This window comes from Phodopus roborovskii, unplaced genomic scaffold, assembly GCF_943737965.1.
Source record: "Phodopus roborovskii unplaced genomic scaffold, PHOROB, whole genome shotgun sequence".
In the NCBI taxonomy this organism is placed as follows: Eukaryota; Metazoa; Chordata; class Mammalia; order Rodentia; family Cricetidae; genus Phodopus; species Phodopus roborovskii.
Genome location: NW_026126517.1, coordinates 38,782,562 through 38,854,482, shown reverse-complemented (window position 1 = coordinate 38,854,482; position 71,921 = coordinate 38,782,562). Strand labels below are relative to the sequence as shown.

Below are 71,921 nucleotides of genomic sequence, written 5' to 3'. Positions count from 1 at the left end.
TTAAGCACACTGGCTGCTCTTCCAGAGGTCCCAGATTCAACTCCCAGCTCCCACATGGCTGCTCACAACTGTCTGTAGCTACAGTTCCAAGGGATTTGACACCCTCACACAGACAAATATGCAGGTGAAACACTAATGCACATGGAATAAAAATTAAAAACTTATTTTTTAAAATGTGTGTTGTGAGCTGGAGAGAAAGTTCAGTGACCCTTCTTCCAGAGGACCTGGGTTTGATTCCTAGTGTCCACATGGCAGCTGACAACCATCTGCAACTTTAATCCCAGAGGCACATGGTACATAAACACACAAGCAGACAAAACAAAACACCCAGGTAAACAAAACAGGTAAATAAATAATTCTTTAATGTATGTTGTCTACTATGCCCTGGGTTCAACCACAGCACAAATAAGTAAATAAACAAATAGTTTATTATCATTTAAGTGGGTAGGCATAGAAGGCTGGTAATGCAGCCCAGTTGATGGAATGCTTGCCTAGCATAAAAAAAGCCCTGGGTTCAACCCCCAGCACTGCACAAATTTAGCACAATGCTATATCCCTATAAGGCCAGCCTGGCCTACAGAGTGAGTTTCAGGATAGTCAAGGCTTCACAGAGAAACCCTATCTCAGAAAAACAAACAAAAAAAGCTTGGGTGCCATTGGCAGAGCAACTGCCTAGCATTCAACTCCCGGCACTACATAACCCTACCATGGAAGTATACTCTTGTAATCACAAACTCAGAAGATGGAGGATCAGAAGCTTAAGGCAATCCTTGGCCTTAAATTTGAAACCAGCTTGGCATACGTGAGACTCTGTCTTCAAATGAGAAGAACAGATCCTCCCCTAGGAGAAAGATCTACCCCCATAGCATGGTAGAGGACCCAGCTGTGGATCAGGAAACAGGAAGGGTGTTCAGCTTTAGTGGAGGACACTCAGAGAACAGAGTGCCTTGTGGGAGGGCCTTAAGACTGGTTGCTCTAGACCCACAGGAGAACTACTATGGGATTGAGAGCCTGAGCTTCCTGCAGGTCAGTGGGAGAGGATGAGTTACAGAAACATAGTTTGTTAGGGAATGTAATCATATCTGATGCCCTCATTGGAGTGGCTGGAGAAACAGGACCCCAAGCTTCCCTGGGGCAGCATATGCGGTTTCAAAGGGACGGGGAGGGAGAACTGGTGTAATGGGAAGGGAAGGAGAAAGAGATGAGGCTGTGCATGACACAGCAGGGTGTCAGTCTTTCCCCCAGTGGGTTATACGAGTTATTTCACTCTTCTGAGCTTCCATTTCTAGACTTAAAGAGAGAAGAAGAAAATATGATCTTTATTCCAGAGGGCTACAGGGATGCAGTGATCAAGTCACTACATCACACACAGTACATAGCTAAACATAGGTCTGATAACTCTGATTCCAGGAGCCTCATTTCTTTACCTTGGGGGTGGCGGTCAGGGTGGCAGACAGTTTCATGTAGCCGAAGTTGGCCTCAAATTCATTATGTAGCTGAAGATAACCTTGAACTCTTCTGTCTTGATTCTGCTGTCTCCATCTCCTCAGCGCTGGGAGTATATTTGTGTTCCACCACTTCCGGTTAACACGGTCTGAGGCTGGATTCCCGGGCTTCCTACATGCTAGACAAACCTCACTCAATTGTGCTCCAACCCTCATGCCCTTTCTTTGACACCATCCTACCAGCCAGACAGCAATCTTAAGAGCCTGTCACTGCCTGCACTTCAGTGCCAGCCAAGAGAGTTACAAAGAGCAAAACAAAGTGACCTTGTGAAGATGATGCTTCTGCAGCTTCTTGCTGACAGAGCACAGCTCTGTGTCCAGAAACATGGCTGCCACCGATGCTGGACCACAGCAACACAGAAGAGTCAGATTGCAAGAGGGAGGAAGTCTTAGGGATGCTATCACCAATCAGTTTTGCTAATATTTTTCTCTTCTAATTCATATATGAGAAGTGTATGGTAAAAGAAAAACAATATGTAAATCGGTTTAAAAGAGCCTTTCAATCAATCACTCCAAAACTGAAAGTTCTAAGAGAGGAAAAGATACCAAGAGACTGGGGGAACTGCTCAATTTGGCAAAGTGTTTGCTGAGTAGGCATGAGAACCTGAGTTACATTCCAAGAACCCTTGTTAAAAACAAAAACAAAATAACTAGTCATGGAGGCATGTACTTGTAATCCCAGTGCTAGGGAGGCAGACAGAAAACGTCCTTTCGGTGTCCAGGCTGACCTAATGTGTAAACTTCAGGACAAAGAGAAACTTTGTCTCAAAACCCAAGATCGTGGGCCTGGCAAGACCAATCAGCGGCAACCACTTTAGGCAGGCAGCTCACAACTGCTCAGAACACCTGCTCCAGGAATCTAACAGCCACCCGCTTCTGACCTTCTGACCTTTTTTCAGGACCACACACATAAATATAACTTAAAAAGTATTTCTTAAAAAACAAACAAAAAACAAAAATCAAAACAAACAAACAAAAAACTCCCAGCAAGATGGATAACTCCTGAGGAATAATAACCCCTTAGGTAGTCCTCTGGCCTCCTCTCTCTCTCTCTCTCTCTCTCACACACACACACACACACACACACACACACACACACACACACACAAGTGTACATGCACATGTGCACACACATGAACACCTGCACAAAGGTACTAATAAAATACATGTGTTGCCAGCTGCGATGATCACACTTGTGATCCCAGCCCTCAGGAGGCAGACACATGAAAATCATCCATAAATTTCAGGCCAGCAAGAGCTGCATAGTCCCAAACAAAAACCAAAACAAAATACAGGAGTTTTAGATTTTGGTTATGCTCAAATAACTGCATGAGGCCCTATCCCCAAATAAAAAGGAAGTTAAAATGCAGAGAACTGGTGCCCAGCTCCAGTTGATACATCTGTAACATAATACCAGGACAGAGGCTCACGGAACAACTTGAAATCCGAGGTGGTAGGAAGACTGTAAGAGCCTGAGGCTCAGGAAATCAGGTGTGAGATTGTGTCTCCTAGAAATGACAGGAAAATTACACTCATGAAGTCTTACAACATGGCTGCCTAAACAAAACCCAAATGATCACAACACCAACAGACATGCTAACATGGAAGGGAGAAATCTCGTGGGGCTCTACCCTAGAAAAAGACCTACAGGTAACTAAGAAATCTTGAGAGCGAGGGAATAGTCTTTCCCAGGAATAAGCCCCCTAACTGGCTATCCAATACCAAGTGGTCAGCCCTGAGATTACACACACACACACACACACACACACACACACACACACACACACACACACGCACGCACGCACAAATCGGACATGGGAGAAGTTGGAGAAGGATGGGAAAAAAGGAAATGCTGTAATTACATTTTCATTAAAAAAAATTTTTTTTTTTGTTTCTGTTTTTGTTTTTGAAAACCTTTCCCTATGTAGTCCTGGCTGTCCTAGAACTAGCTCTGTAGATCAAGTTGGACTCCATAAAAAAATATTTTAAATCAGCTGGGCGGTGGTGACTCAGGCCTTTAATCCCAGCACTCAGGAGGCAGAAAAAGGTAAATCTCCATGAGTTTGAGGCCAGCCTGGTCTACAGGACAGCCAGGGCTACACAAACAAACACTGTCTCAAACAAACAAACAATTTAAATCCCAATTAAAAAAAAAAAAAAGGTATACTATACCATGACTAAGCAAACTTTATTCCTAGATTTTAAGGTTAATTTGACAGAATAAAGGATGAAATCCCTACAGCCATTTTCTACATGTGAAGAAAGGACAGTTCACAAAGCGTAATACTCATTTAAAGTTTAAAACTCCTTTAAAGATTTGTTTTGTTTTTAGAGATAGGGTTTCTTTGTATAGCTTTGTAGACCAGGCTGGACTCAAACTCACAGAGACCTGCCTGCCTGCCTCTGCCTCATGCTGGGACTAAAGGTGAGCACCACCACCCCCTGACTGAGGATACTCTTGAAGTGGAATAGAAAGTCTGTTTTGCTGGCGGAGGCTACCGGGAGAACTTGCCCAATCATGCAGCCCCATGCTTCTCCATTCTTTGCCTTCCTTTTATGCCCCCAAACCAAATCCTGATTGACACGCTTTGGTAGCAAGCACAGCTGAAACCTGTTAGTTTCACTGCCTTTTAAGATGGGTTCCTGAGTCAGTAGACTCCCTCTTCTGTCAGAAGATATGGAGCAGAGTGTTGAGTTAGTTAGCTGAGCCCTGAGCTTTACCCTGTGTCTAGGGTTTCACAGCCAAAAAGTGCCTCTCCCTCCCAGGAGCATAGCCCAGACTGGCTGTAAAGAGAAAGGGCAGGATGGGAGGGAGAGGTCAAGGGAGGAAAGTGCTCAAGCTGCCTGGCAGCCTCCTCTCATATTGATATTTATGAGCCAGACCTGGTAGTCCACATCTTTAATATCAGCACTTGGGAGGCAGTTGGATCTTTGTGAGTATGAGGCCAGCCTGGTCTACACAGTGAGATCCAGCCAAAGCTACAGAGTTAGACTCTGTCTTTAAAAAAAGAAAGAAAGAAAGAAAGAAAGAAAGAAAGAAAGAAAGAAAGAAAAAGGTTACTTAGGTAGTTTTTTGTGGCTCTAAGAATCAAATCTAGGACCTCACAATTGCTAAGCTAGCTGTGTGCCACTGAGTTATAGACCCTGGCCCTGCCCTTCAAAATATTTCATTTTTTTCTTCAGGCCATCAAGGAGGCTCAGAGGGTGAAAGTACTTGCAGAACAAACCTACTAACACGATTTCCATTCCCAGGAACCCATGCAAATGTGGGAGGAGAGAACCAACGCCACAAAGCTGTCCTCTGACCTCCACATGAGCACTGTGGCATGCAGGCACCCACACGTATACACAAACACACAAAACAAATAGAGATGGCTGTGAGTCTACCAGGGATGCTGAAAACTGAGCCTGATCCTCTTTGGGAACAGCAAGTGCTCTTAATCACTCAGCCAACTCTCCAACCCTCAAATGTAAAATCTCTAACCAGTCAATACATTGCAGACACATGGTGTTGGTTTATAGATTTATTTCATTCTTTGTTATGGGCATTGCTTTCTACAGCATAATATTTGATTCTTTTCAGGGAGGGGTTGTTTGTCTTTCAAGATAGGGTTTTTCTGTGTAGCCCTGGCTCTCCTGGAACTCACTCTGTAGACAAGGCTGCCCTCTGCCTCCTGAGTGCTGGGAATAAAGGCATGCACCAACACCACCTGACTGGAACGTTTTTAAAAATACCATTCCAAAACTATATTTGTTACTGCAAAGTGCAGACTATTGCTGAGTGGTCAGCGCCATTGTTTCTCTCAGTGGGCTAGTTTTACCCTGTGTGCTTCAAGATTCCCTATCTGTAAAACTGACCTGGTAGTCCCTACCCCACAATGCCATGAGATGGGATGGTTTTGTGTCTATACAGGTGCTTTCCACATTGCCCCTGCTTTTATCACTACACGTCTTGACCACTTGCATGAGCATTTCTATAAGACAGTTTTCTAGAAACAGGCAGTGCCATGAGATGGGCCTAGTAGTTCAAGCCAGTTGATCTTAGCACTCAGGAAGCTGAGGCAGGAATATTGCAAGCTTAAGAATTAGGTTGGGATATACAGCTTAGCTACAGAACTACACCCTGTATGAAAAACAAAACAAAACGAAGTCTAAGGAAGGGAGAAGGAAGGAAGGAGTGCCAGAATGTCTGTCACAGTTTCCACAGCCACTGGTGGTTTCTGAGGTGTCCCTCTGCCATGTACTTGCTCTTCTTCCATTAGATCCAGCCTTTTAAATACTTCTTTTCAAATTTTCGTGGGCTGGGGATGCCATTCAGTTGGTAGAATGCTTGTCTGTGCAGAAAGTCTTGAGTTCAATCCTCATCACTGCATGAACCAGCCATAGTGGCTTACCTGTAAACCCATCACTGGTAGGTGGAGAAAGAAAAATCACTAGTTCAAGGATAACCTTGACTATATAGTAAGTTTGAGGTCAGCCTGGGCTACAATTAAACATTCTTGATTCATGGTTAGAAGCAGCCTTGAATTTTAAAATGAGTTTAAACAGAGCTGCAAAAGTTTAAAGTTCATGTGCTTTTTGACCTCAAGATGCTGAGTTTGGAAATGAATCATCCAGGCATCCCAGCTGACTCCCAAGACAATATGGCTACAGAGAACTCATCATGGCTTCATTTGTAACAGTGACAGCCTGGAAAACAATAGAGGGCTGGCTAAATAATTCACTGCTTACCCACACAGTGTATTACTATATAGCCGTTTAAAAATAGAAAGAAGGCTCTCTCTGTACCCAGAACAATATTCAAGATGTAATTTTCAATGAAAATCCAGCTCCCAGACCCCTCCCTTCACCAAGTCAGAGACTTATACTTCTTCACTCAGTAACATATCTGAAAAGAAGACAGATTACCATCAAAGGCCTGCTGTAATTCAATTGGAATGGGTTTGCACTCTTAGTATATAAAATAACATCATGTTTTACAATCTATAGCATCTGGAAATTTATGAAAGTCAATGGCTTTTACCAAGTTTGAGGCATTGTCAAGTGATGCACAGATATTACATATAGATTGTTTTCTTTTATTACATCTGTTTCGTTAGTATGTGAGTGACTGTGTGTTTGTGTGTGTGCACTGGAACGAGTACAAAGAATGCTCACCTGCTCAGGCACACAAACACAAGCATGTAGCTGAGAGCACAGACAGCCCACAGGACTTGGTTCTCTCCTTCCACCATGTAAGTCTGAGAATCAAATTCAGGTCATTGGATTTGGCAACAAACACTTTTACTAAGTTATCTGGCAGCCCTCCACCACCACCACACACACATCACAACACCCTATGACGGTAAGCTGTCTACATTCTATAGGTCAGAGTCCTGGTCCATAGAAATGGCTTTGCTACAACTTGCCTTAAGGTCAGAGAGTTCAAAACTATTCTTACTCTTCCAAGGTTAAAGTCATAAGGTTTAAGGCATGGCTGGTGTAAGATGTTTGGTTTTAGGTGAGGGTGTCATCTAAATATAGCAAAAGACTTGGTCTAAGGTGTGGTTACTTTTAGCACTCAAGGCCAGATAACAAGAGATTTAGGCTAAGGTGTGGCTACCAACTGTTTGGAGAATTATTTCTTCCTTGTATCACGATAAAGAAGTCTTTTGCCATTTTCCCCCATTTGGTTGGGATTTATTAGGATGTTGAAGAATAAACTTGGGGCATTCAGCACTCACTAGAATGCCCTTCTGACTCTAATCTGTGTCTCTGCCTTGTCCTTGGTGGTATCTTTACCTGCCGTTTCTCAATCCACACTCCCTCTCTCAGGTATGAACTGGGCAAGTTGGCTGAAGCCCCACAAAGTCAGGTTCCCACAGATGACCCTCAATGTGGGGCACAAACAAACAAGGGCTACTGCAGGTCAGGAAGTAAGATTGACTTTAGGTACTCTTTGGATTTCCAGAGCCTATGCTCTTTGGCTCAGGAGCCAAGGCTATTGATAATAATGATAATGCCACATACAGAAGGCTCCCTGAGTGGCAGGCCTGTATTCAATGCTTCTAGAACTAAGCATACTTAGTTCTCAATTAGCATACAGTGAGGGTGACAAGGACATCTCTCCTGTATTTGCAGATGAGGCAACAAAGCATTGAGAGGTTAGGGTGATGCCCACAGGTCAGGTGAGTCTTCACGCCTCCATTAACCTAATCTAGATAACCACTCACAGACATGGCCAGAGATTTGTCTCCTAGGTGAATCTATATTGTATAGTCAATATGAGCCATTGCACTGGACATGTACGAAGTCTTGGGTCTCATCCCCAGCATCACATAAACAGGGAATGACAGTGAATTGTAGTAGGGTATTTGATCACACTGTGAAGCCCAAGTTTGCATTTGTATTACTTAAATAAAATTAGCCTTGACTCAGAGAGGCTGAGTTAACAACTAGTTGACAGGAAGTGATCATAGAACAACAGAGGGCATCTGATAGAGATGGAAAGATGCACAGTAAGTAGCATGAAGGGACTGAGTGTATCCTGGGTTTGGGGCCTTTTTGTTTGTTTTTCTAGTTTGGGTGGAGTGGAAGGACACTCTCTTCCAGGGACACCAGCAGTGAGAAAGAGTTAGCTAGATGCTACTCAAACTCTCTGAGTTGGAAGAAGGTTTGTGACTAGCCTTTGAATCTTAGGTCTCATCTATAAATAGGACAATAGGGATTTAATTAAAGCTGCCTTTAGTGGCAGCAATAGAGACATTGCTGTGGGGAGAGGGGGACAGGGCCCATAATTCCCACCAGGCTGATACCTCAGTGCCCTGGCCACTGTCATAGAAGCAGGCCTGTAGCTTCAGAGTCGCAATTGCTGACTACAACAGCAGTAGCTTAAGTACAGCCTCTGTGCAGAAGGTAAAGCAACAGTGAATGCCTGTACCCAAAGCTCTAGCAAAGTGTTATGATAAAGCTCGAGGGGGACCTTGACAGATTCCATGGCAAGTGAGGGTGACCAAGGCAGAGGAGCAAACATGCCAGCCAGCCAGAGCTTAAATGAGAAGTTTTATTAGAAATGGAAGTGGGAGGGGCAGGAACTAGAAAAGAGGTAAAGAGACACACAGACAGAGAGAGGACAGAAGGGAAGAGAAAGACAGGAAAAGTCCTGTCTGCCCCAGGGGAACAGCCGGGAAGAGAGTGGGAAAGAAAGAGCAGGAGGAGGGGGATGGAGAAAGAGAGCAATAGTGTGTGTGGGGGGATCCTGTCTTTTAAAGGGGTCCTTTGCACCTGGGCTGACCAGGGTACTGCCTGAGTGCTTTCCACCAGGTGACAGGAGCAGGCCAGCATAATGCCTGAATCCTTGCAAAGTGGAGGCAAGAAGATGAGGAGTTCAAAGTCATCCTCAGGCACATAGCAAGCCCAGACTAGGCTGCAGGAGACCCCTTTCAAACTAATAATGATGATGATGATAATTTGTATTATAAAATTTTGGAAGGAATAAAAAGGAACCGATGCAAGTATATTCTTGAAGAGTAGTGTGGGACTAGCAATAGAGTAGATAGGGTATAAAATGGGAATGAAAAACTTTATTCTGCCCCCTTTTTATGGCATTTGACTTGGGGACCGTGTGAATGCATTACCTATTTAAAACTAAATATTTTAATTTTGCTTCAAGTGAACAAACCACTGTTGGAAGAGAAGCCCTCCCAGAGTCAATAAGGCTCCCGTAGCCATTTGTTGTTTTGATATTCTGATATTTATCTTTTAAGCCTCTAACAGATTTCATCTTGTTATTTTGAAGTATCAAGGGACAACAGATGAATGCTTCTCTTAAGCCTGACCACACATGCCATGATTTCAAGGTTCCAATCCCAAGGCATTGCCTCACACGTGGGCCCCCCAGATCAAGCCAACAGAAGGGCAGCACCATGGCTAACCAGCAAGGAAATCCGCTCCCCTCTGAGGGTGGCAATGTGGATACCAGCTGTGTTGGCATGGGGATTTGTCTTTTAAGTCCTTCATCTCCTCACAGGTTCAATGGGGTTGACTCTCTGACATTCTCCTCATGATTCACAGGGTCTGAACTGCCTAAATATTAAGATTCAAAACAGCATCTTTCTCCCAGTTGTTAAAGGTAGGTGTGTGTGTGTGTGTGTGTGTGTGTGTGTGTGTGTGTGTGTGTTGTGCAAGCATAGGCACAAAGTCAAAGGATAATTCTGCAGAATATGTTCGGTCCTTTCACCTTTATGTGGCTCTAGGGATCAAACTCAGGCTTATTTTATAGGATATCAAACTCCTTTGCCCACTGAGCCATCCCACCAGGCTTTTGGTGGTTGTGGTGAGGGCACTGGATCTCAAGTAGCCCAGGCTGCCTCCAACTCCCAAATGCTGGGATTATAAGCCTGCATCAGCATGCCCAGTTTATTCTTGCTGATGGTGAAACCATGGCTTCCTCTGTGCCAGGCAAGTAAGCACTCTGCCATTTGAGCTCTAGCTCCACCCCCACCCCCTCCAAATGGTTGGAGTTTGGGCTGCCTGTGCCTGTACTTATTTTATTGAAGCTACGGCATCAGGTAAATTTAGGAATGCTAAATCTCTTTAATTTTCCAGAAAAGATTACAAAATGTCCACTTTCAATAAGTGTTTGGCTTACAAAGATTCTTTGCTATAATTTCTCCCAAAGGACATGATGTACTACTGCCTTCTAGATCTATTCAATGTTTAGTGTTACCAGAGTTGGGAGATTGGCATACCAGCCTGATGCATCATGGGAGTGTGTGTGTGTGTGTGTGTGTGAGAGAGAGAGAGAGAGAGAGAGAGAGAGAGAGAGAGAGAGAGAGAGAGAGAGAGAAAGAGAGAGAGAGAGAGACCAGTCTTCTAATAAATGCTGTTGGGAGCTGCTCCAGCACAAGCAGCATATGTCTGGAGTCTATATCTATCTCTGTCTAAAGACACACAAAGGCCTGCACCATCAGCAGCCATCAGATCTCACTGGACTGCTAGGATTCAGGGCCTGTAGCAAACAATCCAGTGCCATTAGGAGATCCATGCTAGTGCCTAGGACGAGGTCAATAGAGAGCCCAGAATGCAGGAAATCCTGGCTTCCAACCCTAGTAGTATATAAACTAGGCGAAGTAGGTGGCACACTCTTGTAATCCTAGCCGTTGGGTGCTGGAAGCAGAAGAATCAGGATTTCAGTCATCCTTGATGACATAATGATTTCAAAGTCAGCCTAGGCAACATGAGACCCTGTTGGGGGTGGGGGGAGGCCCAAGCTAATGTCATATAGAGTTTTTGCTGTTGTTTGGTTGTTTTTAAGGTTTACTTATTTTAACTGGGTGGTGATGCTGCACACCTTTAATTCCAGCCGGGCGGTGTTAGCACATGCCTTTGACCCCAGCACTCGGAAGAAGGCAGAGGCAGGTGGATCTCTGTGAGTTTGAGGTCAGCCTGGTCTACAAAGTGAGTTCCAGGACACCCAGAAGTATTACTCAGAGAAACTCTGTCTCAAAAACACATATAAATAAATAAATAAATGAGTATAAATAAAAGAGTCCAAAGTTTTGTACTTAATATGTCTTTTGCCAAGATTCCAGAGAACTGTCACTGTGACTGCCTAGTCTTCAACCCCATCACAGATCTGAGAAGGGAAATAGAACTACCTGAGTAAGTAGGAAGCACGAGCAAGTGACTTCCAAAAATGTTAAGAAATGACAGAAACAGTTAGCTGCCTGGACAGTATAGGTGTGTGTGTGTGTGTGTGTGTGTGTGTGTGTGTGTGTGTGTGTGCACATGTGTCACAGTGCATGTGTGCCAAGATGCATGTGTAGAGGTCAGAGGGCAACTTTAAGAGGTCAATTTTTTCTTTCCACTTTGGGTTCAGGTCCCTGGGATCAGGCAGTCAGGCTTGGCAGCAGGCAGCAGTCACCTTTATAGTTACCTTCACTCAAATACTGAGCCATCTCCCAGCCCTTTTCATTTGGTAATGTGAAAAATCAAGTTGAATTATTTTCATTGAATGTAAGAACATGTTAACCTTCTAGGTGATTACAAATTAGCTTTGGTTGTCAGTTTATAATCTTGGTTTGAATATAATCTTCACACTGTTGTTTCCTGACAACATTTTTCATACACACACAGAAACGCTGATAATATATTTACCACCTCCATTCTATAATTAACCTTTTCCTATATTTACTTTATCACATGTACATTGATACATCTAATTTTTATGCATTACTAAACAAATTCCAGAAATCAGTGCCGCTTCATCTCTGAATGCTTCAGCACACACATCATTAGCTATGGCTCACTGTTTATTTGCAGTGGTATGGCTTTTTAGTTTACACACAGTGAAATGCATAATCTTATATGGCAGATGAACTTTGATAGATACATACACATTTATAATCCATACCCCAATTAGGATGTAGAATAACTCTATCATTCCAGGTCCATCCTCCTGCCTCTCTCTAGTACATTCCCATCCCCATGCTCCTGGTAACAGTCCAGTGTCAGACATCTATTGCTTACTGTATGTTACAGTTTGCTTGTTACTACATTTCATATGAGGCTTAGGGATGTAGCTCAGTGGTACTGCATGTGTGTTTAGTGTGTACAGGGCTCTGGGTTCCACCCCCAACAACACACATACACACACACACACACACACACACACACACACCGTAGGTGGGCCATGGGAGATTGCCTAGTGGGTGGTATTTGCTGTGTAAGCATGAGGACCTGAAATCAGATCCCTAGCCAGGTGTAAGGGAGTGCACCTGTGACCCCAGCACTGAGTAAGGCAGAGACATAGGATCCTGGGGGCTTGCTTATAAATGAGTCACACTCAGGACTCAGAAGCAGCAGAGCTCTGTGAGTTTGAGGCCAGCCTGATTTACATAGAGAAACCCTGTCTCAGAAAACAAGCAAATGCTCTGATTTCAAGAGGAAAGCATTGGCTGGGATGTGGCTCAGCTATTAGAGTCCTAGCCTAGCATACATGAAGCCCTGGGTTCAAAGCCCGGCACCACATTAACAGAGCATGTCTGTAGTCCCAGCACTGGGGAAGTGGAGGCAAGAGGGTTGGAAGTTCAAAGTCATCCTTGGCAACATAGCAAGTTGAAGACCTGCCTAGAATAATACATGAGACCCTGACACGAATGAACAAACAAACAAAAGCAAGCACACCCACTGATTCCTCTGGAATGGGGCCCTGATGGTTTTTTTCTGTACCATTGGGAGGGTCTGTCAGTCAAAGTGGGAGCCCCCTGGCCAGACAACTAGAACAGTGGGTGGTACCTGGTATGATATAGATATGAATGTCCCCCAAAAGCTGGTACGGAGAAATTTGATCCCCAGCTGGTAGAGGCTTCCATTGGGAAGTGATTGGGTCTTGAGGGCCTTAGCTGCATCAGTGAGTTCACCTGTTGGTAGACTACAATTGACAGCATTGTTGCATGGTGGCAGAGACATCAGAAGTGAGGCGTGCTTGAATAGATCCCTTTGAAGGCTGGTGTATATTTGTATATTGCCTCCTTCCCTTTCTCATGTCTCTTTTCTGCTTCCTGGACACCATGAGGTAAGCAGCTCTGTTCCACCCTCTCCTGGCCACCATGGCATGTTACCTCAGAGGCCTAGACACAAGGGAGCCATCTGGCCAGATTAGTTCTGAAACTGTGAGCCAGAGTGAATACGCCCTCCTTCTATTTTAGTTCTCTCAAATATCTGTCATAGCAACAGAAACTAACATACTGTCTGTCAGGTCCCAAAGAAACCTGGGACAAGTCCCACTCAGCAACCATGGCTCCTCCCAGCCCTTCTTACCCTATTCTCTACCCGTCACCTCTCCAAACCAGGGACTGGGCTTCTCGTCCCCCAGCCTAGGATTCCTATGTAACTCAGCCATTTGGGTCATGTGCTCTTTTGCCTCTGGTTCACTGGCTCTCTTTCTCTCTTCTCTTGTGCCCCGCCCCCTCACCTCTCATGGCCCAGTGCAGTCTGGACTCTTCCAGAGGCCTCTGGCTGTTCTCTTCCTCATATCCACAATAAAACCCTTCTCCTCAACCATACCTTGGAGCAGTCAAGTCCTCATTGTCATCCACTGTATAAAGCAGAAACTCTTCGATCAGAGGGCAAGGTTCCCCGTTGCAGATTGTAATTGGCTCAAACAGCTTGTTTTGGCTGGGACATGCAGAGAACAGCAAAGCTAACTAAGACCCAGAGCAGCCATGTGTTTGAGTGACAAAAGGGCATTTGTTGCAAGTCTCTTCGAATGTCTGCTGTATGCTCTCTCCACAGCTGGGCTGCTGTGGATGCCACCTGATTCTCTCCTTGACATCTGACTTCCAGCCATGAAACATGAAAAGCTGGCCAAAGGAATATGAGCAGAGGGGACACTTGACATATGTATATATTTAAGTGGGTGTGTAACTGGAGGCTCCTTCACAGAACTTCCTACTGGAACTGGTCTAGGAGAGTGGATGGACCCCAGGTAACAGGAGAAGACTACCCATGTACTCAGCTACACTAGAGGATAGGAAGTCTGGGGGCACAGAAGATGGAAAGGCCCTAAAGTGAAGGCCAGCAAGCTCCAGGGACTCAGAAAAGATGGCCAAAAGAGCCAGCAACTCTGTGAACACCTTTACCACCAGGATGGGAGGCTATAGGGTTTTTCCTGTCCCCCACTCTGTCCCAGCACCTATTTAAAATGTGTGGAAGTTACAGACAGAAGAATAAATGCTATTTTCTTACTTATTACATGTATGTATTTACTTATTTAGTGTATGCATGCTGTATTTGGGTGCAAACATGACATGGTGTGCATGTATGTGGAGGTCAGAAAACAATTTGCCAAACTCAGTTTTCTCCATGTGGGTCTTGGGGACAGAACTTGGGTCTTTAGTGTTAACAGCGAGCCCAGAAAGGCTATTTTTCTATCCCTTACACCTCACCTTTTAAGAATCAAGTGTGATGGTTTAATTTTGATTATCAATTTGATAGACTTTAGAATCACCATCAAAATAAACTTCTGGTTGCCATGACCTACACAGCTTTGGAACTGACCTGACTGGAACACCAGGGTATGAAGAAATAACAGACCCATGTACAGAGAAACTGGGATCATGTGAGTTACGAGCTCTAGTGGAAACACAGCTGCAGACCAGAAACTCAGAGAGTTTAATATATACAGCAACAAGGAGGGCTAGCTAGCTGGTCTTGGTAGGAGGTCTCTGAAAGGGAACGGTTTCAGGTTGCAATCATCAAGAAGGAGGAAGCTGCCACTGATAGTTTCTTCATACAATGTCAACCTCCAAACTCAAACCACGGGAACCCTTTGCCATTTCTGTGGCTCTGAGACATTGGGGTCCTTGACATAGCTATCTATACTCATGTCAATAATATCCATTTACTCAGGACTTCATCCTCTCCCTGCATCTAAATATGCCTATGAGGGACCTAACTGAGCTAATTAAGTTAAGAACACCTACTTCAAATGTGGGTGCCACCATTGCCTGTGCCGGAACCCTGGACTGAATACAAGGAAGAAAGTGAGCTGAGCACTATGGTCCTCTTTGCTTCCTGACTCTGGGTACCATGTGACCAGCTAAATTATGCTCTTGCCACCATGACTACCCCCGATATTGTACCCCCAAACTGTGAGTCAAGCAAATTTTTTCTTCCTTAGTTATTATTGTTGGCTATTTTGTTTGAGCAATGAGAAAAGTAACTGGCAATCTAGGTGTAGCTCTTTGGTTAGCAGACGGCAGGGCTCCTCCCTTGCACACTGCCTGATGAAACTCTTTCCTGGTGGCCTCTGGCTCTATTGCGTTGCTCTGCAGCCTTTAAGTGAAGCAGCCACAGGGAAGCTGTCCCTTTTTTTATGTGTTCCTGAGCCCAGACTTGGGGAATCCTTTTCATTCTCCATTACTGCTTCATTTAATCTCCTTCCTCCTCTAAAGAGCTTCCTGCCTTGGAGACTACACTATTTTCTGTCACTGTGCTAGTTTGAAAGAAAATGGTTCCCCCAAAGGGAGTGGCACTATTAGGAGGTGTGGCTTTGTTGGAGTGAGTGTGGCCTTGTTGAAGGAAATGTGCCATTGTTAGGTGGGCTTTGAGGGCATCTGTATGCTCAAGCCACACCCAGTATCTCAGTTCACTTCTGGTTGCCTGCAAAATGCAGAACTCTCAGCTGTCTCTAGTACCAACCATGCCTGCCTGCACTCTGCCCTGTCCTACCATGATGATAATGGACTGAACCCCAGAAACTGTAAGCTGCCACCTAAATTAAATGTTTTCCTTTGTAAGAGTTGCCATAGCCACGGTGTCTCTTCACAGCAATAGAAACCCTAAGACAGTCACTGTGACAAATATCTGAGGCAAATTGCTCAAAAGGACAAAATATTTAGCTTGGCTCATGGCATCAGAGGTTTTGCTTCACAGTCAACTGAGTCCGTCATTCTGGGCTTGTGCTGAGGTACGAAGTTACCATGGAAGGGCAAGGTTGAACCATGCTGTTTACCTCAAAGGGGAGACACACTGGTGTGGGAGAAGTACAGAGAGAGAGAGAATTGAGAAAGGGCACAACACTTCTTGAGAGAAGACCTAATAGAGCCCAGGTGGGCTAGGAGCTGACTGAGGCTTCGAATGACCTTGAACTCCTGAAATGCTGGGAAAACACCAGGCACTTTCAATGACCACCCTCTGGGAGGGGGCACACACTAACTTCCACAGTTGCAACTTTGCTCCTCTTATTAGTGCTGTTCCACTTTGGACGACATCTCCATCTCTGGCCTTCAGTACCTTTACTGGCCTTCTCCCAATTCCTCCCGGTCAATCCTGATTCACCTTCTTAACCAGCTTACAGTTCTAACCTCATAACGTTTCAAACACTCTACCTGGCATTGAACACAGCATAAAGCTGAAGCTGACCAAGAACTTCTGGTCCTTTTACCTGAACGTCCCCATATGGGTATGCACCATCATGTCCAGTGTTTGAAGTGCTAGGGAAGGAACTTGGACTTTATGCATCCTAGATAAGATCTCTACCCACTGAGCTATAGTCATAGCTCCTAAACATCTCACTTTAAAGCCATATTCAATGGTCTCCACTAAATGAGCAACCCACCCTCTGTTGCGCTGTGGTGGTTTTCCCACTACTCAGGACAACTGCCTCATGCCATCTCTCCCCACCTCAAGGCCCTATCCCCACCCCACCCTTCACTGTGCCGGCGTCTTATTGATGACCCCAGACTACTTTTTCTCCAAAAGCCAACAGGTACCCTCTTCCAAATTTTTCACCAGTGACTCTACCCACTTAGGCAATCTATGACTTTTCTCTCCCTCTCCTGTTACAAAGGATGAGGTGTCCTGTCTCTATGGAAGACTCTATTAATGAGGATTCTCTAAGGCAATGGAACTTATAGAACTTATAGAATGGATCTCTCTCTCTCTCTCTCTCTCTCTATATATATATATATATATATATATATATATATATATATTTCACAAGGCTGGATGCCTAGGCTAGTTTTCAGTATAGGCTGGAATTCTGAAGAAATGAGTTCTAATACCAGTGAATGGATTGCTAGCAAGATGAAGGCAAGCAGGCAAAGAGCAAAATCTTCCTTCTTCCATTTCCTCAAACATGCTTCCAGCCTGAAGGTTGGCCCAGATTGAAGGTGTGTCTTCCAACGTCAAGATCCAGATTAAAGGTATATGTCTACTCTCCTTAAGATCTGGATTAGAATTGGATCTTCCTACTTCAAATTAAGCAAAATCTGCCACTGGTGTGCCCTCCATTTTTGGATTTTAGCTAATTCCAGATTTAGTCAGGTTGACAACCAAGAATAGCCATTACAAGTCAAACTTGTTTTTAAATCCAATCCAAGATCCCATGCTTCCCCATCTCACTGTGTCATGTACAACTCTTCCTCCCGCACAGTTCCTAGCAGAGTGTATGCTCTGACCTCCCGAGTTACTAGAGATGGGCAACGAGAGCTGTCCAAGGTCATATAAACCTCCTGGCACTGGCCCAGCAGAGTTTGGTTCCTGTGGTCTTGTAGCTTCCGCTGATTTTTCAAGCACCAGAAGCTACTGATGTTGGAAACAGACAGTACCTGGCTGGCAGCAAAGGCCCATGGTTTTTTGTTTGTTTGTTTGTTTGTTTGTTTGTTTTTGTTTTTTGTTTTTTGTTTTTTTTTGTGAGGCATCTGTCCCTAGGGATGATGGGAACACTTTGTCACTGTCTTGGAAGCAGAGAGAGCTGCAGAGATGAGGAGGACTGTGCTGGGTCTGAGAGCTAGAATCTTGAGAAAAGCTGTGAAATTAGTCAAGATGAATCTTGCAATGGTTAACTGTGAGCTGAGCCAGGCCCTGAGAACTAAGGAGACATGCCTATATTGCAGAACAGGAGGCTATGAGTTCTAATGCTATTGATGACTTTCTGGTTGGATGACCTTGGATAATGATTATCTTGAAGAAAGTTTTGGACAACAAAACAACAAACCATCAATTAACTGATACTCCCAAAGTGACTCTGTGCTGGCTAGCTTTTTGTTTTTGTTTTGTTTTCTGGTTTTGTTTGTTTGTCTGTTGTTTTTTTGAGACAGGGTTTCTTTTTGTAGCCCTACCTATTCTGGACTAGCTCTGTAGACCCAGCTGATTTATGGAATGCTGGGATTAAAGGTATGTCCCACTACTGCCCAGATCTAGCTGGCTGGTTTTTTTTTTTTAATTTTATTTATTTATTTTTGATACAAGGTTGCTCTGTGTAGCTTTGTAGACCAGGTTGGCCTCGAACTCACAGAGACCTGCCTGCCTCTGCCTCCCAAGAGCTGAGACTAAAGGTGTGTGTGCTCTACCACCATCCAGCTCCAGCTGGCTAGTTTTATGTTAACTTGACACAAGCTAAAGTTATCTGAAAGGAGGGAACCTCAATTTAGAAAAGCTTCCATAAGATCAGGCACTTTCTTTATGAGTGATTGATGTGAGAGGGCCCAGGCCATTGTGGGCGGTACCATACCTGGGCTGGTGGTCCTTGGTTTTATAAGAAAGCAGGCTGAGCAAGCCAGTAAAGCAGCACCTTTCCATGGCCTCTGTCTTGTTTCAGTAACTGTCCTGACTTCCTTCAACAATAAATGTGAAAGTGTAAGCCAAATGAACCCTTTCCTCCCTAAGTTGTTTTTTGGTCATGGATTTTCATTGCAGCAACAGAAACCCTGATCAAGACAGCACCCAAACTGTTCTCCTCACAGCATGGAGAGGATACTTGTCAGCTGTGATCTAACTGGTTAGTTTCAGAGCTAGGAAGAGAATCTGGGTCTCTTGCCTCCTGATCCAGCAACACCTCCAGCAATGTTAAGAAAATTCCCGACTTCCTGCTCAAAACAAAAAGAATTGAGGGCTGGGGAGATAGCCGGATTAGGATGCTCACCTGCCTTTGATTCTCAGAGCCACACAAACTGGGTATAGTGGCATATGCCTGTAATCCCAACACTGGGAGGTAGAGGCAGGAGCAATAGAATTTCAAGGCCATCCATTGCTGGCGACATATAGAGTGTGACCATCTTGTAATACATGAGATCTTGTCTGAAAAAAAAAAAAACACTAATTAAGCCCGTGTACTGAATCATTATACCAAATTAATGCATCAACTTTACAGTATATACACTTTAAAAGGGAAGCAGGGGCAGTTTCCGTGTTGTTGGCTTTGTTTTGATTTAAATGTTGAATGTCATATTGAACCCAGAGCCTCAGGCTTGGCTTTATTCCTAGTCCTTTTATTTTGTGCTAGGGGTGAGTGTCATGGTGCAAGTGTATCAGTCAGAGGACAGCTTGTGGGAGCCAGTTCTCTCTTTTTACCATGTATGCATGAACTTGAACTCAGGCTGGAGGTCTTGGGAGCAAGTTCCATTTCCCACTCAGCCACCTTGCCCACTCAAGGTTACTTTAATTGTTCAGCAGCACTGAGAACTTTGCTGGCCACTTGCCACAGAACTGTTTATGTCGCTTGAATTCTTTACCGTGAGATCACCACCATTTTGTTTGAAATGTTGAGGAGTCAACCTAGGGTCTTACACATACTAGGCACACACTCAACCACTGAGCTATATTTTTAGCTATCGGGCCCAGGGCAGCTTAGCCACACAGCTGCCATGACAGGCTTAATAGAAACCAGTCAGAGGGTGTTGTGCCCAGACTCTGAGCCCCCCAAACCACCAAGAGACCTTCCAATGCAAAAGTATAACCTTTTAAATTTATGGGTTAACTGGAGTCAACTTGGAGTTCTCCATCTGTCCAACACAGCAGGTGGAATAGGGGGAACCCCAAGCAGCAGTGGGGCAGGGCATATATTGGGGGGTAGAGCAAGGGGAGTTTCTGGGGGGTCTGCTAGTCACACCCCAGCAAGTAGCAGAGTTGAGCTTCAAATCTGGGTCTACATGATCTTCAAAGCTCCTGTAGACAGGGGGTGGTAGCCACTACCTGCATGTCTCAAAGGCTGGAAGATAATGGGAAAAGCAAGAGGAAATGGAGAAACTATTTTTTAAAATGATGGGTAGGAGAGATGGCTCAGTGTGTAAAGGCACTTGCTACCAAACCTAGAATCTACATGGTCAAAGGAGAGACCAACTCCTACAGGATTTTCTTGAATCTCTACTTGATAAATAGGTAAATGTAATTTGTGTGTGTGTGTGTGTGTGTGTGTGTGTGTGTGTGTGTGTGTGTGTGATGGGGGCAGGAGTGTGGTGGTTCTCTGTGTAACAAACAGCCCTGCCTGTCCTGGACCTCAATTCCTAGACCAGGCTGGCCTCCAATTCACAGAGATCTGCCTGCCTCTGCCTCCTAATGCTGAGATCAAAGGTGTATCCCACTACACCCAGAAAGTAAGTGTAATTTTTGTTTTTAAAAGATGGTAGCCTGTGTTATACCCAGATCAAAGAGTCCCCAAAAGACCACCAAGGAGTCCTAATCCACATACAAAAGGTCATCTGGCAATATTTATAATGGTTGGAATGTCAGGTACTTCTCCTTAGATGCTGGCCCATCCCTGGGTGGTGTCAGCTTGTGGTTTCTCCTGGAGCCAGATGTTGACTTACAGTAAACCAAGACTTGGGCCTACTCTTGAAGGGCCCAGACCCTCACCCAGCCCCCTGCTTTGGCAGCCATGACAGGCTGCAGGAAAGACCCAGCAAGACATAGACTCCTGACTCAGCAACATGTGTGTAGCCCCCAACCTTGCCTGACCTAATCACAAGGAGGCAACTGCCGGATACCCTCCATATGGTAAGGAACCAATCAGAACTTAGCTGGCGGGCTCTGGACTTGCTTTTCTGATAACAGTGGAATGCAGGGCAGAGCAGCTGCTGTGGGATGGCCTCCAGGCATAGCCACCTTTCTGCAGCTGCAGCTGACCAATCAGTTTAGGACAAGTTGCCTAAGCCTGGAGGTGCACCAATCCTGAGACATACCTTTAATTCCAACATTCAATAGGCCAGCTGGATGGATCTACAGAGCTAGTTCCAGAACAACAAGGGTTACACAAAGAAACCCTGTCTCAAAAAACAACAAACAAAACAAAACCAGAAAACAAAACAAACAAAAACAAAAAACTAGCCAGCACAGACAGCCATTTTGGGAGTCAGTTAGTTAATGGTTTATTATTTTGTAGATTCTAAGTTTGGTAGCAGCAAGTGCCTTTATACACTGAGCCATCTCTCCAGCCCATCATTTAAAAAAAATAGTTTCACTCTCCATTTCCTCTTGCTTTTCCCCATTATCTTCCAGCCTTTGAGACATGCAGGTAGTGGCTACCACCCCCTGTCTACAGGAGCTTTGAAGATCATGAAGACCCAGATTTGAAGCTCAACTCTGCTTCTGTGAACCTCACTTCCCTTAATCCAACCTTCCCCTCCAGGTCACTGGGGGTGTTCACCTTTATACACCTGTATCAGTTAGGGTTTCTATTGCTGTGAGAGACACTATGACCACAGCAACTCTTATAAAGGAAAACACTTAACTGAGGTGATGGATTACAGTTCAGATTCAGTCCATTATCATGGTGGGGAGCATGGTGGTATTTAGGCAGACATGGTTCCAGTTACATCTTAATCAGAAAGGAACAGGAAGTAGACTGTCACTCTGGGTGCTACCTTGGTTGTTGTCGGTTTTTGTTTGCTTGTTTTTTGACATTGTGTCTCACCTAGAACTATGGTGGCCTTGAACCCTCAGGTCCATCTGCCTCCAGAGTGCTGAGGTTAAAGGTATTCACCACCACTCCTGGCGTTAACACTCTCTTCAACTGTCTCCATGGAACAGGAGAGGAGGCTATGGTTAAGAGTGCATACTGCTGAGTTTGACTCCTAGCATCTACAATGGGTGGCTCAGAACTGCCTGTAATCCAGCTCTAGAGTATCCAACTTCCTATTCTTGTTTTCTGGGTACCTGCACTCATGCACACATACCCACACAATACCCATAATTTCAAATAATAAGTCTTTCAAACAACAACAGAACTATCTCTATTCTACCACTCTCCACACATCTCTGAAAACCAGGCAGACTGTGGAAACACCCTCTATCTTTGTGTGTGAGCAGTGGGATATTGTAACACAAGTTCTAATAGGTCTTAATAATAAAAATCCAGAGTCAGACATTGTGTGTGTGTGTGTGGGGGGGTGGGTAGGGTGAAAGCTGAAAGATCAGAGAAGCAGAGCAGCCAGCCACTAGAGCTCTTAACTCCACGAAATCCTCAGACTGAAAAGAGACCGTGTTCTTGTCTTCTCCCACCCATATTCCTCTTTGCCCAGCCATCTCACTGTCTCTGTCCAGACCTCCGGACCTCTATGGTTAGCTAGTGACTAGCCCCACCTGATGGTCTTCAGACAAGCTTTATTTGTTAGAGTACAAACAAGATATCACCACAGGACATCATCCAACTGACCTTCAAGAATGGAAGGTGTTCCCATCCATATGCCAATGGTCCCCCTACTAAGAGGAACTGTTAGGTCTCCTGCATCTGCTTCTGGAGTCCCAGTGATAAGGCCCCACTGGTTTGGCTTTCTAGAGGGTCTCCAGAGGGTCTTCCAGGTCACTCAGTTTGAGATGTGTCCCCATCTCAGTACTTCTGCAGTCTGCCACAGGGACCGCTCGTTAGGGACCCAGCGTGGGAATCCTTCCAAATGTGAACAATGAATTTCTGAACCAGGATATAAATAGTCTTTGCAAGTCAGCAAATGAGACACAGCCTGAATTGCTCACCTCTGGCCTGCATCTGCTAGCACTTCTAACAGGATAAGCCTTGTCTCTGGTGCCAGAGACCTGGGGTTTTAAGGCATTACTAGCTGAACCTCAGAAACTCAGTTTCCATCTTTGTGCAATCCAGGACACTGAAGGAAGGGATTGATGGACTGAAAGCCCGAGGCCTGGAGGCCACACCCCAGAGCACCCCACCCCTCCCTGCCACCATCCTCTCTCTTCTCTGGGCAGTGGCTGCACAGAAGATGCAGAACCTCACGGTGGTAGTCAGCATCAGGAATGTGAAGTCCAGATGGTATTGCTACATGAAACCTGTGGGTTTGGCTATGGTCCTCTTGCAAAACACTTCATCCCTTTGTCCTCACTGCAGTCATCCCTCAGTCACACAGTTCAGTAGAGACACGTACCAAAGCCAAAAAAAAGGTGTCCTGGGCTTAAGACACAGCTCTTCCACTCCCTCGTGGTACGACCTTGGACGTATTACTTGAACTTCAAGTTAGAGGATGAACTGGGAGATTTTTGGTTTATTTTCTAGACAAATGCTCCTGTAAGCAGACTGTCCAAAACTTTGCTATGTAGCCAAGGACGTCCTTGAACTTCTGATCCTCTAGCCTCCAACTTGCAAGTTCTGGGATTATTAGGTGAGTGCCACTGGGGACAGCTGGGGCTGGATGACTTCTTGGGGTCCATCTGTATAGCACTTGCTAGCATATTGGTGACTCAAGTCATGATGGTGTGAGATGAGAAACCAACTCATGATGCCCCACCCAGCAGGCCAGAAGCCATAGAGGTAGGAGGTTAGGGACTTAGTATAAGGACAAGATTGGCTCTGGGACCAGACAGAAGTTCAGCTTCTTGGACCTCGTTGGACTGTGTGATCCTCTTAGAGACTAAGGGAACCCACTACCTGGCTGCATTTCAAGTACTTAGAAAGTTTACTCTGTCCTACCCATTCAATGAAGCAATATCACAGGAATCAATGTAACAGGCCTGGGTTTCATTTTATTCCCAAGCTACTCAGCCTTCCTCATTTATTGAGGAGTGGGTTCCAGGGAGACAGAGCATGCACTGTGTGCAAACATGTGGAGGTCAGACAGAGGTCAACCCCAGTGGTTGCTCCTAGCTGTCCACTGTGATTTTTAACACAGGGTCTCTCAGTAGGATCTGGGGTTAATGGACCAGTGAGCTCCAGGGATCTGCCCATCTGCCTCCCAGTGTTGGATTACAGGTGCATGCCATCACATCCAAGTTTGTACAGTGGATGCTGAGGCAGGCACTCAAGTCCTCATTTCAGGGTTATAGTTAACTGTGCCAACTCCCTAGCACCTTCATATTTAAAATGGCACAGCAACCTTTCTCAAAGATTGATGGAAATACATAGCCTGATACAGCAAGGGTGTCCCCTACAGGCAGGCTGTCTGTAGAGCATGTTCTTCACTATGCCAATTAAAGCCCACACAAAGGGAGTTCAGGCTCAGCAGCACCTGTCCTGACACATCGTGTTCATACCCTCTGGAAGACACGGATATGCTGCGCCCATCAACCGTAGAGCTTAGCCTGAGACCACCTGACCTTATTTCCACAGCCAGAAGTGACTAGCCTAAAAATGCAGGTGTCGGGGGAGGTGAGCCCCAGTCCTCTCAGAACTTAAGAGTCATTGAACACCCACCATGGTCTGCAAGGTGGTGAGGGCTTGCTTGCTGTGGGGTGCAAAGCTATATGGCTGCAGAGAGGTGTGCACACCACTGGCTCACAGATTGTTATCACTATTCAAGGAATCTCATTCATGACCTTTACAAAAATGCTAGGGGAGTTTTGGTTCAATGACCGTCTTGTCTACTTGGTAAGAGTCTACTATGAAGAAGGTGTGAGGGGCACTCAGGAAGCAGATGCCAGCAGATCTCTGTGAGACCCACATACCATAGAGAAAAGATTCCCCAAACTTGCCTGATATGCATCCTTACAGTTACACACACACACACACACACACACACAGTATTTATCAAAATCTGTCATGGCAGGGGAGACTAGAACTAACCCAGGGACCCACATATATGGTTACAATTAAGTCCATCAGAATCCAGCCGCAGGATTAGCAGGAAGCCACTACAAGAACAGAGATGACCCAGACCATAAGTAAAAAGAAGTAAGACAATAAACACCAGCTGTAACTCTAGGGTTTGTTAAATAATGTTTTATACGTTCCTGAGTTTTCAAAGCATACATTCTTTTACAATATGGAAAAAAAACCCATGAAAGATATTTGAAGATATTAAAAAACAAATGCTATTGTTGGTCTGCCTCTTGGGTGTTTTATGTTTTTATTATAAGTCTTGCACCCCCCCCCCTTCCTCTCCCCTCTCTTTCTTTCTAAAAATGTAGTCTTTAAGGAGTACACATCGCACCCGGCCTTGCTTTGTGAATAAAAAGTCTCCAACCTTGGTGTAAGTTTACATATTCTATAAGGAAAGCTGACATTGACAAGACTTCCCTCTGGGGCCAGCAATTGATCCTAGGATGATCATTGGCTTGAACGGACTCAAAAGAAGCCATCCCCCAAAAAATTGTATAAAAAAGATTTATTGAAATTTATCAATGACAAACAGACATAAAACTCAAAGTTTGGCTCTTCTCAAGGGTGGGAGAAAAATGGGCTGCAGATGATCTTTGTACAGATGAGACACAGGGTAGGAAACAGCGCGTCACTTGTAAAGCAAACCGGAAAGGGGACACCGAAAGGAAACAGCATTCACTAGGAGGAGCCTGCGGTATCTTCAAGAGTCCTACTCGGTAAGAAAATACAATTTTGCATTCCTTTTCCGTGCTCCAATGTAGAGAAGGAAAACAAAACAAAACAAAAAACCCAGGGGTCATGCAGTGGCCTTCAGAGCTTAGATTTGTAAAAAGGGTCTAAGCTGGAGTACCCGAAATGAGTTCTCCTGTCATGTCATTTCTGCAAAACAAACTGCTCTAATATTTTACAGGACAAGATAGAACAGGCCATTTTTTAAAAAAAAGAAGTTGAAATATGAAGGCTCGCTTATTTCCATTATGATTACCAAACCCATTTTACTCATATCTCCTAAGCCTGCCGGTTTTTGGCTCTCAGGATCCCAGCTTCAGAGTAATAAAAGTTCTCTTTGCAAAAGCAAAGCCTGCTGCCATCTGCGAAGGGGGAATGGGGATGAAAGATGGGGAATGTCCCCAAACCAGTGCCAAAATATGCCTTTAGGTTGCTATTTACAAACTTGGGTGCTGGGTGCCTCTAGCAGAGACCACACGAACCAGAACAGAGTTACTGAAGACAGGGGCTGGGATTCAGCGCCTCCTGGGCTGTGAGTCACCCACCTGCTGGAGGCCAGCCACAGCCTCTTGACCAACTCTGGGGATGTGGGACATACCAAAAAGAGACCTCAAAGCCACCCTCTCCAGAGAGTAAGAACAAACACTTGCTTGGTGCGTACTAAGCTATTGCATTTACGGGGACAAAACCAGACACAAGGAAAAAGGAGGGGGGGAAATAAAGAGTGGCAGTAAAAATAGTATTTTATTCCTCCCCCTCCCACCCCACCCCCCTGGCAACCCCAGTACACTTTTCCCCTCTCATTCCCACAGCAACGCTACAATCAGAAAAAAATAAGTTTCGGGGGGCAGGAATAGGAGGGGGGAGGGGATATGGGTAAAAACAGTCAAATCACAATAGGAATTTCCCCAAATAGGTTAATTCCCCTTAGTCATCCTCTTCGCCCTCATCTTCAGGTTCTCGTTTTCGCTTCTGACTCCTTTCTTCTTCTGGAAAATCGAGAGAAAAGAGGCCAGTTATCAGGCAGCCATCTTTTAGTCAGCCCTGCCCCAACTGCCCCATCTAGGAAGCATGACCATCTATTGAACAAGGCATGAGAGTATCTGGACCCTTGGATGGGTACCTTGTTCCACTGTCATGTCCTTAAAACCCAAGTAAGTCAACACTAGAGTCAAAGGGATCAGACTGCCACCAGGAGATAGCCAAAAGGCTGACATACCACCAGCATCTTCTTCGTCTTCTTCATCATCCACTTCTCCATCATTGTAACCTTCTTCATCCTCCTAGGGGCAAAGACAGACAGTAGGATGTTAGCTGTGCCCCCCATGGGTTGGGGCAGAAGCGAGGGGGAGGGGACTCAGGGTGAGCAAGCCTGAGACCAAGCTCCATCCCAGCACCTAGGTAAAAGCTGGGTCCAGCAGTACACCTGTGTCTCCCCCTTGGAGACACAGACAGGTGGACCCCGGCAGGCAGTTTAGCCAAATCAATGAGCTCCAGGTTCAGTGAGAGACCCTAGCTTGAAATATAAGATGGAGAGTAATTGAGGAAGACACCTGGCATTGGCTTCTGGCCTCCACATATTGTGCACACACACACACACAAGTATGTTCCACTATCTTATCCTCAGGGAAAGACATTCCCTCCCCTAAGTATCCCCTTAAAGGTAGACCTGGCAGCCTGGATCCAGAAGAAAGAGAAACTGTAGTAACAGACACGAGTGGCTTTCTGCTGGCATTCACCATGCTGAGCCCTGGGGTAGACAGGATGGGGAACCTGCTCAAGTGTGTATGGCAGGTAGACTCATGCATTATAAGCACTAGGAGAGAATGAGATTGAGGGACTGTGGTGGGCACACTGTGTGTGTGTGCCCGAAGGCACCAATTGATTTCCCTGTATACCAGCCATTAGCAGCTGCTAAACGATTCATGGGAAATGCCCTGGCTTTCAGGAGACACTAAGTAGGCAAACTCAAACCCCAACACACCTAGAACAAAGAGGGTAGTGTGGACAGCTACAACTCCTAGCTGCTACGTGTACACCCCTCAGAACCCCCCCTCCACCAATGTGTTACTTTATTCCTAATAACCCAGTGACAAAGGGGACGTGATCCCTATTTGACAGAGACAAAGAGACTCAGAAAAGCCAAGTGACCTGTTCAAGGACACACAGCTAGCACAGGGCAGGGCTGACACTGGTCACTAAGTAGGGACTGGCAGGATGGAGCAGTGAGGGAAGGATGCTTGCTGCCAAGCCTGACAACCTGAGTCTAATCCCCAGAAGCCACACCATGAAAGAACAAGATTGACTCCCAAAAGTCATTCTCCACCTCCCCAAAGCACACTGAGCCTTTGCTTCCAGCACTCTCTTCCCCACTCTGAAACCAGCTTTCCTAGAACTTTGGATGTCTGTGCAGCCAAAGTCTGTACAGTAAAAAATCTTGGAAAGGGCCTTCTTTCCCTTCTCTGGGAGTGGGAGGGGGATAGATAGCCAAGACACCTGGGTTGCTATGACTGATACCAGAGGTGCCTGGTAGGATTGCACAGGTACCCAGCCCCATCTCTTTACCTCTTCTTCTCCACTCACATCCTCTTCCTCCCCTTCTTCCTCCTCATCTTCTTCCTCTTCATCTTCCACTAGCTGGGCATATTCATCATATTCCTCTTCTGTGGATGGGTAACAAGAACACAACAGGGTCAGAGGTGACAGGTGGACCATGTCTGGCTCACCCCACCCAAACCCAGAATCCAACTGCTCCAACACACAGGAGTGGCGATCATTCAACCAAACATGCCAAAACATGTTATAAGCTTTCCTCCAAGTCACACGTGTGGAAGATCCTATATGTGGCTAAGGCCACAGAGACAATGAGGTCTACAGCAAGAAGTTCTGGGGCCCAGGGGAAGCAGAGGACAAGTCACCATAACTCATCTTCAGAGAATTGACTCGTGTAAGGCCACACGTGACCTGTGTGGTGGAGCAACATGGCAGAGGGTTGGCCTGGTGCTAAGGCACATACACCATACACCATAGCACCACACCGTGCACCCCGTTGGGAGATACTTACAATCTATTGGAAAAAGAACCTTCACCCAGGCCAACAGACTATCTGAACATCTCACAGAAGACCCCAGAACAACAGGGAAAAGCAAATCCTATGTCTGCGTTGACTGGGCACTATCTGGGCTCTTAGCTTTGTTTGGGCTGTAAAGATACACGGGGGAAGGGATTAGGAGGAGGGTTTCTTAGCCTCTCCTTTCTTCCCAAGGGGTCTGACATTGCCTTCAGCCTCCAACTTCTCAGCCTGGGGCCTCTGAGCTCAATGCTGGCCTGCATGCCTGCATGCTGCAACCACCAGGGGGTGCCACAACCTCTCCAGCAGAAAACTTGGTTTCCCAGGTGAGGCTAGAAGTCCTCAGGCCACCCACTATTGGCGTCTTCTCCTTAGTCTGGTGTCACACTAGAGAGATACACAGAGTGACCTTCCGTGGGAGACTTGAGTAAAGACCAAATTTGAAAGGGTGACTGCTAACATCTGACAACTCTCAAGATGTCTTTCAGGGGACAAACAATAAGAACAAATAGGGACGGGGAGGGGAGAAGAGTTTCAAGGGCTTTGAAGAGAAGTGGCAGGTCAGTTGGTCCAGGGTTAGCCACCAGACAGTTCATACTGTCTGTCACCCACCATCCTCATCTTCCTCGTCGTCATCCTCCACGTAGCCTTCAACATCGGAGTCAGGGACCTCTTTGTTGTCCCTGTCGTAGCCATCGAGGTACGTGACCTGGGGCAGGAGCTTGAACACATTTTCTCGGTAGTCATTCAGGTTGGTCACCTCGCAGTTAAACAGGTCTAGGCTCTTGAGATTCTCTAACTTCTTCTGCAAGGGGAGAAAGGGAGTCAATGGTGAGGGTAATGTGGAAAGCGGGTAGAAAGCAGAAAACACCCCAGAAAAAGGCAGCATGGACAGCCCAAAATTACAGTGAGAAGGAAGCTGGGTATGCTTTTGTGTGCACGCATGCCCATGTGTGCTCATCTTAGTGCTGCACTTGCCCAGACCTCAGGGCACAAAATGGGCTGGGCGCTGGTGGCGCACGCCTTTCATCCCAGCACTCAGGAAGCAGAGTCAGGCGGATCTCTGTGAGTTCGAGGTCTACAGAGAGGGTTCCAGGACAGCCTCCAAAGCTACACAGAGAAACCCTGTCTGGAAAACACACACGCGCACACACACACACACACACAGGTTGGACCTGAGGTTTTGAAAAGCCTCACCCAAAGTTAATACTTTATCCAGCTGTTGCCTAACTGTGACTGCCTTGAAGCCAACTCTTTTGGTACATGAGCTGAATGCTTTGATGCACTCCCATGACAAGGAGTCCAAAGGGAATGAAAATGACAACATGAACTAACTCTTGCATCTAATCATCACAGGCGCACAGCCCATCACGTACGAAGTCAATTTATTCTCCCACCCCTGTAAGGTAGAACTAATTATCAGTGTGTTGTGCAGCTAAGGAATGTGAGGGAAAGGCCTACACTCAGTCTGTTAAATATACTGTCAATGAAGACAGGACAAGAATTGATGGAGGACCCAGGCTGTCTACAGCCTTGAATGCAGCTATTTTGTTTCAGGTCAGACCAGTCCCAGCCCATGTTATCTCGTTGCTTAGTTTGGAAAACTGAGGCCCAGGAAGAAAGGGGGCTCACAGCAAGTGAGGCACCCCCCCCCACCTCATTCATCAAGGACCCATTATCCCACAATGAGTCTCTGTTGCCAAGGGGACCAGGTCACTAGGAAGAGCAGACCCTTCAGGGTCAGAGTTGATTCTCTACTATTCTTCCATATAGACCTGTGCCACTTAGTGGGCCAAAGGCAGGGAGGACATCTGAGTTCCAGTCTTTGTGAGGGGGCCCAGCACCCCCAACCCCAAACAGGCTCCAACCCTGGGAGGACAGAAGACATCATATCAATAACCAGGATGAGAAGCTGCACGAACACATGTTGTGATCTGTGTGCAGGGAAGTGGGAACATGTGTGTATGTATGCTCTCCAGTGGTGACCCTGCACACTGCTTCACACTCACAACATGGCCCTATACACACACTCTTAAGAAGGTGATTCATAACTTCAAAGACGTTTCTTTTTCATAACAAAATGACGACATTGGGACTTCCAGGCAGATGGAAATAGTTATGCCTTTTCCTGGGGAGGTTAGTGGGAGACCTGGAAAGAATTTTCTGTGGTCAGTGTGTTTTATTAGCTAACCCTAAGACACAGACAGAAAGGTAATGCTAGCTTGCTGTCACTGTCATCTGAGGATATCCAAAGATTGAGGGTGCCTTATGGACAAGAACCCTGTAAACATAACCCAAAGGCTGGGCCACTGCAACTCGAACCAGCCACTTTTACAGTATCCCCAGCCTTCCTCAAGTTTATGATGCCCGGCACTGTGCAAGTTTGCTGGATGGGCTAATTTTTCTATTTCCAAAGTTTTTTTTTTGTTTGTTTGTTTGTTTGTTTGTTTTTGTTTTTGGTCACATCTTTGCATGGTTTCTTACAAAAGTCAAAAGAAGACTGCACTTCAAATACTGGTCACAGAGAATGTCAGTCTAATCAAAATTTCCCTCTTCTAACTGGGAAATGAATAAAGCAAGAATGAGAAGTGGCATCCGTCATGTCTCTGAGGCCTTGGTCACCAACAGAGACATGCCTCTGTACATATGCAAAGGGAGCCTGCACCAGGCTCCCACCAGACACAGCCTCCATGCTCCCAGAAACCATCATCAGCATTAACCCTAACTCAACTGTCCTAACCCCTAGAAAAAAAATGGTCAATCTAGATTGCCCCTCTCTCCTCAAAGGGTGGTAAGCCAGTCAGGCTGTGAGCCCAGACATACAACACCCCAGGCTGAAGGGCACACACCAGACCAGGGTCCATTCCCCGCCCCACACTGGGTACCCATTCTGGCCAAGTGACTTTGGTCAAAGCTCCAAATTCTCCAAGGACTCAGCAGAAACAGTAGTTCCCAGCTGAGCTCACAGCACAGAATGAGAATGAAAGAAATGAAGATGAGCGGGAAACAAGCTCAAAATACAAACACAAAAGTTGGGCTCCCCACACCAAGCCCCACTGCCCCCAAGGAAAGGGGAGGACCCCAAGGGACTCACCAGCGGCTCTATTGTGCTGAGGTCTTTTATTTTGTTGCCACTTAAATTTAGATGCTTAAGGTTCGGACATTTTTCTGCCAATACTTCCAGGTCCCCTGAGATTCTGTTATCGCTTAGTTCAAGCTGTAAAAGGTGGAGAGAGGGAAGACACTTTTAACATGAAGGCTCACGGCCCTGAGCCTCCTGACTCTCCCCAGATAGCAGGGAGAGAACATCCCCAGGGGATGCCAGCGAGTTGGAGCATGCACCTGGCCTAGCCCTTAATTATGCTCCCTGAGCACAAAGCACCTCCCACCCCCCAGTCTCCCAGTTCCCAGGCCCTAGCTATTTACCTTCTTGAGTTTGTTTAACTTTGGTAAGTTTGCAATGGAGGTGAGGCCTACGTTGATTGTACTTAAGAATTCCAGTTCTTCAAACTCATCTGTGAGGCCTTTGATTTTGCCTTCAATTGACCGACAGTTGTCCAGGACCAGTTCTTTCACCTGGAAAGGGAAGGATGGTGTGAGTGGAAGTGGGCAAAGATCAGAGAAGAACCCCCCTACACACCACCCCAATGTCACATTTTCTGACTCGTCCAGATCAGAGTGTCCTCAGGGCAAAGGACAACCAGCCTACCCTGGTCTTCCTGCCATTAGCAGGACCCAGTCAGGAGAGTGTTGAGCAACCTCACCTCGAGAACAGGGAGACACTTCAGAGTCACAACCAGTAGGCTCTGCCATCACCACGACTGGTGTGTGTGTGTGTGTGTGTGTGTGTGTGTGCACAAGTGTAAAACATCCCACTACAGCTGCATGCTCTTCAACCCCAGTAAACAATGAAAATCAGTCATCAGCCACAGGGCTGGGGCCAGTGTCGGTGGCATCATATCCCTGCCCACAAATGCTATTCAGCCTCCACCGTCCCCTCCCCTCAAATGCTCATGGCTTGCACAGAACACACTCACACTTGCTTTTGCTCCTTCCTTCAGCATCAGCCTGCCCTCTGAGGCCTGGCACTCATCACTGTTATTAGGTCCCCGACGTGCCCCACCATAAGGGCAGCACAGTAGAGAACCCCCTTCTAAGTTCTTATGCTCAGACACCACTACCCAGGAGAAATTCCCACCAGAAAGGAAATGTTTGGTGCTGTCGAACAACAGAACCACAAGCCTCCTGTGGTCCTGAACACTTGCTGTTATTTCAAGTATATAGACAGGCAAAGCATACTTACTTGACCACATGGCTCACGGATGTGTTTCTCAGTCCCTGCCTAGTAGACAGAGATGAGAAAACCTCAGATGGCCAATTGAAGGAGGTGCCCTTGTGGGCCTGTAAGTTCTCACCCACTCAATGTCCAAAGGGGGTGGGGTGGGGGGAAAGTCTTGACTAGGTGAAAAGCCACTCTGGTGAGGAAGTTCCAAGCTGAATTAACTACAAGGGCAGTTGCTGGTTCCAGTGAACACATCTAATGGATGACAGGCCAGGGGAGGGCCAGTGGGTCTCAGGGACAGTCACAAGCAGCTCAAGGAGTTGGCAGACACACAGCGATTCCCCAGGGCAAGCCAGGTGGCTTGGGGAACCCAGCATGTTGGGGATAGGAGGAACCCTTACTGTGATATGGCACTGATGATAGAGCCTCAGTCCTCACATATGCTAGGCAAGCACTCTCCCTTTATTTTATTTAATTTTTTCCTATCCCTTTTTATTTTAACATAGGCACTCTTTAAGTTGCCTAAGTTGGACCTGAATTCCCCTTTTATACAGCTAAACAAAGGCCTTGAGTTTGTAACCCTCCTGTCTCACCTAGAGATTTGTGGCATCAGGCATAGCTGAAAGGGATCTAATCTAAAAGACAACCTGTCTCCATGACACCTGGCCCATTGCATCCTTGCCCACCAGAACACTGCCTCTGAGCCAGCTTCTACCCTGCAGCCTCTGGGAAGCATCAAGAACACCGCCTGGGTATGCTGCACCCTCCACAGGCCCACACAGGTCCTAGGGTCACCACTGTCCCCTGAGCTTTTCCTTTCCTTGGATAAACAGCCCATACAGACTGGCTTCAGGCTTGGCTGTGTATAGCCAATGATGACTTTGAACACACCTGATCATGTGGTTCTGGGGATCAAAAAGCAGAAGCTATGTTAGCTTGTAGCTTCCCCAGGAACTCTGTTTGACTGTCCAGCATTATCTCCTCATCCTGGGCCCTCTTAATGCTTGGCTAATGGCATGAAGAGGAGAGGCCTTTGACCGCTCTAGGAAAACCATATTATGCCTGCAGTCCCTATCCATGCCTGTGTCTCTCTAAGAGGATGATCTCCTAGAGTTTTCCTACAGGTAGTGTGGCTTGCTCTGGTTTTTCACAAGCCCTTGTATTCAGCCACTCTGCAAGGAAGAGAGTCCATCCACTCCAGCTAAGGCAGGGCAGGACTGACAGCCCTGCAGAGGCCCACTGCCTTCCTTCTTGTGTGTGGATGAAGGTATAGTGAGTGCTCCAAGCAGGACAGAATAGCAGGAATTCAGACTTCCATGTGAAGGAAAGAAAGCCAAGAACATCACCTTCCCCACTAATCACAAGCTCTGGAGTCCTGGCCATGCTCTATCTTCTTGATGAATCTGAAAGCTGAGGAAATCCAAAAGGCCACTGGTTCAGGTCAAGCCACTAGTTAGAGTACCTAAGAATAAAGTCAGGTGGCCTTCTTCTACTTCAGGGTAAGAAACCATAGAGAGAGGAAGCCAGGCTGCTGGGAGCAAGCAAATGTGTGTGTGGGGGAGTGGCTGTGGGCAGAGGGACACAAGAAATGGTGGATATAATAAGAAAATAAAAACCCAGTCTTCCTCCTTAACTGGTTTTCCTGGGAATCCCTGCTTCCAAAGGAAGACCCCAATCAAAGACTGCAAGGCATAATGTGGTTTTCCTAGAGCGGTCAAAGGCCTCTCCTCTTCATGCCATTAGCTAAGCATTAAGAGGGCCTAGGATGAGGAGATAATTCTGGACAGTCAAACAGAGTTCCTGGGGAAGCTGCCTCTATCCTGGGGAGGCCCAGTACCCCTCCGGCTCCCGCTGTCAGGCCAAGCTGCCTAGTATTTCTGCAGACAATCAGGCCCATTCCCACCTCCAGGTACCACGCCCAAACTGAGGGCCCTTCCTCTCAGGGACAACATGCAAGCCAACATAGCTACTGCTTTTTGATCCCCAGAACCACACGATCAGGTGTGTTCAAAGCCATCATTGGCTACACAGCCACACCTGAAGCCAGTCTGTATTATGCGGGACCCAGGGTCAAAATATAAAAAGAAAAAGAACCACTTATCCTAAAATTCAGGGCAGTAACAGCAAGGATCTGCGGGACCAACAGGATTAGTGTTGGCTACTCAATGTAGTGGTCCCCTGTAGCAGCTCTAACATTCCAAGGTTTAGGGCTCAGATGGCTGCATGCTCCTCCTCCTCCCTTGGTGGGGTGTAGGTTCCTAAGGGGTTGGGACTGCTTTTACTCCCTCTGGGAAACTCTCAGGTAGCCTTGCCCAGTTTCCTTTGCTCCTGCACCTCCTTCCTGACAGGGAGTGAGGGGTGTCCTGCAACGTTTAGGAGGGAAGATGGAGGGGCCAGGACATAGACCCCAAAGTCTCAGAAGCGCAAGCTACACAGGCTCACAATAACAGGCAGGTGCGTTGCCTGAGAAGTTGTTCAAATGGGCCAAGACAAAACCTCCAGCCACAGTCCCCTGTGTGAGTCATCTGGCTGTCCTCCTGCTGTCCCCGAGGCCTATGAATGAGGGGACCCCACCCTGCAACTGCTATCATTTCCAACCCACTTCCTCCATTCTTGGCAGCCTCTTCTCTAGCCCTTCATGTGAGGAGAACATCCCTTTTGTATTCAGGGTGTGCTGTGCTTAAAAATAAAATAAAATAAAGGCCCACTTCCCTTGCCAAGTCCTGAGTGTGAGCGAACTCCAAGTTAAAATTAAACTAGAATTTTGTACTTTGGGTTTAGATGCCCTTCCAGTTCCAGCCATTTTTAAAACATCCCGAGGCAGCTAGTTACTGTCTGTAGCCCCAGTGCCCAGGGTTACTCTGCTTACACAGGAAATTTCAGCCCTGGGCAGGAGGTAATCTTCATTCCCCCAGAGGTCACACCCAGGAAGAGGCTGGCACTCATTCTGCTGGCAGTGGGGAGGTACCAGATTCCCAAGAAGTCAGCTTGCCCTTGTTCCCCTGTTCTTAAAAAAAACAAAAAAACAAAACAAAAAACTTGATCCCCCTACCTCTCCAAGCTTGGGTTTGCCATCATTTCTCACCAGTGGGAGCTAAATTTCATGATAAACACTAACACACTCACTCGGCTCGTGAACTTGTTTGTTTCAAAACCTCTGAATCCTGTCTTTACACATTTCTCAGATGTGACCTTTCTTCTACATCTAACACTGCAGCCCCGGTCATTGCCACCAAGCTACTTCAAACTAGAAGTCTGTGACTTCAGGAGAGGATGTGGTCAGGCGATAGCCGGGTGCACTGGTAACAGGCCTCACCCTGGATGCAAGACCCCTAATGCGGGCTCAGTGATACCATCTCTGTTCTCTGAAGTCCAGGTTGCTTTAGAAAGGGAGAGTGACATCTGTTTAACCTATAAAGTGCATACTCTAGCCTCTAAGAAATGTTCACGGTTCATTAATGTCTGGGAAAATGTTCAAGTTTCTAAATGTGACCTAGAAGCCTTCCCCCATCACCTACCCTTGCACCCAAATGTAGTTCAAGTCCCCCTCCCAGGAAGCCATCCTTGTAACTGGTGCTGAGCACCCAGGCTGGGCTCTGGGCTCACTGCATGAATCATTTAATCGCGTATTAAGCATCTGATCCTCCTAGAGGTCAGAGACTGTCCTTCTCCATAATCAGCCTAGCAGGAATTGCACACCACAGCACCGCTTAGCAAAGGGCCCCCTTATTGGGCCATGCACAATATAAGTACCTAGAATACCAAAAGAAAGGGGGCAAAACAACCCTGACAGAGTATAAATGGTGTGCTGTAATCAATGCTGCATGAGTTCTATCTTTCATACAACAGCTTTGGGTATGTGCCTATGCCAATCAGGCCAGAACCCTGACATATCAGCCACTACCCTACCAAACTGGCCCAGCATTCAGCATACAGGCCTCAGTTCTCCCTCCACGGGGGGGGGGGGGAGTAGGGGGGTTTCTGCCACATGGTTGGCTGAAGGGACATAGAAGCCATGGTGAACCAAGGTGGGGGGTAGGGGAGGAGTCTGCCACTAAGAGTAGGCAGCTGGTGGCATGTTGGGAGATGACAGCTAGCTGGTAAATAGCCCCATCCCAGAATACCAAGTAGCAGCATGAGTTAGGGACTCAACATTCTTCATATGTCCCTACTAGATAAGAAAGGTCACCCTCTACAGCTTGTTTTGCCTGATTTTCTATACCAACCTCCAGCCATGATCTTCCTTTCCTTTACCGAGAAGTAACTTGATAAGTAAATGTAGTTTTGGTTTCAACCTTGTCAGTCCCTGACCAATTTAGGTCCCAGGTTCCAAACAGAAGAGAAGACTCAAATCAAATTGACCCCGTGGTTTTTGGTGCTCCTGGGTTTTAACTAGGTCAGCTTTTAAATGGGCCATCCCCTGTTGCAGATCCCATTTCTAGCTAGAAGGCCAAATTGTATGAGTCATAGAGGTTTTAACACAGAGATAATAGATGTATGCTTGCATTTGTTTTAACGGTAAAATCTGTTTACCAAGCGGTGTGTTGAAACCTACAAAAACTCAATCAGGTCCCACGAGGGAATGCACACAGCTCTGGGGAAGAAGTTGGATATTTTGAAAGCTACAGGGATCTTAAGGACCAGAGGCCAGTGGCTTTCTGATCACAACCACTGCAAGGTACACATTTTCCGGGCTGGAGAGATGGTGCATAAGTTAAGAGCACTTGCTGTTCTTGTAGAGGGTCAGAATGTGGTTGTTACGCGGTACCCACAGGCGAATAAGCCTGTAACTCCAGCTAGGGAGGAGGGTGGATTTGATAACCTATTCTCTCTAGTCTCCCCTGGTACCTACACACACACACACACACACACACACACACACACACACACACACGCACGCACGCACGCACGCACGCACGCACGCGACAAATAAATCTAAAACACAAAAGACCACTTTACTCAGAGCGTGCACTTTTTGTGTGTACAGGTACACACAGTAAAAACAAACACCATTTAGGGTTTCATCTATTAATTTTTTTAATCTTATTTTTTATTGTTGTCTTTCTGTGAGTGAATGCCGCGTGTGAAGGGGAGCTGAAGGCGAACCATCTCTTGGGGGAGTGACAGGATGCTATGAGCTGAGAACAGAATCCAGGTCCTCTACAAAGGCTGCAAGTGCTCTTAACTGGTAAGCCATCTCTCTCGCTCTCTTATTATGGGCCCACAGTAATGGATGAGGTGGGCCAACGAGATCAATTGTTGAGCGGTTTAAAGAGCCCTTATTTTAGTGGACGACCCAGAGGCAGGACTGGGCAGAGAGGACAAGGAACTCTGAGCTGGGTAATTTTTCTTTTCTGCTACACCAAGCATGAACGACACCTGTCCTCTAGGTCAGAATCATAGCCTCTGGCAGAAAATAAGGGAATCCACAGTCCATCCACCAAGCTCCTGAGTTCTTGCACAATCAGTGTGGCAGCCATGGCTTGGGGTCTCCACGCCCGGCAAGGTCCTTCCTCGCTTTAAAAACAAACAAAACCCTCCCCAAGAATTGAAAGCATCTCAGGCCTTGGATTTTTGCTGCTGCGTACAAAGCAGCTCGGCAGGCAGCGGGGGAGCACGTGGCGCGGGCAGCGGTGACGCCATCCTCATTACTTGGAGGCAGGAGGGCGGGCCGAGGGAGATCAGGCCGGCTCATAGGTCCAGCAGGCAGGGCGGGCCCGACCGCACCAGCCAGCCAGCCCCGTGACTTGCTCTCGTCGGCCGCCCCCTGCCCCCACCCCAGCGCGCTGTCGGGTGACTTGGCCTCCACTTCCCGCAGGAGTAGGTGCTGGGGACGCTTTGCTAACATTGGAAAGGGGTTGGCAGTACCTTGAGGCCAGGCTTGCTCAAGAGGATGTCTACTTCTGCCCAAGCCCGGATACTGCGCCTCTGCATTCCTCTTATCTTTATTTCAGATTTTAAAAAATGTGTTACGAGTGTTTTGCTTGCATACTGTGCGCGTGCTCTGTGCCTGCAGGGGCCAGAAGAGGTCGTCGGATACTCTAAAGCTGGTGTTACAAATGTCTGTGAGCCACTTGTGGGTCCTGGGAGCCGAACCCTTGGCGTCTACAAGAGCAGCAAGAGCTCTTAACCATTGAATCATCCATCTCTCCAGCCCCCTTGTAATCCTTCTCTTGAAGCCTTGTTCCTGCCTTCCATCTCCTGCACCAAGCCTTCCTTCCCTGGCTGCTGGGCCCTGACCTAGTCGTGACTGTCTTTCAGGTAACATAGTTACCAGAGAGGCCTGAAACAGCCTAGAGGGCTGCTATGGGGTCTGTTCTGGCTTGGATGAGGGTGTGGTAGTGAAGGAAAGAAAGATGGGGGTGGAGAGTTATGGGAAGCTGGAGGTGATGACCAAACCTAGCTGGCTCCATTAACTTAACAGTGGTTCCCTTCCTATCTTCCTGTGTGGCCTGGAACATAGGAAGTGACAGAGCACTAGTCCCCATGGCCAGAAAAAGAGGAGTTGGTCAAGAAGCACTCAAAGAATTTGCAATGGACGCTATAGGCAGTCTCTCTACTTGGCTTCTGTCCCTGCTGTGTCTCTCTGAATTTGCTGTGTCCCTGGGAGAAGTTGCTGCCCACTCTGGGCCTCTGCCCCATCCTCCAGACTGCACTCTGGGCAGCGGGGCTGGAATAGAGATGAGGCTCTTCTGGACCAGGAACTGTGAAGGCCTGGTATTCCCTCTACATTAAACTCACACAGGACTCTCTAAAGGAGGCCTGGGACCCCAGAGATGGAAGGGTGCAGAATTCAGCGTGCAAAGGTGCAAGGTTGTTCATTATTCTAGACAAATACTAAAATGGAGAAACAGATCAGCTAGACTCTTAACCGAGACTACAAAAATAGTTCCCAGAGGCCCAGGGTGTATAGTTCCAAATGTGGGTGTCTGCCACACATCTCAGAGTACCCAGTGGCACCCAAGCCCCTCTTGAGGTAAAGGCAATGGGCAGAAACCACCCCACACATGAGGTTCCATACCCCACTCACCAGCACTGGGATTCCTGATAAAAATCCACAGTGGTTGTTATGTTCTAATGAAAGAGCCATTTTTAGTGGGATTGGGGGAAGGCGGGGCAGATCCAATGATGTTACATCGTGGCTCATGATTCCCTCCAAAGCCTTTAGGGGCCATGGAGATCAAGTGCCAGCCCAGAGCAGGATTCCCAGGCTCCCAACCCTACCCCTCTTTCCAATGTGGCTGTGTCTGCCTCATGGCAGTGCTAGCCCTTTTCTCTACAGCAAAAAGAAAAATGGTGACACCACATGGCATTGCATGTCATAGGAATTCTACCTTCCCTACCCTTCCCAGGAGCCTGTCCCTGGCCACCAGAGCCCTCTGAGAGCTGCTGCACAGGTCTAAAGACTCAAGTGTCCCCCAGGTGCCCTGCTCACTGAGAGCTCACATGGGAACAAGCCACTCAGGCTGGAAGAAAGGTTGAGGCACAGGTGCACAATCATTCTCGAGAAGCTTCTAGATGACTACTCCCTTCCCCAATGTCTGAGGCAAAACATCCCACTAGAACTACTCATCGGCAAACCAACTATACCACTGTGGGATGTCAGAGATGGGAGATTTAAACCTAGTGATGCTGGGACCTCTAGTGGACTCAAGACTGGCTGCTTAGGAAAGCCCTCCTCACTCTTCCTAGGACTTCTACCTTGAGATGTTGACTGCACAATACAAATGAGATCATTCCCACAGTTTCACTGCTCAAAGGCCCATGCACTGGCAATTCATTGATTCTGCCCATCATGACCCTGTCATGACCCATCTCAAAAGGCACAAAGCCATTCAGACTCAGAGGCCAGAACACTGGAGCTTTGGTGTGGAGATCTACCCATTTCCAGTTGACCTTTAGACAAACAAACAAACAAACTTCAGGGATGGAAATGTAGCTCAGGTGGCTACAAAATAAAGAACCCAAAATGTTTTTAACATTGAGGACTCTTTTAGAGTCAGGGAGGGGCTACAGATAGGTGGATAAGATAGGCGGAGATAGGCTGGAGGTAGTTGATAAGGCTCAGGAGATCAGCTCCTAAAGGAGCACCAGCCCCCACCACAGCAGCCCACACACACAAAGCCATTTGGGCTGTGTTGAGAGAAATAAGCAGGAATAGGCATGGGCGGGAGGTGTGGTTCACTAGTAGAGTGTTTGCCTAGCATGTACTAGCATGCCTTATGTTCAAGCTCTAGCACCAACGAGTTGGGGGGAAGGGGACCTCGATGGCTAAAGGCTCAGTCCAAGGTTGATGACTGGAGTTTGATATTTGAAACCCACAAGAGGAGAGAACCAACACTTGCAAGTTAAACTCTGACCTCTACATGCATACTATGATACCCATGTTTGAGCACATAAAAGCTAACAAAAACTTTAAAAAGAAAAGGCAAGTAGAAAAAAAACCAAGGAAAAAACCTTGGTGGTAGTGTCCCAAATCCCAGCTGCACCAAAACACCAAAGCTTCAAGTCCAGAACCTCAAGGGCAGGCTGGATGGAAGAAGGCAACTGGGATGGGAAGGCAGCTGAAAACTGGGGCGCTGGACAATTGAAGGAACCAGAGATACCCAGGCTGGAACGTAGGAGACCCACAACAATCAAAGAACGCTAAGCAACCATCTTCGAAGAGCTCTGTACACAGACTGTGCTGAAGACCCATTAAACAGATGAGTAATGTATTCTGAAGCTCTGCTGAGCCTGTGCTGTGGGTCTTCACGTATAAATAAATAAATAAATAAATAAATAAATAAATAAATAAATGCTGACTTGGTTCTTCCCCCTGAAGAAGGGTTACCTGCTCAGACCAATCTCACTCGTCCAGTAGTCTTTTTTTATAAAAAGAGTAGCTACAGCATGTTAGGCAGCGTGCTAGGTGGTATGGTATGGCAAAAAACCCATGCAGTGCCTGTCCTCCTACATGAATGCCTTCCATTGAGGGAACCAGATACTATGCCAGTGTATTTACACGACTAAAGCTCAAAGGAAAAAGGAGAAAACAAAACCAACAGCGACAAAAAGGCTATCCAAGGTGGCTTTTCTGTGTAGACCCCCAATAGCATCTGATCAGAGCCCTTACAATAGAAGGAGCAGTCCTAAGTGGAAAGTATGCTTGGCCATGCACCATCAGCTGGGAAGCTGTAAAAGCATTTGAGAAGGGAGGGCCTGGGGAGACAGCTGGGTGGGTACCTGCCGATGTCAACCTGACAAACTGAGTTCAGTCCCTGGACCCCCAGATGGTGAAGGAGGGAACTAACTCAGTCAGGTTGTCCTTTGACCACCACAGTTGCTCTGCGGCACATGAGCAAAGTGGTCATGTTTTCTGGTAGGAGTAGGCCTACACTACACAATGGGAGAGATATCCTATGGAATGTTGCTCTGACTCTTAGCATAGGGATGTGTGAGACATAGTCTGGCTCTAGGCTTTTCCATTTAAGAACTGGGATATTTGTTTGTTTGTTGTTTTTGAGACAAGGTCACATGTAGCCCAGGGTGGCCATAAACTCTCTACTGCAACAGAAAATGACCTTCAACTCCTGCCTCTACCATCCAAGTTCTAGGCATTCAGGTGTGTACCTGTTTCAGTTGTGCTGAAGATTGAACACAAGGCTTCAGACATGCTAGGTAGACTCTACAAACTCAGCTATATCTGCAGGTCAGAAGCTTTGGGCAGACCTCACCAACTCAGAGTGTTCATCACTAGGATGGGAAGAAGAATCTATACCCTACGGGGAATCCACACAACCAGGCCAGACGCTGGGTGGGAAGGCACCCGGGAAGTGTTATGTTTGGCATTACCACAATCGTTTCACAAGCATGTTCCTTACTAAGCACGATGCTGCATCCCAGAGAACAGAGAGGAGGTGCTGCACCCCCGTGTCCCCTACTCCTCTTTGCAATTAGCCCTCAGGAAATGTTTGCCGGTCAGAAAGGCATTAGAAATAACTAACCTTGGAAAACAGCCTGTGGTTTTACTTCCTCACAGCCAGAATGCTCTGAAACCCTCACTGTATCCTTCACTTCCCTCAGATGGGAGAAGGAACCAACTGGGTTACACTGTGGCAGTGTGCTGGGGGATAAACTCCAGGGATGGAGACAAGGGAACAACTTGGAGGAGGCTCCTTGCTGTGTGCTGTGACAACCTTACTCAAACTTCCTGAGAGCCAGGACTCAGCCAGGGTGTTCCCATCCAGATTAAGAAAGTATGTGATACACAACAGAATATCTGATACAAAAATCACTTTTGTTGTTGCTTTCCAGGTGTGTGTGTGTGTGTGTGTGTGTGTGTGTGTATATATATATATATATATATATATATATATATATATATATAAGCCTCCTGGTTTCAGAATTAGACAATATAAGAAAATTCGGTGAACCCTCCCAACACCACCCTCTTTCTGTTGGTCCAGTAACTACTCTACTGATCCATCTCAAGGGTATGTTTAGATTTAAAGAGCAAATTTAAGAATATTATTTTTCTCTCCTTTAGTCCCAAACTAGTCTATGATTCTTTTCTCATGGAGTTCACAATCTGCCTTGGCTGCGCATGATGGCACATTCCTGTCACCTGAGCATTTGGGAGCCTGAGGACTCTAGAGAATCAGGAGGCCAGTGAGAGCTACACAGCAAGGCTCTGTTTCAGTAACAAAACCTCACCCAATAGCCTCCCTGGCAGTGCTGGAGATTACACCTGAGGCTTCGTGTATGCCAGGTAAATGCTCTATCACAGAGCTACTGCCCTAGACCACCAAAAACTTTTTTATTTGTAGCCAAACATTTCCCGTCATGTGGATAGCAACTGTTCTTCTTACCCAGGCCCTTCTTCATGGATATTTGGGTGGCTTCCAATCATACTGTAATAAATAATCATGGAATACAAATAAACTGGCACGTGTCATTTGTATCCACCTGGCTTAGTGATAAGTATTTAAATCAGATCCACAGTCCGGCAGATCTAAGGGTCTCATCACTGCACATTTGTCTGGATAGTTTACCTAACCTCAACTCATCCCACAAATCCTGGAAGTCACTCAGGGAAGACTACAACAGCAGATGGGGCTACAATGGCAATGTTGTCTTTGCCTCCGGACCCTACAGTGTCTAGTCTGGGAGGGGCATGCAAAAAAGAGGCCATTGCAACATAAAAGGGAGATCCAATCTGACCTCTCTGGGCCAGCCTTCCTATCACAAAAACAGGTGGCCCAACCTACACCTTCAGATGTGCTAATAGATCCAAAGGGTAATGTTTACCAAGTACCTAGCAACAAGCACCACCCAAAACTCACCCTAGGTATTCAGTAAGGGTCAAGTATGCCTTCTCTTTTCCTAGGAGAGGGAGGCCTCTGCATACTGCTGCCAAGCCCATTCACAAGGGTGCTGCTCTTGCTGAAGAGGATGCCGATCCTTGTTTCTTGTTTGCAGAGGCAGGCCTGAGGACCTTAATTACATTTTAGCCTACTTTTATTGAGAAACAATGTATCCTTTCCTACTTTTGAGGCCTTGGTCAATCAAATTCTCTGGGTATGTTTCTCAATTGTGGGCAAAAACTTACTGTATAAAGTATGTCAGAGCCACAAAGAGAAAGGGCTTTCTTTCCTTAAGACCCTGGCACAGCCTGAGGCATGCATGCAATCTCAGCACTTCAGGAGGCTGGGAGGAAAGGAAGGGTGGAGGGGACAGATAGTCTAGAGGACTTTCAGGTTATTGCCTGAGTGACTGAAAGGCTCAGGTCAAAGCTAAGGTTCTAGGTTGGAGCACAGCTCTGAAGTTAACCTGGCTGTGCACCCAGGACCACTCCTCAGTTAACCATGACCATGATCAAGCACTTTGCAAGTCTTCTAGCCTCACCCAGTCACCTGCTACATGGGAACAATCTTAACTACTTTGTAGCACTTCTGTAGTTTCAACAAGGCATCTGGCACACAGTTACAAGCAAACAAAACATAATTTGAAAGACTTCCATCACTTTCCCTCACCGTGTAGTACCAAGTTGCTTCCTTTTAAAAGCTCAAAGTAGATCAGCCGCATCATCATATCATGGAACGCCACTAACACCAGGAGGCTTTGCAGGAACCAGAAAGAAGCTCCTTCCAAACTCCCTGAGTAAACTCCAGTGGCCCAAGGTGATTCAACCTTGCCCTTGGGAAAAGCTGGTCAAGTTCTCTCCCCGACAAACACCAGTGCAGGGGGCATTAGGAACCCTCCATCAACATGCATACTTGTCCTGTGCTACTCCTGTAAATGACCACACTGGCCATAGTAGACAGAAAGTCCCTAGATGCTCCCAGAAAACAAGCACTTGCCCTGAACTCAGTATCCTTGAGGCTTAAAAGGACACCTACATTCCAATTGGGCTCCTGGCACTCCATCCCAAACAACAGTCCAGAGTGTTGTTCCAGAGACTGCCCCAGAATCATGGATGCATCCTGAAGAACAGATACACAGGCATCCACTAAACACACACACACACACACACACACACACACACACACACACACACACACACACACACGAGCATGTCTGCAACAGAACCACAAACTAGATTGTGTTCAGGAGTGGAGCTGCTTGCCATGGCTGCAGGCCAGCTTCTGTAGAAGCTTCCCCAGCCTCCCAGAGCCAGCTGGGGAGGCCAGCACACTGACAGCCCACTACCCTAGGCAATGTCCAGTCCTCGTGGCAAGGGGAAACCTGCCATAGAGGAAGGCCAGCTCCTAGCCCTGCATGTGGATGGAGGCCCTTCTCACAGGCAGCTGGGCAGGAGGCTGAGAAGCATCTGTCCCCAGGGGTTGTCCTTGTTCCAGCTGTGTGGGAGCCACACTGGACCCCACACACCCTCAATATGCTGCTCCCCAGAAAATGTACAAAGAAGCATTGACCAGATGAACTGCACACTCCCATGAGGTACTATGGGAGTCTGCTGGGGAGGCAGACAGCAACAGCCTCACATCCTGGATGCCACCTGGGCAGAGGCAGTGGTTCCCTTCCCTCCAGCAGGACTTCCTGGGGAAGGGGCCTCTTGGGAGCTGTCTGAAAGATAAAGGATAAGAGAAACAGCAGCCCAAAGCTCTATGGGGAAGCAGGAGGGCTGGCGCCCTGGGACAGATGCTGCAGAAAAGGCCAGCCAGGCAGACTCATCTCGGAGCAGAGAGCATGCCTGAAGCTGCCTGTGTTCATGCATCCCTCCTCAACACAAGCCAGAGGCTCTTTCCTTTTCTCCGGTCTCCCACCTGCTTTTGAAGCTGAGTGTGAGGTCCCTTCTGAGTAGGAGAGCTTTCCTCTAACACACAGCAAACAACCAGCACAGCCTTCTTCAGCTCGGCTGGCTGCCCAAATAGTGCTGTGGCCTCTCGGGAGGAATCTAACCTTTAGGCTTCGCCTCACATACCTGGTGCAAACCATCCTCTTTCCATCTTAGACACAGACCCTAGAAAAATGCATGGCTGTTATTTACCACTTCAATCGACGGTACCTGAGGTCCAGAAGGGACCCACTGATATCCTGAAGACATTGCTTGGACCCAGTGGCCCTATTTTCCTCCTGAAAGCCTACTGGCCCTTTCATTCCTCTGGGACTAAGGAATGACTGAGTCCCAGAGTGCTGTGTACATACTTTTGTGTAGGTCAACATCTGATGTCTTTCTTCCTCCCTCAATTGCTCTTCATCTAATTTTCTGAAGTAGGGTCTCTCACTGAATATGGAGCTCACTGATTGGGCTAGGCTGGCCAGCCAATGAGCTCAGAGAGCCTCCTGTGTCTACCAACAACCCAGGACAGGTATTATAGATATGCACTACCTGCCTGGCTTTTGTATGGGCACTGGGGATCTGAGCCCCCAGGCGTTTCACCAACTGAGCCACCTCTCCAGGCCCCAGGTCCACTCTTGGTCACAATCTAGTAGCATCAGCCTTGTGAGACACAGGTATATAATAAACCCCACAAATGGGAGGCAGAACATGGGCATGTTTAAATTTAGCATGAATGCATGGTGGGGGCAGGGAGAGAGACACACACAGGCCAAGAAATGGGTCCGTGTATCCCAGCACATTAAAGCCTGGACCATTCTTTAGTTCCTCTTTTATTTCCATTTAACATGCATCTTCCCATCTACTGAAAAGTCTGCACCCTGCTTCAACATGGCTATACCAACTGTGCCTTCCTTCAAGTATCCCCTAGAGCTTTCTAAAAATACATGCATTCGGGTACCACCCAGAGACAGATTCAGCAGTTGGGGTAGAGCCTGGGAAGTTCCTCAGATACTCCCTGGTAGTTCTGGTGCCCAGATGAAGCTGCAATCTGAGTCACTAACCACATTCTTTCCTCTTGTCTATCACCCAAGCTCCACCGCAAGACACAGGCATCAGCACCCTCTGCAATCTAGTCCTCCCACACCTCTGCCCCACCCAAGCCACCCAGGACACAGGAACAGAATGCAATTAATAAGTTTGCTGTGCAAATGGCTTAGGAGAACCCAGCCTTATTCTGATGCCGGTGTTTTGGACATGGCTGACGGACAGGGAATATGACTTCCAGGTCCTCTCTTACTTTTGTTCACAGCCACACCATGCTTGCCTCCTATAAGGTCAGGATAAGGTGGCAAGCTGGTTACAAGAGAGTGGGGCTGAGTCCCTCCCCCAGATGTCTGATCCCTCTAAATTTACTGTAACAGTTTCTTGCCTCCACCCTGCCAGTCCCCTTCCCCTCCACAATCCTCATGACTTTTGCGAGAGGCAGCTAAATGGAGAAATCCAGGCCTGGGCCCTGTGTCTTGCTGCAGTCAGGGCTCTGCTGCAGCCTCCCACAGCAATAAAGGCATGAGCGCTGGCACACACACACACCAGCCATCCGAGTATCATCCTCTCCTCCCATTGCCTATCTTCCAGCCCACTGCGGTTCGTTCCCTAGTGATGTTCTCAGACAAAGAAAAGCAAGAGAAAATCACCCAGGTACCCATCGGCCCTGAGTCTGGTACATGGGAATGAGATCCTCTCACCATGCCGCCTCCTGCTTCGAAGGCTGTCTTCAGGGAAAACAGAGGGCACATCTCTGGGGAACCTTCAGGACGGACAATCAGAGTGGTGGATCTGCACACAGACTAACCCATCAAGCTGCCATGCAGAAGTGGCCTTTGGTGAGCTTGGTACCTTAGGCAGGTTGGCTTACTATCATCAGAGACTGTGACTGTCCCCCGCTGGACCCCCCATGCCAGGGCTGGGAAGATCAGCACACAGACAGTATTTGGTGTGGTATGGGCATTTCTTCCACAGCATGGACTTTTATAACCAAGTTAGAAATAAAGGCAGCAAGTTGGGGGAGGAGACACAAAGCTTTTATCACAGCACTTAGATGGCAAAGGTAGGCAAATCTGAGAGTTCCAGGCCAGTTCTGTCTTAAGGGAAAAAGAAAAGGGGCTGGAGAGATGGCTCAGCAGTTAAGAGCACATTGGCTGCTCTTCCAGGGGCCCCTGGTTCAATTCCCAGCACCCACATGTCAGTTCACAACTATCTATAACTCCAGTTCCAAGGGTTCTGACTGCTTCACACCAATGCACATAAAATAAGTTGGAGGGAGCATGGAAGGGAGGGAGGAAGAAAGGAAGGAAAAAAGAAAGGAAGAAAGAGAAAGAAAGTAAGTTTGACAAGAGTCTTCATTGAACTGTCAAGGATAATCCACTTGGCATGGGGAAGAAATGTTACTACTTGGAACATTTTCTAAATGTCTCCTTCATTTTTGTCCTGAGGTATTTAGAGCATGCTTATACATAAACAATCCATAATAAAAGACAGAAAAGTAGTTGGGTACAGTGGCACACACCTATGATCAGTTACTTTGGTAGGCTGAGGCAGGGACATGATGAATCCATGAATTCAAGGCCAGACATGGCAATAAAGCAAGGGCTCCACGTCTCCGAAAAAGGGGAAGGATGAGGTGCTTTTTGGTATACATCTGTAATGTATTTCTTCAGCATTTCCAAAGCTGAGGCAGAAGGACCACAAATTGGGGACTACCTTGGGCCACCACAGTGAAAGCCTATCTCAAAAATAAATAAATAAATAAATAAATAAATAAATAAATAAATAAATAAATAAATGTGATACATGTATCTATAATCTTGTTACTTGGGAGGCCGAGGCAGGACAATTGCCTCAAGTTTAAGGTTTGCTTGGGCTATACAGAAAAAGAGAGTATCCAGGAACTTAGTCCAAAAACAAAACAAAACAAAAACAAAAGCCAGGTTGCTTCCTGAATCCTCAATCCTCAATTCATTGACTGGAACCTGGAAGTTTTTGTTGACTAAATGAGATAACCAAACAGCCATCAGATGGTGAGAAATAAAAACAAATAAATGGAAGGTAGAGATTCTAGTGTTTGGCTTCTTTTTACTCCTTTAAAAAAAATAAATAAAATTGCAAAAACATCTGGAAAAAACTGGAAGCCTGTTGATGTGCTGAGAGAGTGTACATCACCCACCCTGAGGCACCTCCATCAGAAACTTCCGGATAATCAGAAGGGCTTCCAACTCCAGTCAGACAGTTGGTGTGAAGAAGAAACCAGTCCATGTAAGTACCATGGTCCCTTCACTCCAAGTGTGGGGACACTGACGAGCTCTGGAGCACCCCAGGGTGAAGGAAAACCAGGTCCCTTAAAGCACACAGCCCAAGGGCTTTCCCCCACAAGGGAAAGAGATGCTAATTAATGGGGCCAGGAATGTGCAATTACAAGGGAAAATCCTATAAAAGTTTTACAACAAAAGAATCTGACCTAGACCCTCCCAGGAAGGAAGGGGAGGAGAGAATCAGCAGCAAACTTGTGGAGTGGCTGGGATTTGTGGAAGGGAAAGGGTACTAGTGAGGGGAAAGATCAGTTAAAGGGCCAGCAGAGGCTGAATGACATGGACCTTTAGATTTTAGACTTTACCCCAACAGTAAATTTTACACACAGGATAGCAACAACAAACCAAACCAAACAAACAACCAAAAAAAATCCCACATCATCTGCACTTCGAGCAGATCATTTTTGGTGGAAGGTGGAAACCTGGCTTCAAAGAGCCGAGAACTGTGTCATGGGGAGGCTAATGGGGATAGAGTAAGAAGACAGTGTTGTAAATAGGACATGTGGTGGCTGGAAAGGAGGGGTGGGCAGACAGGGTACAGAGGCCACGCGTTCCCTTTTGACTTGAGTGCAGGGTGCTGCTGGGATGGACACCCACGTGGCGTGTGGCTGAGAGGTAAACATCACAGTGGCACTCAGTATGCGCAGGTATCAATAAGTGAGATGTCTTAGGGAAGGAGAATAAAATAGAATAAGGGGGCCCTGGGTCCCACATTCAACTGAGTTTAACATGTTAGAAACTCGAGATGTGGCCATAATATAAAGGACATGTCCAGAAAGATGGAATGATGATATATTCACAAAAGTCTAGTACTCCAAACACTGCAAGAGTCATGCAAGAAAAGAAATGAAGACTGACGAATCCCCAGAGCTATAGCCAGGAAATAAAGCTACTTAGAGAGGAGACCGAAATGGTAAATGCAGTCACAGTAATCTAAAAGTCAGGAGACAGCAGCTACAAACAGAGGGACCCAGCTCAGTCAGGGGGGTTTGGGTTTTTTGAGTCAAGTTCGTGATTGTGTAGCCCAGGCTGACTTTCTGATCCTCCTGTGTCTGCCTCTAGATTGCTGCCCCTGTCCAGATCTGGTGCTCTAAGACCAACCACAGAGGCATCCTCAGCTAGAAAAGAATCTAGAGAAGGTAAATAAAGGTGTCTGCTGCCAACCCTAACTGTCAGGTCCCACATGGTAGAAAGACAGAGCAACTCCAATTGTTCTTTGGTCTCCAGGAGCATCACACAACACAACACAACACAGCACACACCAAGGAGGTACCTGCAGGGCCACTGTGCAGGGAAGGGAACGAAGACTGCTTAGGAAACCAGGAAATTGGCTTTTCTTGAGGAAGCTGTCTCAGGATGGGAGAGGGAGAGGGTGAAGGAGGAGGCAATCTGAGAGGATGCTTCACACTCTTCTCACTGTGCAGTGAGAAAAGGAGCTGCTGAGAGCTGAAGATACATACATCACCCTCTGCAAAAAACGAGAAGGCAGTGCAGGGCTGAGGGCTGGGCTACTCTGCAACGCTGCAGCTGCTTTTGGAAAAACAGTGGGTCCTAGGATCTACAGTGGCTACTGAACTGCTCCTTCTGGCAAGCTGGCATCTCCAGAGCCTATCCTCTTTTCCTACATAAACGAGTACTACTTTCTTTAATGTAAGTGTGTATGTGTGTGTGTGTGCACATGTGCAGGGACAAGTGCTGATCCTTGAATTGCACCTTGTTTGAGACAGAGTCTGTTGTTTTCCTGTTGCATATAGCAGGCTTCCAGTGATGGTCTTGTCTCTGTTTCCACCTCTCTGGAGCCCTGGATTACAGATGCTCATGCCACACCTCCAGCTTTATGTGAGTTATGAAGATATGAATGCATATCAAGGCAGAATGGCAAGTTTTCTACCACTGCCACACTAGACCCATTTTTCTTTCTTTTTTTAAAAGTGACTGCCAGCCATCACTTCTACCATAGCAGCAGCACTTACGGTTGCTGTTGATACGATGACAGCCTCACTTTAGAGCCTGCTAGACACTGTGAGGGGAGGGAAGGCACTTGCCCAAACACTGGAGATGACAGAGACAGACACATATCAGGTACCCTTCTCTAAAACTCTGACTCAGTGAAAGGAAGTGTGGGTGCCCTTCGTATTGTAGAGCATGAAGGGCTAGGGGACATGGTAGCAAAGAGCACTGGCAGAGCCAATAACTCTGGCAGGCACCCATCCAGGATAGGCACTTAAGCTAATGGCAACTTTTACCATGAGGCTATCTGGGGGTAGAGCATCTGGGGACCACGGGGGCCAGCAGTGGGCTGCTATGAGATTGAGAAAAGCACTATTTGTTGCCTCACTGCAGAGAAAATACACAGCACTGAAAGGCACACTCTATTCCCAAACCAAACCACAAAACAGTTGAAGGAATTGTAATATCCAACTTTTAATTTTTCAAACAGTAATAGAATGAAATCAACTTAAGTCTAAACAATAATTTCTTTTCAATGAATCAAATGTCAAGGTTTTAAAAATAACATATTATGTATGTATGTACATACATATGTGCTGAGCAACAGTATGATTCATGTTACTAGTGAACTCAAAAAGTCTGAATACCACTGAGCTAATGCAGTATCCCCATGTTATTTATTTGGACATGGTCCTATGTAGGACAAGTTAAGCATGAACTCATGGATATGATATGTGGCTTTCAACTTCTGGTTCCCCTGCCTCCACCCCTGAAGTGCTGGGCTTGCAGTTGAGTGTTGGGATTACATCTGGTTTATGCAGTACGGAAAACAGAACCTAGAGTTCTGTCTATTCCAGCCAAGCACTCTAGTGTGTTACATTACACCCCCAGCCCTAAACACACACTCCTTCATTTTGGATGCTCAGGGGACAGAAGCTGAACAACCTGTCCAACTCAAGTTAATGACAAAGCCGAGGAGTGCATCCTAGTCTCTAATGGTTCTCAATAATTCCCTCACTAAACCACTCTCAAAATGCAAATACCTCTGGGGGGGGGGAGGTGAGGGGCAGGGGTGGTAATCCACACTTGAGTAATTAGTAGAGTAGGGTCATCTTTTAAACCCACTGTCTGGCCAGCTTGGTAAAGAAAATGGTAGAATGGGGTGGGGGATGGGGGAGTTGCATAGCATGGAGCTAAAACAAAAAAGTTCAAATGCCCCGCCCCCACCCCAGCTTTGGGGAATGGCAAGGACAGGGCTTGATGCACAGAATGAAGACACTAGTATCATCTAACAATTGGTTTTATATAAGGATGCTGTTTCCATGCCTGGGAAGATGGATGAAGGCCATGGGTGCTTTGCTCATCTGGCTTCAACCAGTTTTACTAAATGAGATGTTCTGAACAACCACCTTTGCTCCAGTCAGAAGTCTTTTCTTCCAAACACGCTGGGTATTCAGTATTGTATAATTATGTCCCAATATAAGACTCAAGTTTGTGGTTCTCTATCTGTCTGTGGGAAGCAAGTGCTGGGCACTGATGGAGGGTAGGTAGGTCCTAGGAGAACATAGTCCAAAAGGGGATAGCTCCAAAGTCAGAATTCAGGCCAGAATGCTGGACCAAGTTCATTCCATCAGACCCCAATCACAGGTACTCAGCACTGAGCTCCAGAGTAGAGAGGGTAGAAGGGCAAGCGGACAGCTTATGTGAACACATCCCAGCTCTTCAGTGTGGTGAGTCAGGCGCCTTTCCCACTGCGCTCTAAAGTAGGAAGGATGGTTAACTGCACAAGTCCCAAGTCACCTTGAGAGCTGCTGATATGTCCCTAGCCAAGGGATGGGGCAGGGTCTGGGAACTTCACATTCCATTTGGCTCCTCAGTAGCTCAGGCTTTAAGAAGCTGCGTGCAACAGGACAAGGGTTTCGAACCCAAAGCTATTTGCTTTGCTGTGGGCTGTCTCACCAAGAAACAAGCATGCACTGTGGACAAGCAGCAGGCCTGAGACAGAGGTGCCAGGGGTGACCTGGGGTTTTCAGTGAGCTGTGCAGATCCTCATGTCAACTGCTGGCTACATAGCAGCTTTGCCTTCAGTAGGCTTCAAAGCCTGGAATCTGTTGGTTTAAAGTTCTCCTCCACCTCTGAGACAGAGGCTTGCTCCATAGGGAGTCAGGGAATGAGAACACCTTCCTGGTGAGCTGGAGCCCATTTCTGTGAGGGTCAGACTAGTTTAAAGGTATATACAGAGGATCTTGGAAAATCCATGATGCAGCATCAAATGTAGGCCTTGCTACATACTTAAAAACAATGAAAGAACAGGACCCCAGGGACCTCCCCAGCCTGCTAAACAGAGACCAACAAACTTTCCAGGCAGTAAACTTCACCAAGAAGCAAAATTGAGAACACAACACAGGTTCTTTTATGACAAAAGGATACACATATACCTGTAATTATTTTTTATTGATTAAGTTCAAAATATAATGAGTACATTCCTCCCCCAATACAGGTCTGTAAAGTTACAAGTGCAGTTTGTAAGGAGGAGGATTCAAAAGTTAGCACCCCAAATCAAATCCCTCGGTGTTTATACATACAAATTGTTTCCAACTCATGTGGCATAAAGACAACCCACTTAGCTGCAGTTCTGTGACCAGATAGAAAACCTATACCAGGGTGGGGTAGAGTTCAGGAATCTGCATTTCACTGGCTCCCCTGGTGATCTGGTAATATGGGTCATGTTTGGGCCTTAGTGAATTACAGAACTACACAACCTGCATTCTCTACTGTCCACATAGATGGCCTCCGAGGTTGACTTTGAATCCTAGGCGATCCATCTCACAGCGGGGAGATTGTCTCTTCTACTTTGCCCATCCCTAAGTAACTGCAGGCAGGGTTAGGTTCAGGGCTCTTAGGCAGTGTTATTAGCACACTATACCCCAACTCTAAGGACCTACCTATAAAAAAGGAAATGCATTTTATGTATCTATACAACCACTAGCTAAGAATAACTCCTGTTTGTCTTCTCATTACTCCATATGCCACAACATCCAAAAGGCCAGATTCATGTCACCCTAAAATGATGTATATTTATATTCAAAACCTAGGCAAAGCTCCTCCTTAAAATGCCTATCCACCCTGCTTGTGTGTCCCACCTAAAGCTTCAACAGGAAGCCATGCTTTGTTTCAATGTCTTCAATACCAACAAACCTGAGCCCAGCCTCTTGCTAACAAGGTGGCAAAACTTCAAGGCTAAAGGAGAAAAGAGCCCTTCCCTATGGTGCTTCACAAAAATACAACTAGTAAAGGTGCTCCAAGGCACCGAGCAAAAGCAGCATGTTAGCATCCCGTTCTGCACTGGCAGTGACCTGGAGCTCTGCCTCAATTCTCTTACATTTAATATAAGAATAACAAGGGTACTTAACATAGTGCCCTTGTGAGGATAAATTAACTGATGTGTGTAATCCACTTAGCAACATGCCAGACACAGTAAGAAGCTATGTAAGCATCCGCTATTATTGTTGGAGTTGTTAGTTATTTCAAAGCTCCAGGACACCTTAAGTTATCCCTCACTCACTCCCCAGCATCCGAAACTATACAAAGCACCTGCTAAGGGCCAAATCAAATGAATTTGTATCACTTATTGAAAAAGCAGCACTGTCCCTATCTTGCTAGACATATGTGCAAAGCTTTGGAGGTAAACTGAGGTAATCTGTCCCAGACCACAGGTTAGTACCCTACCTCCGTGTAGCTGGTGAACTCAAACCCAGGTCTTGTGTGGCTTCGGAACTCAGCCTCACCATGGAACCTTCAGATTCAAAACAAGCAGCAGCGGCTGCCAGTCACAAGACTCAGCTGATCACTACCACACCAAGATCTCAGTTCTCTAACCCTGAATCCCTGCTTGGCTTGCATAAATTGGAGCAAATACCGGGCCACTTGAACCCAATTAGGCAGTAAGTCAGCCTTGGGGGGGGGGCAAAAAAAAAAAAAAAAACATGCAATGCATTCCAGAGGTCAAAGTAGACGCTGGCTCGGATGGCAGCCTTTGCCGGACACTTCCATGCAAGTTAGTCTCTGCATGCAGACACCAGCTTACAGCCAGGGAGGTGCCTACCACACACGCTTAAGTCCCACATCCCGACCAGCATTGGGAACAAATTGCCTGAGTCTTAAGTCAACACAAAAAGACAGATTACTTTTTTTTTTTAAAGATAAGTCCTATTCTCTTTCGGTTTGGGGTGGCGGTTTACTTTGTAGTTAGCTATCTTCCCCGCCAAAACAAAAAGGAAAAAAGAAGGGGGGGGGCAAAGGATAAATAGCGAAAGAGCTCCCCCAACCTGCAGGGTGCTGGACACCCACCTGAAACTCGACCAATCTTTCTAGGGAGCCCAGCCCCGGAGGGCGTTTCCCCAACGCATCCCGACAACTCGTCCCTCCCGGATAGGAGGCCGACGCCCTCGACTTCAGTTAGGGCCACCAGACTGGCGAGCTTGAGCCCCTCCGCCCTCCAGTTTCACCCCCCCCCCCCGACACCACCCTATCATTTCCGCCGAAGGCACAAACACCAGAGCGAACGCTTCGCCTTCAAGGCCACCTTTCACTACGTGCAGAGCGCAGCGGGAGCCTCGGCGGAAAACCGGGGGAGGGGGGAGTAGGGAGCAGAGGCGGTGGCGGGGGGAGGGAGGGCCGCTGGCTAAGGAGACCGTCACCTCTCAGGGTTGCGATACCCTCGGGATCCTGGGACCCCGAGCGAGGGGTAGTGGACCCCATAAGCCGAATGCGAAAGTGGGGTGGGGGTGTCCCTGGGGACGGTTCCCCCAGAAGCCACCTCGCTGGAGGGCGGCCGTCGGGGCGATGGCGATGGCGCAAGCCTTTCGCCCCCCCACCCCCACCCCCGCCAAGCGCGACAACAGCCACGGTGACAAAATGGCAGCTCGGCGCCCGGCAGGCGAGCCACCGGCGCAGGGCCGGGGCCGGCCGTCCCTGAACCCCGAGAATGCCAGGCACCCTGGGGCTGGGTCTCCCGCCAGCCTAGTAGTGCAAATGGCGAGGACAGATAGGGGCCCGCAGGTCCGTGCGGGTCGAGGACCCCTGGCCCGCCGCGCTCTCTCCAAACCCGATCCCCAGGCCGGCGCTACTGGGCTTCTGCGCCTGTGCGCGCCCGGATCCCCTCCGCTGGGGCACCCGGTCCCCGCCGAGTCGGGTCCGCGGCCGCCGTGGGGGAGGGGCGGGCCGCCGGCGCCCCGGGAAACATGGCTGCTCGTCCTAGTTCGGCGGCGTCGCGGCCACCAGTCCCCGAGATGCTACTTGGGAAGAGAGGTTGCAGAAGGTGGGTGCGTGGGGGAGACTCTGGGGAGGGAGGTTCCCCAGAACGATCCTGCTTTCCAAAAACGTTTATTTGAAAAAACAAAAAGCCAGAAAAACAACAACAAAAAAAAAGCCAGTTCCTCCTCCCCCACCCCTTTTGTCCCTCTTTCGAGAGCTTTCTGCCCTCCCCTCCCCCGCCACCCGCGCGCCCCACCCCGCCAGGAGCCCCGGGGCCGGCGAGTGGGCCGCGGACTCGCGGAGAGGGGGCGAAGCGTGAGAAATCGCGCCCAGCCCAGAGCGCCCGCCCCTCCCCCAGCGCACACACTCGGGGAAGTTTAAAGAGCCGGTTCGACCCGCTCTCCGATTCGCTCCAGGTTGGCTAGTACTGTGGATCTCTCCGTCCGGCCAGGCGCTTATGCGCACTTACTCGCCGCGACCCCGAAGGCCCCCAACTACATACAGGGGCATTCCGGAAAGTACGCGGGAAGCCCGCGTTCGGCCCCCTCCCCCAGTACCACACCCAGCCCCCCTCCACCTCCGGCATCGGGCACCGGGGCTGGGTCGGGACGCCACCGGCCGTGCCGGGCAGCCCCGCGGCAAGTCCTGCTGCTGGCGGCGACCCCTTCTCCCCGCCCTGCGCGCCATAAGGCTGTAGCACGTCTCCGGTGCACAGCTGCGTGAAGATGGGCGGACGGCAGAAAGGAGCTTGTTTTCAAAAGTCTTACTCAGGTTTGGAGGGAGGAACTAGGGGAAAAGAGGAAACGAGGCCTGCCTTTGTCAGGATTCGAGGGGCCAAGTGGCTGGAGGGGCGACAGGTCAGTGCAACGTGCTGCGCGAGCCCCTAACTCGCCCGAAACCCCAAACGCCCAGGCTGGACCTGGGTTCTTCCCGCCTGCGAGCCCCTTCTTCCCACGACCGGACCTTGAAGGGAAACCGGCCAGGGTTTCCACCCCAGATCCTAGGGTTAGGATCCTAGGGTTAGAGACCTCAGATGGATCAACTTGCAGACAACACGAGTGTGTGAAAGCGAGAGGGAGACAAAAATAAACAGTAGCGTTCGAGTCACCCACCCACCCTCACTTCTCATAGCAGTAGGCTCGCGCCCAGCCTGCCTATTCCCACCGGTTTAAGTTTCCTCCTGCCATACTCCCGCCGCTGCCCAATCCATAACGGCTATGGCCAGACGAACTGCCCATCCCAGAACTGCGTGCCAGCCGTGCCCTCAAGAATGTAGACCGGGCCGGTCCCCACAGCAGCACCAGCTCTGGGCACCTCGGGTCCTGATAAAGTTTCCCGTGCCCATTTATTAACCAGGCGCCGAATGGCTGCCAGGAAGCCCACCGCAGGAGAAGCAGGGACCCGGAGGTGGGATAACTGGTGCCGATGAGGCATCAGGGTGCCAAGGCTTGCAACTAGGGAGGTAGCCGAGGGGCCAGAGGCTCACCGGGACGCAAGCCTTTGGGCAACTTACACTAGCGATCGCTCGTGGTTGGGGAGGCGTGAGGATTATCTGAGCATTTGCACACTCCACAATCCCTCCCCCTCCTTCTAAGGTATCCCCCACCTCCTTTCCGCGAGGAAGAAGGGAGAAAAGACAGCATCTGGCCCAAAGGTGGGGTGGAAAGAGTGAGATAGAAAGGAGAAGAAGGAAGGCAGGCAGAGAAAGGGAGGGAGGGAGAGAAAGGGCGCGTTCACGAACACGACAAAGTTACAAATATGGCTCCCCACCTCTCGCCTCATCCCCGCAGAGAACGAAGACGCGCTTTAAACTCGAGCCATCTCCCAACTCCGCAGCAGCCGGGTCCCCACGCGCTCTCCCCGGGGGCCTCGGGCCACATTGATCAGAAACTAAACCGGACTCGGGATTCCCAAAACTTATTGTGTGAGAGAGAACGAGCGAGCGAAAGAGACGGCAACGGGAGGGGGCAGGCGCGGGAGGGGGCGGAAAGGGGGGTACGTTTCTAAAATATAACACCCCCTTTTTTTTTTTGTTTAATCCAGGAGGCAGCCCATCTTCTCCTCCCCTCGATCATCTTTTCCATCCAGACGCGACTCGTGGGAGCTGAGAGCTCGGACGAGGGTGAGATCGCAGCGTTCCCTCCGACCCGAACGCGTGCGCCCCGCCGGCCCCCCGCTGGGTGCACACTCGCACGCACACCCTCGCACCCATACCCGCACACGCGGGAGCACACGCACAGGTAGTCAGTCACACACCAAGGGCAGCGGCAGCGGTGGCCAGAACATGCTCCGATGGCATTGCACCCCCCCATAATCCAACCTTGCAATTCATTTGCAGTCCAACCATAAGCCCTATGCCTCCCCAGAGCCCCCCTCCATAAAAAAGTGCCTTTCCCCCAAACACACACGCACACATAACACAAAGTAGGAGAATGGACCGACAGAGATATTTTTGGCAAATGCTCACATCAGAGGGCGTCCTGTTCCGCAGCTCTAAATGAATCCGTTTGTCCATATCCATCTCTCACGCTCTCTCTCTCTGCAGAGGATCCTGCACCAGCGGAATTCAATCAATAAACCCCGAACCCACGGCCGCGCGTTTTAGGACTTTGAAGGCTCAACCAGCTCCGCTCGGTTCTCGAGCCCCCAGCACCCGCGGCGCACACTAACCTGATCGCCGTGGAGGCGGGACCTGCGACTCCGCCGTGGAGCGGCGGCAGCACGATCCAATCGAGTGGCGAGACTTCTGATGCCAGCCAATGGTGGTGGCGGCGGCGGGGGGCAGGGTCCAATGGGCGGCCTGCGCATCGGGCCAGGGAGGCTCAGCCATTTGGCCGTGGTGCCGGAGACGGACCCCTTTAGATACCCGGGCGACCGAGGAGGAGTGCGGCTGCAGCTTGGTGGCTGCGCGCGGGGGGCGGGAGGGAAGGCAGGGCAGGTGCGTGGACCTGAAGGTTCGTGGCCGGGGGCGGGGCCGCAGGTGCGTGGACGCGGGAGGGGCGGGATCCTCGCGGGGGCATCCTCTGAGTGCTTGACGGGCGGACGAGGCCTGGGGCGCGCGGGAGCAGGGCAGGCCCAGGGAGGGCTCGCGTTTTGGGGGCGCACGAAGGACAGATCACAACCCGGGCTGCCTACTCGGTGCATCCCTTCTGACTAGATCTACTCCCATCCCCGCAATTAAATAAGCAAGGCTAAGCGCACGATGTTCCCACCTTCCGAGGAGCAAGGGCGGGATCTCAACCCAGAGGCTTGGCATTCTGATGTCCTGCCAGGGCAGTCTTAAAAGAGGCGATTCCCCGAGAACCACTGGAGATTTTGTGTAGGGCAATAAATGAATGAAAAGGCCGCGTATGCAGAACTGTACTGAATATTAAAAAGTGCGAAAGGAAGCTGCTAGTAACTGACGATTCTCAGAGCCGAACATAATTTACAGGCTTTATAGGTTTTGTTGAGAGAGAGCATCGCACGACTTCTGTCTAATCGTCCACCAGAGTCAGTTTGGTTAGATCTGAGTTGCCAAGGAGTCGCTAACTGGAGTACTTATCCAGGTCTTTCGATTGCTTTGGGTTTTGTTTTTGTTCGAACAAGTTACATTTTTAATAGACCTTAAAAGCCTTGGTTCCCACTGGGTTACCAGCTTCTTATGAGCCATCCTGGGACCCCATGTACTGCGTGGATATCTGTGGCTTGGACAAATCACCGGGATGACTGTCAACAGGGACACATGTTTAACCTCATCCACACAACTTTCATAGTATCCGTTTCTCTTTGTTTCTCTTCGTCTACATGCTTCTGCAAACACCCTAAGGTAGTTTTATCTTTTTGGCTACCTTGGAACTGAGTATTTTATTCAGTAAATTCTTTTAGATCAAATAATAAATGAACTTGGAAGCCGATAAATGTTTATTCTGAGTAACTGGAAGTACAAAAGCATGACATTTGGGTAAATATGGCATAATTTCTTTAAATAGTTAATTTAACATTTCTTATCCTTAGATTCTGTTCATTTTTACGAAGGCTGTGTAACTGGAATTTTTCAATTGTATTGATTCCTTTTTAAAACACAGGGGCTCCAAATCACCTCTTTGCCATTGAATCAGTTGTATTTCTGGATATGACAGTTAACGTTTTTAAAACAATAGCTTTACATCACAAGTATATTAATGGGGGGATGGTGTGCCTAATCTATATATATACAGCAAGAGTCTTGAAGTTCATGTTCTTTGGGATGCCAAATGCTCATTTGCTACTTAAACCCTGAGGTCCCTGCTAACGGCAGTGTTGTGGGAGAGTCTGTCCACGTGAATAATTCCTTTAAAGGTGCCCCATTCTACCTCAGCTAAGTAGAAGCAAACAGCTCACTTGACAGGGACAGAAGAGAACTACTTGGGATCCCATCCCCACTCCACATACATACCCTTAATGGAGAATATACAGAAACAAAATTATGAAAAGGAGGCATTTCAGATCTGAAGAGAAACCAGAATACTAGAGACTAAATTAGGATGGAAAAAAAAAATGGTGACCTCATCACTGAAAGTTAAATATAACTTGTTTTTGGAGCACCTTTACAGTTTTTGAATAGCAGCTTTTGTATTTAGTGTCACAAAACTAAAAGAAGGCTTTCACTGCATGTCAGTATAGAAGCTCAAATACCAAAGCACTTTGAGTATTGCCCACTTGCTAGTACCTGTTGAAGGAAGAAAGTTCCTCTTGCTTGTAGTTTATCTAACAAAGTATTAATAGGACTTTAGTGGTTTTATTAGAAAACAGGAAGGCGGATATATATACACACATGTGAATGTGTGTAATTACTATTTACAGGGCTATTATAGTTTTATTGTGTGTTATAGTAGTAGTACTGCTCTTCATCAATCTGTATTTCAGGAAAGCAGGGAGAGAAACCTTCCTGAGGCTTCTTGAAGGAACTTTTATATGGATGGGGAACAGGTGCAGTCCCTCCTTGAAGAGGGAACCTGCAGCAGGCATTAGGTGATGAGGGATAGACAATGGACAACAGGGGTTTTGTCCTGTTAAGAATATGCAAATCAAGTTTTGAACCCCTATAGAAAGGGGTGGCCTTCAAATAAAGAAGGGGACCTTCCTCCAAGGAACCCATCAAGAAGCAACCCAAACTAACAGTCGCTTCTGAAAGATAAGAGCAATGGGTGTCCCCACCACCCTGCTTTTTGAAGGTTTTATTTTTCTGAGACAGGGTTTCACTGTGTAGACCTGGCTGTCCTGGAACTCACTCTGAGTCTAGGCTAGCTTCAAACTCAAAGATCTACCTGCCTTTGCCTCTCCAAGTCTGGGATTAAAGGCCTGTGCAACCACTGCCCAGAGGTTTTATTTTATTAATGTGCATCTGTGTGCAAATGAGTGCAGTTGTCCAAGGAGGCTGGAAGAGAACATTGAATGCTTCTGGAACTGTATTTACAGGTGCCTGTGAGCTGATACCATTGGTGCAGGAATGTGTACTTGGGTCCTCTGCAAGAGCAGCAAATAATCTTAACTGCTGAGCCGCCTCTCCAGTTCTGACATGTTGAAAAGGCTTGTTTTAGAAATACCCACACCATCACTGCTGATGTTTTAGCTCATTAGCCCTTGTTTAGTCTCTGAAGGAAAGAAACCCTTTGGTTCCTTGATCTTCAGCCTGAAGCATCTAGACTGGAACATGGCCATGGTTCTCTTCTGCTTACACCATGGCTCTGCTGCTTGGATCCCAGGGACAATGACATGGAAAAGCTCCAGCTTGCTGGTATGCTCTTCTGTCCTTACACATAAATAGCTTTTAGAAATGTGGATTATTCTCTTGAAACCCATGGTAACAATGCAGAGATGTCTGCGTTTTGATTTGAATAGCAAAGAAATGTTGAGGTCTAAGATCTAAAAAGTTACTCATAATTTTCTATTGCTTAATGAAGCATTGGGTTTTAATAGTGTATGTTATGTTTATTTTTGTGTGTTGGTGGGATCATGTGCTACTTCACAGAGGAAAACTTTTCAGTAGTCAGCTCTCCTACCATGTGGGACTCAGGGATTGAAGTCAGGTCATCAGGCTTGGCACCTTTACCCAATGAGCCATCTGGCTAACCTGGGTGACTTATTAAAAAGAAAAACAAAGTGCCTTAATGATTGAATAGTTACCTTGTTAATGAGTTGGTCATGGAGAAAAATCAGTATTGACCAAAAATAGTTATTAAAGGTAACTTTTTAAAAAAGTAACAAACTATGACTCATGCCTGTCTGTAATAGCAGTAGAACTCTGGAAGCAAATCATCATGGATTTGAAGCAGCCTGGGCTATTGGGTAACACCTTGTTCCAATGAGTCAGGCTTGGTATCCTATGCCTGTAATCCCAGCATGGAAGTTGGAGGATCAGGAGTTCAAGGTCACCTTCTGCTATACAGTGAGTTTGAGGCCAGTCTGGGCTACCTGATCCTATATTAAAAATTAAGCAGTGCTTGAGAGATGGCCTCCAATTTAGAGCACTGGCTGCTCTTCCAGGGGACTTGGGTTCAGTTCTGGGCACCCATGTGGCAGTTCACAACTGTCTAAAACACCAGTTCCTGGGGATCTGATGCCTTCTGGCCACCAAGGGCATCAGGCAAACACATAGTGTATAAACATACATCAATGCAAAACACCCATAAAAACAAAAAAAGTTTTAAATGCCAGGAGGTAGTAGCACATGCCTTTAATCCCAGCACTTGGGAGTCCGAGGCATGCAGGTCTCTGTAAGTTGGAAGTCAGCTTGGTCTACAGAGTGAGTTCCAGGACAGTCTCCAAAGCTATAGAGAAACTGTCTCAAAAAAAAAAAATTTTTTTTAAAGTTTTAAATAAAATATGGCTATAAGAAAAAAGTAAAACTGGAGAGATGGTTCAACATTTAGAGCAGCTGTTGTTCTTGCAGAAAGCCTAGGTTAGATTCCCAGCACCTGAATGATAGCTCACACCCATCTGTAACTTCACATCCAAGGGGTCTGATCCCCTTTTCTCAAGTCTGGGAACCAGGTATTCATGGTACACATATACACAAAACACCTACATATATAAATCTAAAAGAAAAAATAAGTGGGTGTGTTACAAGCAGTTTTCCTACCAGCCTGGTCCCACCACCGCATCAGCCCCAAATAACACACAGAGACACTGTATTAGATATAAAGCTGTTAGCCTATTACTAGCGTTTCTTATTGGCTAGCTCTGTCTTAAATATTAATCCCATTTCTATTAGTCTAAGTGTTTCCATATGGTCTTATCTTACCGGAGGGTTCTGACCTCTTTCCTCAAGTCCCTACATCTTGATTCTCCTACATCTCCCAGAATCCTCCTTGTCTCCTAGCCCACCTATCTTGCTTTCCTATTGGCCAACAGGTTATTCATTAACCAATAAAAGAAACATATTTATAGAATGACATCTCCCATCATCTCTTTTCTGTCTAAATAAAAAGAAAGGTTTAAACTTTAATATAGTAAAATATGTAACAAAACAGTTATCAAATATGAACTATAGTTAATATTTAGTTCATTAACATAGCAAGATTTAAAGAAATATTTTATCATCTATCTTTGTGATTTTATCATCTGTTCTATCTTTGTGAGTTTAAAGTCTTATATGTAATTTATCTTTAATCCTAACTGAGGAAAACTATAACCATGACTATCCATCTTCAATTCCCTCAAAGACCACAGAAGGATATAATATAAACTCTAGAAATGACAGAGACAACTTGCTGCCTGGTCAGTCACCTGAAGTTCTTCTTTAATTTCCTATTTCATGGGTGTGGTGAAAACACCTATAATCCCAGTAATTGGAAGATATGAGCAGGAATATCAGAAGTTCAGGGTCATCTTTGGCTATATAGTGAGTGAGTTTTAGGCTAGCCTGGGCTACATGAAACACTCAAGAAAACAATAGCAAAGAGATATTGGAGGGGTTGGCCAATTGATTAAGAGCCTCATTGCTCTTACAAAGAACTGGATTTAGTTCCCAGTACCCACATAGTAATGCACAGCCACCTGTAAGTCCTAGACACTAACACAATGTGCATTCACACATGTAAAATCTGAAGGAAAAAAGACAGTGGAATGTGAAGTTACTGAACAATACTGTGACAATTCAGGTAAAGAATAAAAAAAAAAAAATCAACGCTGAATGTATTGAGTAGTAACCAGTATAGGGTTGAGGCTCACCTCTAAAGCAAAGAAAACATTAAATATATTATGAGCTGAGTTTGGTGGTACACACCTTTAATACCAGCACTTAGGCTGAGGCAAGAAAATTTCTGAGTTCCAGGCCAGCCTGATCTACATAGTGAGTTCCACACCTTGGTTCAGTAATAAAAGAAAATATACTAATACAGAAGGGATCCAGATCAGACTATAAGAGCTCTTAAAATACTTTTATTTGCAAGTGTTCTTCGTTATCCCCCATGGCTTATCTGCCCCCTCAGATTCTCTGCTTTGTAATGGCAGTTATCATTTGAACTTACAAATTCAAATGTTCACTCCACTTCTCTCCTGGAGTCAGTTGAACACAATGGATAAATTATTAAATTTGTACTATATTTTCAATTGAAACATAGAGCCATCCTGGAAGAGCATTACAAATGCTTTACACTTTCTCTGGTCACTTGTGATCTGAAGATAAAGGTTTAAAAACTAAACAACTTTTAAGGGCTAGGAGATGGCTCAGCAGTTGAGAGTACTGACTGTTCTTCCAGAGGGCCCAGGTTCAATTCCCAGTGCCCACATGGTAGCTCACTAATGTGTAACTTCAAGATCTGACACAGACAAAACACCAATGCACATAAAAATAAATTATCTTTTAAAAAAAGAAAAACTTTTAAGGACTGGAGAGATGGCTCAGAGGTTAAGAGCACTGGTTGATCTTCCACAAGTCCTGAGTTCAATTCCCAGCAACCACATGGTGGCTCATAAACCATCTGTAATGAGATCTGGTGCCCTCTTCTGGCCTGCAGAGACACATGCAGGCAGACCACTGTATACATAAGAAAGAAAGAAAGAAAGAAAGAAAGAAAGGAAGGAAGGAAGGAAGAAAAAGCCACAAAAGAAAAACCTTTTAAGATCTATACTTTTGTGTGTGGGTGTCAGAGGACAGCCCGCAGGAATGAGTTCTCTCTTTCTACCATGTGGCTCCTGGGGATGGAACTCAGATCATCAAACTTGGTGGCAAGTGTTTGTTCCCACTGAACCATCTTTACAACTGGAATAGAAAATTGTTGAAATCATTTGCACGTGGCCAGATGAAGTGACCCTGTTAGGACTTTGAGGACTCTTGCCCAGCAGAAGGACATGTGTCCTCTGCTACACTGGCTAATTTTTCCAAATGTATATTACATGCCTCTTGTGTTTGAGGATTATGTCACTTGCACATGTATTTAAAGGCAACTTTAACAAGTGTGACAAATACATGTCACTCAGCCATGGAATCTTTGTGTCTAGATCAGTGTGGAGCAGCACTGCTGTAGCCAAAGCCCAAGAGCATGCATGACTAGGACATGTGTGGAACAAGATGCGGGACAAGCACGTGTATATGCTGTCGAGGCACTTTCATAATGACGAAAGGAAACCAACCAAACAAAAAAGGAATGCCAAATCTCCAGAGTAAAGGTCGGGGAGGGTCATGCAGAACTGGCTGGTCTTGTTCACTGTGCAGCTGATAATGACCTGGAGGTTCAGATTCTGCTTCCACCTCCCTGGCCTGTGTGAAAGTTTAGTTTCTACCAAGCTCACGCACACATGTATTGGTGCCCTTCCTGTTTGCTGCTTTCACTGGAAAGGGACTTCATTACATATTTAGTCCTGAAGCAGTGTTAACACCTGCAATCTTCATGTTCTTTTGAGCCCCTCTTTCCTACCCCACAATAAACAATGCATTACAGCTGTTGGCATGCAGCGCCAACAAAAACCTTAAGACTTTGCAAGAAACCATCTCCAGTCCAGATAGCTGATCTTAAATTAGGATTTACTCCTAAAAAGGTAATCTTAAGATAAAAATAATCCACCTACTACATTTTGTGTACGACTGTACCTTTAGAGGGGTAGGGACAAAAAGTTTCAATCTGCTACTGTAACCTGGAATTCAGAATCAGGTGCAGATCTAAGCTGACGGGTGTGAGATTTGCAGTGAAAAATCTCTGAAGTAGGCAAATAGTCCCTAAAGGTCCTGGCAGGATGTAGAAACCTTAAAGATCATTTTGGAAAAAAAAAAACAAAACAGAAAGTATTGATGGCAAAGTGAATGATAAACCCCATCATGCCCACAAGACTGGTATTCCTGAGGCAGAAAGGTCATCAAACTTGTACATGTAGGAAAAAATGTATGGGCACTGCCCGGAACCAGTACTGTAGGCCTATAATCTCAGCCTCTCAGGAGGCTGAGGCAGGAGGACAAAAAAAAAAAAAAAAAAATCCAGGTTTATCTGGGTTTGGGGGTGAGCTCAAGGAGCCCAGAGATATAGACCAATGATAAGGTACTTGCCTGACCCAGAACTCAACCCTCACAATTAAAAAATGTTATCAGTGCTGAAATATACCCCTTCATATGTCAGGACCTGTATATGGGAATCCATTCCAACTTGTTCTGAGTTTAGAGAGCTCAAATCATTCCTATTGTCCTTAAAACATTAGCTTACTGGCTACAGGATGCCTGGGCCTCAATGGTGAATGACTCCTAATTACTTACCAAAATCCATTTTCTCTTCTTCCTAAATACAGGAAGCCTGACAATGCTTCCCAGCTACCTTTGCAGCTAGGTGGGATCATGTTAGTGAGTTCTAACCAATAGAGGCTGTATGGCAGTGAGGCTGCCACTCCAGGGCCTGAAACCACCAGTGCACGCCAAGACGGATGTGACAGGATGGCCTGAGCAACCAGGTCTTCATGAGGTGGAACCTCCCCCAGCCTGTGTCTCCCAGAGCCATTCCAACAACCTACTCATCTGTCTATCAAGAGAGAACCTGCAGAGTCACCCAGTTAGGTCACCAGGTAAAAGAGCTTGCCACCAAGCTTGATGACTCTGGGAGCTACATGGTGGAAGAAGAGAGGTGAGGTTGTCCTATGACATGTAGCCATGTGTGCCTACACTCAAATAGATAGCTAGATAGGTGGATAGAAGATGATGGATGGATGGATGGATGGATAGGATGGATGGAAAGAAAGAAAGAAAGAAAGAAAGAAAGAAAGAAAGAAAGAAAGAAAGAAAGAATTATAAAAACAAAACTCTGGGAATTGAACTCAAGGCTTCACATTTGCTAGGCAAGTGTTCTCCTGCTGAGCTACCCAAGCTCTTTTTTGTACTTTTCATTTCTAGGCAGAGTCTCTCTAAATAGCCCAGTGTATCTTTGAACTCAGGCCTGGAACTTCCTCCTGCCCCAGCTTCCTGTGTAACTGTGATTACAAGCCTATGTTATGAGGGCTAGTTCCAAGACAGAAACTGTGTGTACTTGATTTGTTACTGCAGCCTATTCTCATAATACACTAACAGTTCTTGAAATTTTCAATCCTACTGTTGGATCCACTTCTGATTTTATAGATTGCCTATGAATTTGAATATTGCTATACTTAAAATTAATCTTTGAATTTGAAGACTAAGGTACCATAAAGCATACAATGTATGTCAATGAAAAAATTCTGAGTGAAGAATTATAATGGAGGTCAAGGAATGGCAGGCACATAGGCTAGGAGATGATGGTTCATCTTGCTGGGCAATCAGGACTAGAGTTCAAATCCTCAGCACCCAGATGAAATATCAAAGTATCTGACACTTTGAGTAGAACAGAGTAAGTACCTAATAGCCAGGTATGATGACACACACCTGCAATCCCAGACCTAAGGTGGGGAAGGGGGGTGGGAGACTGAGGCAGGAGGATTTCAAGTTCTAGATCAGCCTGGATTACTACATAGTAATAGTCTTTAAAAACAACACAAAAATAAAAACCACCTTAAAAGTGGTTTTGATAATATATGGCTATATCCCTGTACCTGGAAGCTAAGCAGGATCAGGCCTGATTAACATTTGGATGGGAGAAATATCTTTACTCATCAATGCCAGTTACGTAGCAGCAGGGTACTGGGTAAATAGGATTGCTTAGTAACTTCTTTCTAACACACAGCGAATAAAAATAAATTTCTGTTTCTGGGACTATAATACAGAGGCCTTCCTACTATGAAAGTCTTATTTTAGGCACCTCAAGAATTGTCTTTATTTCAGGCTCCTACTCAGGATTTGAACTGTCTGAAGAGTTTGTAGGACAAATGAAGATTGCAGGGCTTCTTAGCTCTGTTTACTCTGGTGCAAGTGTGTTCCAGGGTCAGGCATACAGCTTCCATTCCTTCAGTCAACACCTCCTCTCCCCCTCTCAAAGGCATGCATGCCTGGTCTCTTATGTAGTGCTAGGGATCCGGACCCAGTCCTTCTTTCCAGTGCTATTACCTACTGAGACATCTCCCCAGTCCTTTCTTTTTATTTATTTACTTACTTAGGTAGGATTTACTCTGTAGCCCTCAGCCTGGGCTTGGCCTTCATGTCCTCCAACTTCAGTGTTCCACAGGCTGAGATTACAGTTGTGAAACACTACTCTTCAGTTTTGGTTTGTTTTTAGATTTATCGTGGTTGGTGTGTGTGTGTGTGTGTGTGTGTTTGTGAGTATGTGTGTGAGTGTATGTGTGAATATGTGTGTGTGAATGTGTCTTAGTATGTGTATGAATGTGTGTGAGTGTGTGTGTGAATATGTGTATGAGTGTGTGTGAATATGTATGTATGTCTTTGTGAATATGTGTGTATGTGTTTGTGAATGTGTGTATGTGAGTGTGTGTGTATGTGTGAGTGTGTATGTGTGTGACTGAGTGTGTGTGAGTGTGTGTATGTATGAGTGTGTGTATGTATGAGTGTGAATGTGTGTGTATGTGAGTGTGTGTGAGTGAGTGTGTGTATGTATGAGTGTGTGTGTGTGTGTGTGTGTGTGTGTGTGTGTGTGTAGGTGTCCATGGAAGCCAAAAGGCAATGGCTCCAGTGGAGCTTGAGTTGCAGGAAGTGTGAGCCACACAGTGGATGATAAGAACTGACCCTCAGTCCCCCAAAGAACAGCAAGTGCTCTTAACTGCTGAACCATCTCTCCAGGCCCCTTTTTGCTTTTTATTTTATGTTCTATTTTGAGCCAATCTTAATTTGTAGCTCTGGCTGGCCTTGAATTGGCCATACTCCTGCCTCATCAAGTTGTCCTGTTGTGACTATTGGTGTGGACCATCTTGTCCACATATTTGAAGAAAATATTTTTGTGTGTTTTTGTTTTGGTTTGACTTTTTGAGATAAAGTCTCATTATGTAGCCCTAGATAAACTGGAACTCTCTGTAGAGCAGGCTGGCCTTGAACTCATAGAGCTCTGCCTGTCTCTGTCTCCTGGGTGCTGGGATTACAGAAGTGGGCCATCACACTGGCTTGTTTGATGGTCTCAGCACTTACATAACCATCTGTCTTTGAACTGGCAGTTTCTTCTTCCCTCAAATGGCCTATCAATATAAAAATGGATATGTAAATTTTCAGCTTTACTCTGATTATATGAATAATAAGGAATTTAGCAAAGATGAAGCTCAATGTGTTGCATTAATTATTAAGTGGCTTATGGGACTCAAGGCAGCGCTTGTTAAGATAGCACTTGTGGGACACTCTAGGTTCCAGCCACACATAAAAAGGAAAAGCTACAGGGGCCAGCAAGAATTCTCAGTGAGTAAAAGCACTTGCCATGCAAGTCTAACACCCTGAGTTATGTTTCCAACACCACAGTAAGACACAAACTCTCAAAAATTGTCTTCTGGCCACACATAGTAATGTGAATATATACCACTTGTACACACACACACACACACACACACACACACACACACACACACACAGAGTTAGATGGATGCATGTACACAGCACTACCACTACCACCAATAATAAATTAAAGTAAGTGGTTAGAGAATTGGCTCAGTGGTTAAGAGCACTTCTGCTCTTCCAGAGGACTTAGGTTAGCTCCCACCACCCACAATGGGCAGATTACAGCTTCTTATCATGCCATCCCCAAGGGATCCAACATCTCTGGTCTCTGGGATACCTACACTCATGTGCACATACCCACACAAATACACACCACTCAAGATAAAATACATTTAAATTAAGTTAAAGGACAAAAGCTCTAAAATAAGGGCTCTTGAAGAAATCTCATGGAAGGTCTGAAGATACAAGAACACTACACAAATGTAAGTTTGAATTGTAGAGGAGACATGTGGTAGGAGGTTTGCCCTGTTAGCATTTGCACTATAGCTAGAGATGAAAAAATGTAATTTTTTCTGACATTAATATCTTTAAAAACAATTATCTAGCCCTGGCTATCCTGAAACTTTCTCTGTAGACCAGGCTGGCCTCAAATTCAGAGCTCCACCTGCCTCTGCCTCCAGGATGCTGGGACTAAAGGTGGCACCATCACCACCTGGCTAAGAAGTATCTTTTTTAAAGCAATGGTTGTATTTTTACTTGTTTTCTTACGTGTGCTATAATGCCCTCAATTAGGGTTATAGGTGCTTGTGAGCTGCTGGATGAATATGCTTGGATCCAAACCCTGGTCCTTGGCAAGAGCAGCAATCATAACTACTGAGCCAGTGTTTGAAAATAAGAATCTTGAGGGCAGCACAGGCCTTTCCTGAGGGAACACCCAGATTAGAGTTTGGGAAGGCTGTGGTCAGCTAGACCAGGGTTTACAAAGACCCCATTGAAAATACTGCAAACACATGTTTCCTCATTCCAGAGACACCAGCTTCAGTAACCTATTGGTAGAAGAACACAAACTGATGCTGTCCACATACCCTGGAACATTTTGAGGGCATTAATAGAAGCCCTGGAAGGAACTACAGAAGTTTTTACCCAAGAAGCCAGCAAACCTAAGTGTGGGCTTGGGTCTATCTGACCCTTGTCAGGGTGTCTCATTCATTGCTACTGTCAAGACAGCCACTCAGATTTGCCACCAACTCAGAAAGAATTAATGAAAGAAATCCGAGAACACGAAAGGACTAGGGCTGGTGAGATGACTCGGTGAGTAAAATATAGGGCAGTCCTGGCTGACTGACCTGAGTTTCATTCCAGGAAGCTACACAGAGGTGGGAATAGAGAACAGG

General features: G+C 46.7%; 1 protein-coding gene across 2 annotated transcripts; it reads right to left on the bottom strand.

Moving 5' to 3' along the window:
- Positions 1 to 25,300: 25,300 nt before the first annotated feature.
- On the bottom strand, positions 25,301 to 59,363 carry Anp32a (acidic nuclear phosphoprotein 32 family member A). 2 transcript variants are annotated; one of them, XM_051197703.1, is made up of 7 exons: positions 59,212 to 59,363; positions 32,036 to 32,185; positions 31,704 to 31,826; positions 29,222 to 29,414; positions 28,105 to 28,202; positions 26,759 to 26,822; positions 25,301 to 26,528 (listed from the first exon to the last, which is right to left on the bottom strand). In XM_051197703.1, exons 1-7 carry the CDS (start codon positions 59,263 to 59,265, stop codon positions 26,467 to 26,469), a joined length of 744 nt encoding a protein of 247 aa, XP_051053660.1. In that variant the 5' UTR covers positions 59,266 to 59,363; the 3' UTR covers positions 25,301 to 26,466. The 2 variants fall into 2 exon arrangements, with proteins under 2 accessions (XP_051053660.1, XP_051053661.1); XM_051197704.1 differs by lacking the exon at positions 59,212 to 59,363 and adding an exon at positions 58,515 to 58,661.
- Positions 59,364 to 71,921: the final 12,558 nt, after the last annotated feature.

Coding starts and splice junctions, on each gene's coding strand:
- Anp32a (XM_051197703.1), bottom strand. CDS start 59,265: ATGGATATGGACAAACGGATTCATTTAGAGCTGCGGAACAGGACGCCC. Junction 32,186..59,211: donor GGAACAGGACGCCCTCTGAT/GTGAGCATTTGC, acceptor TTCCCTTTCCAG/GTGAAAGAACTGGTCCTGGA. Junction 31,827..32,035: donor AGTTAAACAAACTCAAGAAG/GTAAATAGCTAG, acceptor CACCTTTTACAG/CTTGAACTAAGCGATAACAG.